We start from the raw sequence: 72089 nt of genomic DNA, 5'->3' as shown, positions 1-72089 counted from the left end.
ATATATAATTATATATATTATAATTAAAATTATTATATGATTATTATTATAAAGATTATTATCAATCTTAGTATTATTATTAAGTTGTATTATTATTATTATTAGTAAATTAAATAAAATACTACGACGAGGTCTTGATTGAGTTATTTCAAAACGGGTTTTATGAGCGGGATAGAGCTAAGGAAATTATGGGTTATAGCTATGAAGGTTATGGGTATGGTTCGTGAGTTTTGCTCGTGAATCAAACTAGTGTTTATCATCCCCGTTGCGTCTACGTGCTTTCCTGCAATATTGAATCACAATATTGATACGTGAGCATTCATATCTTATCTTTTATATATTGTTAGTGTATCCATGTCTAGTGCTCGAGTATATATGTTTATACATGCTTGTATGCTAAATTTCTTCGTTAAACAGTTTATGATGAATCACGAATTAAATATATATATATTACTGATAAAAGGTATATGATATGCATGTTTTTGGAAAGCTGGCGAAAAATCGATAACTTTTCATTTAGAAATCGTGTAATTTCAATGAACGAATTAAAAGATATGATCAACTGAATTATGATTGATGTTAACTGGAATTGATTTTGAATCTGCAATTAATATTTAAACAACCTGTTTACGAGATTGATAAATTGGGTTTTTGAATACTACTAGCCGAGTAAATGGATTCTTAAATAAGGCATGTCTCGTTTTGTTGAACAATTGTCAAAATTGATTGTTTTATCATATTTTAAAGCCTTATAAAAACCATAGTTTAATTTTACAAGAATTGAATGTTAAAATGTTTCGATTGTCGTGATCATTCAACTATAGTATTGAGTCAGATTGATTTTTTTGAAATGACTTTTAATAACTTTTGTATGTCGATCTCGAGCATTAGGATTGTGATACACTATGACCTGACCTAGCTTAATAGACATTTATTGACCAACATATGTTCTCTAGGTTGAGATCTACGGTTATTTGGTATTCCGAGTTTCGGTCACATTTCGGTGAACGACTTTATGTGCTGCTAAGGTGAGTTTCATTGATCCCTTTTTAATTACTTTTGCAATATATTTTTGGGCTAAGAATACATGCAATTTATTTTAAACGCAATGGACACAAGTACATACTAAATTCTACACCGAGTTTGAACCGAAAATTCCTTAGCTTTGGTAACTAGTAACTGCCAGTTATAAGAACCGGTGGGCGCGAGTAGTTATATATGGATCCATAGGGCTTGACATCCCCGTCTGTTCCAGGTATAGAAACCCTAGCCTGAACTATAAAACAGACGTATGCTATTTGAGGTTAGTACACGTTGGTTTACGTGTATTGTACATGTTGGTTGCATGTCTGTTAAAACAGGGGTACTTATTATGTAGACGTTAAAGTTTAGTTACCAGGGTGCTCAATCTTGTAGAATATTTTTATAAACGTTTCTGGATGAAACAACTGAAATCTTGTGATCCACCTTTATGTACAGATTATGCAAAACATTAAAACTATGAACTCACCAACCTTTGTGTTGACACTTGTTAGCATGTTTATTCTCAGGTTCCCTAGAAGTCTTCCGTTGTTTGCTTATATGTTAGACAAGCTATGTGCATGGAGTCTTACATGGCATATTTTTCAAGGAAACATTGCATTCACCAAATCATCACCATGTATCTTATTTTGACTGCGTTGTTAACGGAAGTATTATTGTAAACTATTATTTACGGTGATTGTCTATATGTAGAAATCATCAGATGTCGAAAACCTTTGATTTAAATATTCATTTATGGTGTGCCTTTTCAAAAGAATGCAATGTTTACAAAACGTATTATATAGAGGTCAAATACCTCGCAATAAAATCGATGAATGATGTGTTCGTCCATATGGATTTGGAGCAATCGTCACAGTTGGTATCAGAGCGTTGGTCCTAGCAAACCAGGTCTTGGATGAGTGTGTCTAACTGATAGTTGTTAGGATGCATTAGTAAGTCTGGACTTCGACCATGTCTGCATGTTAAAAGTTTTGCTTATCATTTCTTGTTGGAAATTACATGCTTATCATTCTTAAGTCTGTACACGTTTTCCTGCATTTATTGCATAAATAGTGTATAGACAAAAATTCATATCTTAGCGTATCTGTTACTGTAAACTTTACCTGACATCTTCCGAAAATTTCTCCGTAATTTACGGGATTTTGGTATTATATATACATATGTAAATTATGTATTGAAGAGTACCAATCTAAATTCTATAATCTATTTCATATCAAAAATCATCTCTCTAATTATACAAGATGGATCTCGTATCTAGTTCAAATTCCTTAAACTCCGACAGCTATTCCGATATGGATATTCACCTGAACTCAGAAGAAAGTGTAACCGGAATGGATCAACCAATCAGCCATCACCTATTCTGGATGAATTGGGGATGTGTTCATAGCTTACTTAATCATTTGAGACAAGAAGAAGGCGATCCCTTCCATCCACCACATTGCCCTCTTGGCGAAGAACCTGAAGCACTTACCGGCGAACCTGTTCGTAATACCATTAACTCTCTCATTTCCAGAGTATCTCATCACGATAATATACTATCTCAAATTCTGGATCTTATTCATCCGCTCGTTCGAACCGCCAATCATCCCGGTGTAGTAGAAGAAGTCAACGAGCTTCGCACTCGGGTAGTGGCTTTGGAGAATATGGTGCAAAGGTTACAAGCACCAGCAGCATCACCGGCATCAACAGTACCACCGACAACAACACCAACAGTACCATTACCACCACCAACAACAACCGCATCGCAAACCTCAACTTCACAATCTGTTCCACGAGCATCAACGTCATACGCACCGTAGTTACCAAGAAATACCAGCAACAATAACCGATGAAGTATTAACTCATTTCCCCTGAAGAAATTTTATGTATATTTAATATATATGAATTTTGAAATCAAAATAAATCTTTTCGTACTAAGCTATTACGTGTGAATCTTAACTGGTAGGTACTACTCGGTTAGTTCATATTACTAATATGCAATGATGTACATCCTTCCTTAACAACTTAACCAATGTTAACTACAATCTCTGTTTCAACTTAATGAATTCCATTTCATAATAAACCAAGTGTATTATTCAATTACATAATTGATTTTACATTTTCATTTTCGATGTACTCGAAACTTTCCAGAAAACATCATCTGTGCCTTGTAAGGTTCACAAAAAAAATTCCACGAGCAACAACATCCTTCACCAAGGAATATCAATAAGAATAAATAATGAAGTATTGATTTCATTAGTGAAATATTCCGCGAAGATTATATGATCTCTAATGTTTTAGAGATTTTTCATTTCTAAATCAAGCCAAAAAAAAAAAAATCAAATGAGCTTAATATGATATTAACTCATTAAATCTGTATTACATCTGAAGAAAATATACATACATATATTTTCATAAAGATTGTAATGAAAATTCTTTTGTACAAAATATTACTTGTGAAACTTTTAACGGGTAGGTAATACCCGAAAGATATATAAATTCACAGTTAATATGTTACATTCTTCGATTCTAATTCAGCAATTCATCAACTATACTCACTATTTTTCACAACGATATACATTCTTTCATAGAAATCAAAACAACCATTTGCATCCAAATTTGATTACATATTCTGATTTTGAAAAAAATCAGAATCTAAGCCCAGATTTAACAGAAAACATCACTCTTAGATTCTTACATCTTTCAAATGCCATACTTTGAATTCAAAACTGTACTAGAATATCATATGTATACATATAACATTCATTTCTTAGAATTATGAACTTTCATTCTGAAAATCTGAAAAGCAACCAGTCTACAAATCAATACTCTGAATGTTGAAAAAGCTGATGAAGCAGCAAAAACTGTAAACGACCTTAACAGTAAAAAGTTGATGATAAAGAATAGTGTGCTGGCAAAGCTCAGAAAAAGAGAAATTTTGGAACTGGAAAACGGATTGAGCAAAGTATGAAGGAGGCTGTGGATAAATTACAAAGACTAAACCTGCCTTCAAAGAATACAAATGATTCAGTATCTGCTGAAGTCATTAACGAATACCTTGCTCCTGACTCAAAACCGTTACGAAAAAAAAAAATCTTCTTCATCATCCTTCGATTATAGAAATTCTAAGATATCATTATATCTTTCATTATAAATATCTTCGATATTTCTGAAGATATCTTCATAACTATTATTATCCAAAATTATTTATCTCTTCGCGCTATCTGTGTTACATTATAAAAGAAACTATTTTAGTTTCAAAATTCTGAAAATCTTGAAAAATGGATGTTTTTGAAGTAGTGTTGGGAACTGAAGCATGAGTTAGTATAATATAATGACACTTGATTAACGTGATTATATTACAGTAAGTCATGCTGAGTTTCTAATGGAACGTGATAAAGGTTCACAGATCATACCCTCATCATGAACCATGTTACATAACTCTTTCATTCTATTTAACCTTTAAACTATCAAGAAAATATTTTCTTAATGATTCGGTCTTTTTTTTCGAGGTATTCTGGTAATTTGACAAGTCAGATTGTACTATTACCGTTTCTTTCTTAGAAAATTAATTATGTTCATTCCGAAATGTATAGCTACGAATTCTGGACCATTATTCGCTTGACTTAAGGTTGGGAAGAGAAAATGAAAGCATGAATCTCCGAAATATAATGGAAAATATAAAGCCCGATAACAAACCCGAAATTACAAACCGTGTATATCAATGCGTATAGCAATATAAATACACGGGAGAATGAAAAACACTATAACCCCAAGGTAATAGTAGAAGAAAATAACTTCCTCTGGTGGCAGATGAAAAAGAAGAATGAAGGATACGATAGCCAGGAAAATATCAAGAATCAGAACTGGATTAAGCATTTTCACAATCTATTAGGAAGTATGAAATAAGGAAGAAGCTTATAAGAGTGGTGAAAATAAATGAAACGGAAGAGGTCAATTTATAGTGAAATATCAGACATAGCAATTGAGGCAGATTACGCATTTAATTAAAGAAGATCTTAATCTCCTTAATTCCCGAAGAATCAAATCTTATTTAGAATATGAAGATTTTCTATTCCTTAAATTCCGAAAATCAATCGTTACTACGTCAAAAATTAAGACGAATCTCTATTCCTTCATTTCACTCTTTTACGATAATTTCTCTCATACGCTTCGAGTAATTGGATTGTTTTATTCATATTATTCAATGGTGATAAAACTCTAATTATCAACTCATATTCGTCATGAAAACATTTTTATTGATAGCCATGACGACCTCACTCAAATTTCGGGACGAAATTTCTTTAACGGGTAGGTACTGTGACGACCCGAAAATTTCTGACCAAATTTAAACTTTATCTTTAAATGATTTAATATTTTCGACACGATAAGCAAAGTCTGTAATGTTGAGTCTCAAAGTTTTGAAACTATATTCATGTAAACAATTATTCTTTGACTGTTCTCGAAGATTCACGAACAATATATATATAACTTAATGTGCATATATATATATATGATTTCAAGTTATTTAGTAAACGATAGTAACATTCGATTATTGATTCGATTGATATTTAGATAAGTTAACTAAAACGTTTAAGATGAACCAGTAAAACACTAATTTGCTACAGTATTTTTGAATTGCTACAGTACCCGAAAAGCTACAGTGTTTTCGAAAATCACTATTTGCTACATTAACTTTGCTACAGTAAACACTATTTCAAAATAAAAATGTATATATGTATATGTATATACTACGAGACGATGATTTATAGAAGCAAATAACCAAAACACTTAATTGATTAAAGCTACACTTCGAGTGACATAGTTTAACAATGATTAAGTTTAATTTTTGATAAAGGTACACGTCGCGTAACGAAAAGTACTAGTTTTCTAAGCGTACGAAAATGCATTCGAGAAACCTGAACCAGGACATAAGTCGAGTGACAACGTACGAGTCAACGGACCAAAAATTACAAATCAACTATGCACGTGAATTTAATATAATATATAATTAATTATATAAATTAAATATATTATATATATATTATTATTAAATTATGTCAACAAACAAAACGTTAAAACAATGTGAGCTGTAAATCCTCCCCATGCGATCGCATGGGAATGGTGCTAGAAGGCCATGCGATGGCATGGCAGTCTGGTACTGGAAATATCCTATAAATTCAATCGATTTCAGTTTGTGAGAAGCATACATCCTTCTATCTATCTCTCTGTAAATATATATAATTATATATATTATAATTAAAATTATTATATGATTATTATTATAAAGATTATTATTAATCTTAGTATTATTATTAAGTTGTATTATTATTATTATTAGTATATTAAATAAAATACTACGACGAGGTCTTGATTGAGTTATTTCAAAACGGGTTTTATGAGCGGGATAGAGCTAAGGAAATTATGGGTTATAGCTATGAAGGTTATGGGTATGGTTCGTGAGTTTTGCTCGTGAATCAAACTAGTGTTTATCATCCCCGTTGCGTCTACGGGCTTTCCTGCAATATTGAATCACAATATTGATACGTGAGCATTCATATCTTATCTTTTATATATTGTTAGTGTATCCATGTCTAGTGCTCAAGTATATATGTTTATACATGCTTGTATGCTAAATTTCTTCGTTAAACAGTTTATGATGAATCACGAATTAAATATATATATTACTGATAAAAGGTATATGATATGCATGTTTTTGGAAAGCTGGCGAAAAATCGATAACTTTTCATTTAGAAATCGTGTAATTTCGATGAACGAATTAAAAGATATGGTCAACTGAATTATGATTGATGTTAACTGGAATTGCTTTTGAATCTGCAATTAATATTTAAACAACCTGTTTACGAGATTGATAAATTGGGTTTTTGAATACTACTAGCCGAGTAAATGGATTCTTAAATAAGGCATGTCTCGTTTTGTTGAACAATTGTCAAAATTGATTGTTTTATCATATTTTAAAGCCTTATAAAAATCATAGTTTAATTTTACAATAATTGGGAAGTTATGTGAAATGTTAAAATATTTCGATTGCCGTGATCATTCAACTATAGTATTGAGTCAGATTGATTTTTTTGAAATGACTTTTGATAACTTTTGTATGTCGATCTCGAGCATTAGGATTGTGATACACTATGACTTGACCTAGCTTAATAGACATTTATTGACCAACATATGTTCTCTAGGTTGAGATCTACGGTTATTTGGTATTCCGAGTTTCGGTCACATTTCGGTGAACGACTTTATGTGCTGCTAAGGTGAGTTTCATTGATCCCTTTTTAATTGCTTTTGCAATATATTTTTGGGCTGAGAATACATGCAATTTATTTTAAACGCAATGGACACAAGTACATACTAAATTCTACACCGAGTTTGAACCGAAAATCCCTTAGCTTTGGTAACTAGTAACTGCCAGTTATAAGAACCGGTGGGCACGAGTAGTTATATATGGATCCATAGGGCTTGACATCCCCGTCTGTTCCAGGTATAGAAACCCTAGTCTGAACTATAAAACAGACGTATGCTATTTGAGGCTAGTACACGTTGCTTTGCGTGTATTGTACATGTTGGTTGCATGTATGTTAAAACAGGGGTACTTATTATGTAGACGTTAAAGTTTAGTTACCAGGGTGCTCAATCTTGTAGAATATTTTTATAAACGTTTCTGGATGAAACAACTGAAATCTTGTGATCCACCTTTATGTACAGATTATGCAAAACATTAAAACTATGAACTCACCAACCTTTGTGTTGACACTTGTTAGCATGTTTATTCTCAGGTTCTTTAGAAGTCTTTCGCTGTTTGCTTATATGTTATACAAGCTATGTGCATGGAGTCTTACATGGCATATTTTTCAAGGAAACGTTGCATTCACCAAATCATCACCATGTATCTTATTTTGACTGCATTGTCAACGGAAGTACTATTGTAAACTATTATTTACGGTGATTGTCTATATGTAGAAATCATCAGATGTCGAAAACCTTTGATTTAAATATTCATTTATGGTGTGCCTTTTCAAAAGAATGCAATGTTTACAAAACGTATCATATAGAGGTCAAATACCTCGCAATGAAATCGATGAATGACGTGTTCGTCCATATGGATTTGAAGCGATCATCACAAATTTACTATTAAGGACATATTTTTTTGGAGGGACCATGTCACCCCCTGCCCTACATAAACTACGTTGCTGTTCACCCGTTTACAGTTGCATTTGTTGATGATTTGTGACAAACATGTCAACATTATTACTTTGAGTTGTCACAAATAGCTTACTAAATTCATATAACAACTAATCAGAAGAAATTTTACTGGCGTGTGATTGGTTAAAAGTGTAGTTAATGAATATTATAAAACTTGTGTATCAGAGGACACTTTGACCGGGACAAATGAAGGGTATCAAAGTTATGTTCTAGTTTTGACTGGATTCAGTATTAATCAATTTTGATTCATTATTTTTATATCGTCATATTCTATAAGGTTATCAAATTTTGTATATCTGAACTAAGTATTAAATCTGTTGATTGGAATTTGGTTTTAACCGAATCAAATTAAATTCTAATTCGGTTGTTTTATTTTTGAATTTTTTTTCTTTCGAAAAAAGCAAGTTGTTGACATCATTCAAAGAGAACTTAACCAACTTTGCAATTATCACGTTTGATTCTGAATATATCCGGGAGAAAACCCTGTCCGGGTCAATCTGAAGCTCCATATTTTAGACAGATTAATTAAGAGAGTGAGCTGAGCGAGACTCGAACTCATGACCTCAACCCTGACCCCAAACACAAAGAATGAGGATACCACTCGGTTAGAAGCACAGTGGTTCAATTATGAAATATGGAATTTAATTTTGGCTCGATATTCGATTTTTCTATTATATATTTCAAAACTTTTTAAATCTTGGAAACTAAAAACCAAAACGATATGAGTAATTTTGGACACAGGAAAAAATGCGTTCGCAGAATATTTATTTTATTTGGCATTAAATACTCATGTACAGTTTGGTTAAGTGTTCTTATAATTTTCCTTCTTACTCTGGCCTGTTTTATATATATATATATATATATATATATATATCGTTTCAAGGGGCTCAATAGTGCACGACAGCAGAACAAAACAGAGAAGCTAGATGGGTCTCATGAGTACCACATCTAAATTCGAACCGGATTACGACCGGAAAGCAGAGCTCAAATCATTTGACGAAACAAAAACCGGAGTCAAAGGACTTGTGGACTCCGGTATCACACATATCCCTCGTATATTCCACCGCCCACCTTCACCTGAAAATACCATTATCGAACCGTCACATTCGATACCAAATCTTGCCACCATTGACATGCAGGGAATCGACAAAGATCTGATCAAGCGAAAAGAGGTGATCAAGAATATAAAGGATGCGTTTGAGAGTTGGGGCATGTTTCAGATTGTGAATCATGGAATTTCAAATACCATTTTGGATGAGATAATTAATGGGGTGAAAAGATTTCATGATCAAGATACTGATGTGAAGAAACATTGGTATATAAGAGACAATAGTGTCGAACAACGTAGGGTCGTGTATAACAGCAGTTTCGACTTGTATACTGCACCGGTGGCTAACTGGAGGGACACTTTCATTGTCACCATGGCTCCTAACCCACCTCAACCACATGAGTTACCACCAATTTGCAGGTAATGATTTATTTCACTGAAATTTTGTTTATTCAATAACTAAAAAGAAAATAAAGTTTCATAAAACTGATTAATTAAGTGCTATCATACTTCAAAATTTGAATAATTTAATGGTTTTGATGCAACTTAGTGTTGCTATTATGATTCTTTATACAAGTGTACTAAGACCATTTGTTACATGGCGTTAACCATGCGTTGTTTTCCTTGTTGGTGCTATTTAACGTTTACAACGCCCGTTACACAGCGTTAAATGTAACGTCATAGAAGCGTTAGTTAAGATCTTAACCTTCAAAGTGAGATTTTGACACCCAATAAAAATTTAAGACATCATTAATATATAATTATTTTATTTCTTCTTAATCCAACTCTCAATTATATTTTACCACGTCACATTTAACATTGACTCGTCACAGTCATATTTTTCTTTATCTTCTAAAAAGTGTAAAATTTCACTCCACATCACCGATAAAAAGAGTCAAGTTAACAAATAGTTTAAAGAAAGTGTATGTGATATTTGATATTTTTACTTGTAGGGATATTTTGATAGAGTATTCGAAGCAAGTATTGAAACTTGGAGAGCGAGTGTTACAATTAGTATCAGAAGGTCTTGGACTCGATGTTGATCATCTAACGAAGATGGGGTGCGCTGAAGGTGTTTTGCTTGTGGGTCATTATTATCCACCATGCCCGCAACCTGAATTAGCAATTGGTACCCCTAACCACAAAGACCATGGTTTCATCACGATTCTTCTACAAGACCATATCGGTGGATTACAAGTATTTTTTCAGAACCAATGGATCGATGTTCCTCCGATCCCAGGAGCTCTTGTAGTCAATGCCGGAGATCTACTACAGGCATGCAAATCTCTTTCTAAAATTTGATCGCTAAATGGTTAAGTGTTTAATGGTTTTAGTTCTAAATAACGATTTATGTATGTCTAATAATCATTCCGTTAAAACACTATGTTAAATTACCGTAAACACTATGTTAAATTACCGTAAAACCTATACATGAACAAATAAAGCAACATATAGTAGTTTAACAAATGTTCGTGGATAAAAATTTAGTAGGGTATTGAAGGTATATGGAGGTGTTGAATGGTTATCAGAGTTGATACTCTGATGGTTTAACACACATTATTTTTGTCATTCCAAGTTCAAAAATAAACGTGTTGAATGTTGAACGATTCAACTTTCAATGTTAATTCATTACATCTAGACTCAATCTAAGAGGGGTTCCTGCTCCCTCAAACAGTGTAAAATTATGTGCAAGATATAGAAGAGAAATTTTTTTGAATATCTATTCCACCATGAATTCAGATTTTTCAACTTCGCTTTGCTGATGAATCCTAATTAGGAATTGAATACGTGTAACATACGTTTTCAGTTGATAACAAATGGCAAATTTGTGAGTGCGAAACACAAAGTGGTGGCGAAGAACATTGGTCCAAGAATATCAGTGGCGTCATCCTTTTCGACAGGTCTACTTCCTTCATCAAAAGTGTTTGAACCGATTAAGGAATTGCTTTCGGAAGATAATGGAGCCAAGTATAGATGTGCGACAGCGAAAGAATTAATGTGTCACTACAGGGGAAAGGGACCTGATGGCAAGTTCGCTCTTTCGCTATATGAAATCTAGCTCGGCGTACTACATCATGATACTACATGATCTCTTTTGGATTGATACAGAGATGAATCTAGATCTCCATATATTTCAACTTCGTTGAATAATAATAATAATAATATCTAATAGAAATAGACTTTTGAATGTTGTACGTTTTTGTTTTTGTGATATTAATAAACGTTTAATCCATCGTGTACTTCGAAAGAACACTTTCATTAGGTGTAAACTTGTTTAACATTGCCATGCCATGCAATTTTGGTACTTTTGATTATCTGTAACGTGTTCGAAGTAACACATACAATAGCACATACTTATTGCACATTATTAATCCAAGTACGGAGTATTATGAAACAAAGTATTAAATTAATTCATAATCATAACAGGGGATTTATAAATCGGGGATTTTATCATGCACTTTATTCCAAACTTAAAACTTTATGAGACTTTAATCACCTTACGTACTTAAATAGTTGTAACAGATGTTGTATGAAACATGACAGTATCTCAGTCATATATATTTAATTTATTTTAAGAATTTTAATATACTAGAATATTTACAAAATCAACTAAATGTAGTAATGTACGTACTGATGAGTAATGCAGTATCAATTAAATGTACTGCACCGAAACTGTATGCCCAATGCATGATAGCTGAGGTGCAGAATCAAGTATATGATTTTTCCTGTATAAATGTATCTGTATATATTTAACAACAATTACAGATGATAAAGACACGGATTCTGTTAATATATCGCGATGTGTAGAATCTTGTACACTTGTGATCATCTCGAACTTACACTTGTAGACTTTTTGACGGATTTTTTTTTTGAAATGGTAATAAACCATTCAAATGTTTGTAAAATAGAAATTCTGGAAAACAATTTGCAAACATGGTATTTCCGGACTTTAAAATGCAGGATTTCACCATTTCAATTAAAACTGGAGTTTGGAACTCCGGATTCTACCCTCTCTCATCAAAAAGTTGCCCCGTTAGCTGACCAGTTGCCCACCATGACCTAGCCGGAGTTTTGAACTCCGGTTTTGCAGCTTTCTGACGCCTGTCGGAAACCGGAGTTTAGAACTTCGGTTTTTGTTAAGTTTTTTTTTTTTTTTTTTTTTTTTTTTAAAGTATGTGATTCTTGTCAATACACTTTTTTCACTATAAATTAAACACTATGTTATCTTATTTCTGCACACCTAAAATTTTAATATCTCATATTATCACCACTTATTATGTCTCATTTATCTCATTCCGTTGTAATGGATGAGCTAAAATTATGCACTTCTTGGGTTATGTTTTCTCAAGATCCAAACACCGCTCAATTATCACGTGATGAGTTTTGGTCTTTAATTACGAATAATTTTAACCAACGAGGTCCAAGCGTGACTCAAACAAAGGAACAATTAAGGTCCAAATGGTCTGAATTGATGCAACCTTGTCGTAAATGGGATGCAATATGGCGAAAATCCGCTCGTATGAGTAAGAGAGCAGAAGGTTCTCACGAATTTAGGGGTCGAGTTGAAAGACAGTACGAACGTGAAAATGGCGAATTGTTTGAATATTTTTATGTTTGGGAATATGTTAAGCGGTTTACTACGTTTGAGCAGGAGAGTACTTTAGAGTAGGTGTTTTCATGTTTTAACTTTATGTTTTGTATGTTTGAAGTGTGTTTTGTATTTGCATTGTAGTCCACATTCAACTTCAGTTTAATAATAGTGAAACTAGTTTATTATCTCGCACACCAATTATTACACATAAAATAACACTCTTTGTTGTCCCAGTTTGCACACGAGACCTAAACCCTTTAAATTCAAATATTGTAAGACCCGATTATCAATTCTTTCCCCATCTAGGCGGCTAATATGACCCCAAAATGTCTGATCACATCTTCTAGGTTTGATAACCTCATCCGGCTTAATCGCCCCCGAAAAAATTGCATAAGACCTATGAACGCGTTGAGATTGTAAATATAGAAGACTTTCATCAACGGGGATTGATCTAGCTTGAATAAAAGCCATTATATGTGAATATTTAGAGAGAATTGTGAACAGAAAATTGTGAATTGTAGTGGTGGTTCGTCTGCATTTTGAAACCGAAGTATTGAAGTTCGAATTTATTCAGCAGAATCCGGAGTTTGGAACTCCGGGTTTGACACATGGCACACTTTTGGTTCGGGTGAAACAGGAAAGGCAGATAGACGCAATAAATGACAAAGTTAGGTGAATTTAATACAATCCGGCCTTTGTAACTCCGGATTTGGATTTTTTTTTTTTCTGTTATTCAAAGATTGTAATTTAGTTTATATATTTTAATTATTATTTTCACTAATTCAATTATTTTATATATTTTATTTGCATAATTATTTTATATATTTTAATTATTATTTTCACTAATTATTATTTTCACTACTTCAAAGATTGTACATTTAAAAAATTCCATAATATAATATTTTTAATAATATTAAATCATTAACACAATACAACACATATTATAAAAGTTAAAATATATTACAACACAGTTAACGCTTAAAACTAATTTCAACCTAAAGGACATGTATTCTTGTTGTGTCCTTCGTCCCTGCAAATGCTACATTTTGGTTTATGTCTTTCGCGTTCATCCATCTGATTAGGCATACGTTTAGATTTCTTCCTTCCCCTATGTCTGATAATTTTAGTTGCATCAGGCTTAATCCACCAATCTCTCGGTGCCCAGTAATTCATGTCTCTGAGCGGTCTGAATGAATGTTCATATTGGCTATATTGCTCTCGCCAAATGGTAGTTGTGTACAACTTACTAGCCATTCCCTGTGCATTCCGTTGCAGATGGCTACACACAGATATGGCATGAGAGCAAGGAAGTCTTTGGTGTTGCCATCTACCACAAGAACAATTTTTAGCTTCAAACTCCACTGTGTAATCAGTGCCACCTTCCCCGCTTCTTTGATAGGTCGACTGCACCTTGAACAAACCTGTCTGAAAATGATAGCATGTTATACTGTATGTTTGTGATTTCAATTCCCGTTCGTGATATATCTTCCACATTTTCTTGCTCAGTGGTGCATTCCATTGATTAGCTTCTCGGGATTGATCGACAAAGTGTTTTACAGTGTAATCAAATGTATATTTAATACATGCTTTTATGGGCATCATACGGGCATGACACATTACATTGTTGAAGCACTCAACAATGTTTGTCGTTGTGTTACCCCAACGACTTCTTATTGGGTCCTTATAGACGGTCCACATTCGAACATCTGCTTCTTTCAAATACACCTAAGCCTCTGGACTAGCGCGTTTGATTACCCGAATAGCATTCAGGTATAGTATCCGGTTCGTTGTCTCACCAATTGTCCAACACAACTGCTTGAGCTGTTGGATTCTTGGACAATGCTTCAATAAATTGCTACGAATGTGACGCAGACAATACCTATGTTCCCACCCGTATTGACTTGTAAAAATCCCCATCGCATGTAGGATACCTGGGTGTCGATCTGAAATGACACAAACCTTTCTTTCTTTAACGACAAATTGCTGGAACTTTTTCAAAAACCAAATCCAGCTAGCGTTACTTTCGTTGTCTACTATTGCGAAAGCAATTGGCAGAACTTGATTGTTGGCGTTTTTCGCAACAACTAAGAGCATCTTACCTTTGTAACTACCTTTCAAATGGGTGCCGTCAATGCAAATGATCAGAACACACATGGTATATGCTCTAATAGTTGGACCAAAAGCCCAAAACACGTACTTGCATATAGGGATACCGTTGTCATCTTGGCCTTCAGTCTCGAATTTGACAATTGTTTCGGGATTGGTATAAAGTAATTCATTTAAATACCTAGGTAGCTCGGCAAAATTACTTTCCCAAGTACCATACATGCGTTCAATTGCAATACTCCTAGCATTCCATGTCTTAGCGTACGTAACATCAACTTGCCATGTGTTTTTAACGAAAGCTTGAATGTTTGCCACCTAAATAGCAAGGTCTACCCTCACTAAATGGTCAATATCGGTAGCAATCAAGCTTGATGTTAAACAACGGTTGTCATTTTGCGTCACGTTTCCATAACAATTGTGGAAATCGTGCCATTTAACAAGTTTCCATACCTTGGATCTATTTTTAACAGAACCGCTACAACCCCATGCACATTGTCTCTGTTCTTGATGGCCTGTGTATTTTGGGCTAGTTGTATCGCATTTTGCTTTCCAATAGCCCGGTCTACTATCTACCACGATGAGTTCTCTGTTGTTTTGTATATTCCATCTCCGAACAGCATATAATAATTCGGCTTTGTTCTGGAAAACCATTCCTTGTGTAATAACATTGGAATCTTTATTCCAAACAACCCATGAGATTTCGTCATCTTCAACATCGAATAAACAAGAACTAGCCTCACCAACTCTATTAACATTACCGAAATGTGAAACGAGGGTATCTTGTGGTACTGGCTCTTCTCTACTGAAAGGACCCGTTCATATACATTATAAACGATTCACAATAGTTGATTACATCGCGAGGTATTTGACCTCTATATGATACATTTTACAAACATTGCATTCGTTTTTAAAATACAAACTTTCTTTACAACGAAAGTTGACGGCATGCACACCATTTCATAATACATCCAACTATAATTGGCTTAATAATAATCTTGATGAACTCAATGACTCGAATGCAACGTCTTTCAAAATATGTCATGAATGACTCCAAGTAATATCCTTAAAATGAGCTAATGCATAGCGGAAGATTTCTTTAATACCTGAGAATAAACATGCTTTAAAGTGTCAACCAAAAGGTTGGTGAGTTCATTAGTTTATCATAATCCATCATTTCCGTAATAGTAATAGACCACAAGATTTCAGTTTCTATAAATATTCGTACACTCGCAAGTGTATAAAAGTATTCTATAAGTTGTAGGCACCCGGTAACAAGCCTTAACGTTCATGTTTTACCCTCTGAAGTACACCAGATCAGGTGTGTTTAAAATAACCTCGAAGTACTAAAGCATCCCATAGTCAGGATGGGGTTTGTCAGGCCCAATAGATCTATCTTTAGGATTCGCGCCTACCGTACATAGACAAGTAGTTTAATGTTACCAAGCTAAGGGTATATTTCTAGTTTAAACCCACATAGAATTAGTTTTAGTACTTGTGCCTATTTCGTAAAACATTTATAAATCAGCGCATGTATTCTCAGCCCAAAAATATATATAAAAAGGGAGCAAATGAAACTCACAATACTGTATTTCGTAGCAATTATGTATATGACGGCACTGAACAAGTGCAGGGTTTGTCTCGGATTCACGAACGTATCAATATTGTGATTCAATATTGCAGGAAAGTACGTAGACGCAACGAAAATGATAAACGTTAGGTTGACCTCACGAGCAATACCCTCGATCAATACCCATAACCTTCATAGCTATAACCCATAATTTCCTTAGCTCTATCTCATTTGAAAACTTATTTTGAAATCATCTGAATATAACTCCGTCGTAGTATTTTATGTATACTAATAATATCTTGAAATAATACTAAGTAAATATATATATATATGTAATTCGATTGAGAGAGTTTAGAGAAATATATTTTCAAGTTTCTATGAAATAATAAAACCTATTGAATTCTATTTATAATAGATTTTTGAATTATTAAAGTGAATTATTAAAGTATGAATTATTAAAGTGAATTATTAAAGTATGAATTATTAAAGTGAATTATTAAAGTATGAATTATTAAAGTGAATTATTAAAGTATGAATTATTAAAGTGAATTATTAAAGTATGAATTATTAAAGTGAATTATTAAAGTATGAATTATTAAAGTGAATTATTAAAGTATGAATTATTAAAGTGAATTATTAAAGTATGAATTATTAAAGTGAATTATTAAAGTATGAATTATTAAAGTGAATTATTAAAGTGAATTATTAAAGTGAATGATTAAAGTTAAAGTAAATAAAGTTAAAGTTAAAGTATAGTAAAAGTATAAAAACTATGTATGTATAATACGCGTATAAATATATATAATATTAATTTAAATCGTTATATATATTTAATGAAATAAAATATAAATATCGTTATATTTATTATACTGGTTAAGTAATGAGTTATCAAAAGTGATTCTAGATATTTATAAAAGTTATATACGTTTTAATAATAAAGTTCTTTTTAAACTGAAAACGTCTTTGTACGTTTGAAAATAGATTAATAGAATATTATGGAAACCAATTCTCCACTAACTTTTGTCTAACTTTCGTAAATGACACTTTTTGTTTTTATTTATAAATAGCGTTACAAATTATTCTGAATATCGTTAAGAGGAATAGATTTTCTCAAATCATAGTGGACCTCTCAACAGAGACTTGTAATCATAATTCAATGTTTCTGATAATTCAATCATTTAATATATTTTTTTTAATTTCGTTGAAAATCATATTGAAACAAATACGTTCGTGTAAAGTATTATACGTTTAATACTTTATTAATATTCTCAAGTTATAATATATATATACATATACATATCTATTTATATATAACGGTTCGTGAATCGTCGGAATTTGGTCGAGGTTATAATGAATGTATGAACACAGTTTAAAATTCTTGAGATTTAACTTAACAAACTTTGCTTATCATGTCGGAATAATATAAAGATTAAAGTTTAAATTTGGTCAGAAATTTCCGGGTCGTCACAGTACCTACCCGTTAAAGAAATTTCGTCCCCGAAATTTGATAGAGGTCGTCATGACTAACAATGAGAATGTTATTATAACGATTATAGAGTTTTATCATGTTCAAGAAGAATGGATAAAATAATACGATTACTCGAAGCGTGTGAGTGAAGTTATCGTAAATGAATGAAATAAGATAATAGTGATTCGTCGTATCTTTTGACGTCATCACGATTGATCTCCGAAAAGAAAATCTTTGTAATCTATATTGGATTTGATTATTCGGCGATTAAGGAAATTATGATCCTCTTCGAATTAATGCGATACTCCATTTTGATTTCTCTATCGGATATTTCACTATAAATCCACCTCATTTATTTTCTTACAACTCACACCTTCTCAACTCATATTGTAAAGTATTTGTCAATATGCTTCATCCAGTGCTGATTCTTGATATACTCCTCACTTTCATATCTGTCGCTCTTCTTTTTCATCTACCTCCGGAAGAATCTATTTACTTCTACTATACTCTTGGCTTTATAGTGTTTTTAGTTCTCCCGTATCTTTATATTGCTATATGCATTAATATATACGGTTTGTGATTTCTGGGTTGTTGTTGGGTTTTATATCTTCCCTTATATTTGAAAGTCCTTGCTTCTTTTATAATCATTGTCATTCACAGTTAATGCTCTCTTCTATTTGCTATGATTTATACTCCCATTTCTAGTTCGGAGCTTTGTCCTTTCGTTTCTTCTTCTTGCGATTAAGCACCGCTTGTAATAGTCCAGAATTCGCAGATATAAATTTCGGAATGAACAATGTTATTGTTCTAGGAGGGAAATTGTAATGGCACAATCTTGACTTGTCAAATTACCAGAATACCTCGGAAAAGGCCGAATCATCAAGAAATATTTTCTTGATATTTAGAGATCAAAGAGAATACAAGAGTCGTGTAACATAGCACATGATGACGTTATGATCTGTGAATCATCATGTTCCATTTAGAAACTCAGCATGAATTACTGTAATATAATCACGTTGATCAAGTGTCATTATATTATACTAACTCATGCTTCAGCTCCCAACACTTCTTCAAGAATATTCCTATTTTAAATTCAAATTTTTTTTTTTTTAGAATTTAGAAACTAACACAGTTTCTTTTTATGTTGTAACGGAGATATTGCGAAGAGATAAAAGATTTCGGATAAGAATAGTTGTGAAAATATCTTCAGGAATATCAAAGATATTATAATAAAAGATTCGATAATATGGATGATGAAGAAGATTTGTCTGTGAAGGTTTAGAATAAGAAGTAAGGTGTTTGTTAACGATTTTAGTAGACACTGAATCATTTGGATCCTTTGAAGGCAGGTTTAGTCTTTGTGATTTGTCCACAGCCTCCTTCATGGTCTGCTCAATCCGTTTTCCAGTTTCAAATCTTCTCTTTTTCTCAGCTTTACCACCATACTATTCTTTATCATCAAACTTTTGACTGTTAAGGTCGTTTACAGTTTTTGCTGCTTCATCAGTATTTTTCCAATTTCGGAGAACTAGTTCATATTTTGGGATGTTTTTCAGAAAATTCACATTCGAAGTATGTAAGTCTAGGAGATAGACGTTATATGTATAAATTTTGACGTAAAATTGTCGCGAAATTCAAAATACTGATTGCTAATTCCCAGTAGTTGGTGTGACAATTATTGTTACAGGATGTAGGTGAGTACATGATAGGGTTTTAATGAATAAGTATAGTGGCTTTTCGGAGAGGCTTAAGTCGAAGGTTAATGAAGTTGTTGATAAGTTTACTGCTAATGTGGCGAGATATGAAAGGTTCCCCAGTAACAATGATGAATGGGTAATTGTTATAATAAGGTTTATTCGTATAAACAAATGGAGGTGATTTGCTTGAGCTGTGACAAAACTGTCTATTTTGGAAAGAGAATGAAAAATTATATTTGGTAATAAATATCAAAGGATCTGACACGGATACGTGTTAAACTATAACTTTGGTTTCAAGAGCTTTTCAGATGCATGACAGTGGGTAATATGTGGTTGGATCATCATCTCGCATGTCTTTAGGAATTTTGAAGTGTTTGAACACATATTGTAATTGTTAATATACATATGATGTTCTAAGATTTTGAATGATACAAATATTTTTGTGAGTTCCATGAATAGAAATGAGGTTCTAGGACAGTTTTGAAGTCAAAGTATAGTTTTGAAAGATGTAGGAATCTAAGAGTGATGATTTCAGTTATATCTTGAATCGAATTATGAGATTTCAAAATCAGAATATGTAATTAGATTTTGAATGAGTATGGTTGTTTTGATTTCTATAAAAGAATGTTTATTGTTGTGAAAGTAGGGAGTATAATGGATGATTTGCTGAATCAGATTCGAAGAATGTAACATATTAATTGTGAATTTATATATCTCTCGGGTATTACCTACCCGTTAAAAAAATTTTCACAATTAATATTTTGTACAAAAGAATTTTATTACAGTCTTTATGGAAATATATATGTGTATATTTCTTCAGATGTAATATTGATTTAATGAGTTAATATTAAATTAAACTCATTTGATTTATGGTTAAGGCTAGGATAGATAATTTTTAAACTTTAGAAATTACATAATCGTCGTAGATTGTTTCTCCAATGAAGTTATGAATCAATACTTCATCGTTGTGGTATTCCTTGGTATCTACATGGCGTATGACGTCGATGCTCGTGGGACAGATTGTGAAGTTGAGGTTTGCGATGCGGTTGTTGTTGGTGGTGGTAATGGTACTGTTGATGTTGTTGATGGTGGTACTGGTTATGCTGCTGGTGCTGCTGCTGGTGTTTGTAACCTTTGTACCATATTCTCTAAAGCCACTACCCGAGCGCGAAGCTCGTTGACTTCTTCTATTACACCGGGGTGATTGTCGGTTCGGACGAGCGGATAAATAAGATCTAGAATTTGGTGTAGTATATAATCATGACGAGATACTCTGGAAATGAGAGAGAAAATGGTGTTTCGGACAGGTTCGCCGGTAAGTGCTTCAGGTTCATTGCCAAGAGGGCAATGTGGTGGATGAAAGGGATCACCTTCTTCTTGTCTCCAATGGTTAAGTAGATTACGAACCCATCTTCAATTCATCCAGAATAGATGATGGGTAATTGGTTGATCCATTCCGGTCACGCTGCTTTCGGAGCTCATGTGGAAATCTATATCGGCATAGCTGTCGGAATCCGAGGAACTCAAACTGGTTGAGGGATCCATCTTGTATGATCAGGGAAAGAATTTTTGGTATGAAATAGATTGTAGAATTTAGATTTGGTATTCTTCAATACATAATTTACATATGTATATATAATACCAAAATCCCATAAATTATGGAGGAATCTTTGAAAGATGTCAGTCAAAGTTCACAGTAACAGATATGCTAAGATAAGAATTCTTCTATACACTATTATGCAATAAATGTAGGAAAACGCGTCTAGACATAAGAATGATAAGCAGGTAATTTTCTAAGGATGGTAAGTAGATGATTTCCGACTAAAAATGATAAGCAAAACTTTTGACATGCAGACAGGGTCGAAGTCCAGACTCACTAATGCATCTTAACAACTATCAGTTAGACACACTAATGCAAGACCTGGTTCGCTAAGACCATCGCTCTGATACCAACTGAAAGGACCCGTTCATATACATTATAAACGATTCACAATAGTTGATTACATCGCGAGGTATTTGACCTCTATATGATACATTTTACAAACATTGCATTCGTTTTTAAAATACAAACTTTCTTTACAACGAAAGTTGACGGCATGCACACCATTTCATAATACATCCAACTATAATTGGCTTAATAATAATCTTGATGAACTCAATGACTCGAATGCAACGTCTTTCAAAATATGTCATGAATGACTCCAAGTAATATCCTTAAAATGAGCTAATGCACAGCGGAAGATTTCTTTAATACCTGAGAATAAACATGCTTTAAAGTGTCAACCAAAAGGTTGGTGAGTTCATTAGTTTATCATAATCCATCATTTCCGTAATAGTAATAGACCACAAGATTTCAGTTTCTATAAATATTCGTACACTCGCAAGTGTATAAAAGTATTCTATAAGTTGTAGGCACCCGGTAACAAGCCTTAACGTTCATGTTTTACCCTCTGAAGTACACCAGATCAGGTGTATTTAAAATAACCTCGAAGTACTAAAGCATCCCATAGTAAGGATGGGGTTTGTCAGGCCCAATAGATCTATCTTTAGGATTCGCGCCTACCGTACATAGACAAGTAGTTTAATGTTACCAAGCTAAGGGTATATTTCTAGTTTAAACCCACATAGAATTAGTTTTAGTACTTGTGCCTATTTCGTAAAACATTTATAAATCAGCGCATGTATTCTCAGCCCAAAAATATATATAAAAAGGGAGCAAATGAAACTCACAATACTGTATTTCGTAGCAATTATGTATATGACGGCACTGAACAAGTGCAGGGTTTGTCTCGGATTCACGAACGTATCAATATTGTGATTCAATATTGCAGGAAAGTACGTAGACGCAACGAAAATGATAAACGTTAGGTTGACCTCACGAGCAATACCCTCGATCAATACCCATAACCTTCATAGCTATAACCCATAATTTCCTTAGCTCTATCTCATTTGAAAACTTATTTTGAAATCATCTGAATATAACTCCGTCGTAGTATTTTATGTATACTAATAATATCTTGAAATAATACTAAGTAAATATATATATATATGTAATTCGATTGAGAGAGTTTAGAGAAATATATTTTCAAGTTTCTATGAAATAATAAAACCTATTGAATTCTATTTATAATAGATTTTTGAATTATTAAAGTGAATTATTAAAGTATGAATTATTAAAGTGAATTATTAAAGTATGAATTATTAAAGTGAATTATTAAAGTATGAATTATTAAAGTGAATTATTAAAGTATGAATTATTAAAGTGAATTATTAAAGTATGAATTATTAAAGTGAATTATTAAAGTATGAATTATTAAAGTATGAATTATTAAAGTGAATTATTAAAGTATGAATTATTAAAGTGAATTATTAAAGTATGAATTATTAAAGTGAATTATTAAAGTATGAATTATTAAAGTGAATTATTAAAGTGAATGATTAAAGTTAAAGTAAATAAAGTTAAAGTTAAAGTATAGTAAAAGTATAAAAACTATGTATGTATAATACGCGTATAAATATATATATAATATTAATTTAAATCGTTATATATATTTAATGAAATAAAATATAAATATCGTTATATTTATTATACTGGTTAAGTAATGAGTTATCAAAAGTGATTCTAGATATTTATAAAAGTTATATACGTTTTAATAATAAAGTTCTTTTTAAACTGAAAACGTCTTTGTACGTTTGAAAATAGATTAATAGAATATTATGGAAACCAATTCTCCACTAACTTTTGTCTAACTTTCGTAAATGACACTTTTTGTTTTTATTTATAAATAGCGTTACAAATTATTCTGAATATCGTTAAGAGGAATAGATTTTCTCAAATCATAGTGGACCTCTCAACAGAGACTTGTAATCATAATTCAATGTTTCTGATAATTCAATCATTTAATATATTTTTTTTAATTTCGTTGAAAATCATATTGAAACAAATACGTTCGTGTAAAGTATTATACGTTTAATACTTTATTAATATTCTCAAGTTATAATATATATATACATATACATATCTATTTATATATAACGGTTCGTGAATCGTCGGAATTTGGTCGAGGTTATAATGAATGTATGAACACAGTTTAAAATTCTTGAGATTTAACTTAACAAACTTTGCTTATCATGTCGGAATAATATAAAGATTAAAGTTTAAATTTGGTCAGAAATTTCCGGGTCGTCACATCTACCATCATCATCAGAAACATTTTCTTCAACGCTATAAGCATCCACTGAATGCTCACTAGCGGTTGACATGAACGCATCCACTGTATGCTCACTAGCGGTTGACATACCTTCATCATCACCAGAATCTACATGTTGTTCTTCGTTTTGTTCTTCATTTTGTTCTTCATGTTGTTCATCATGTTGATATTCTTCTTCAACAACTGTTGACTGGTTATGAGATGTAGATGGACCACTTTCAAAAGATTGAATCATATTCATAAAACTCACTTGCTCATACTGAATTTCAATATGAGCCTGATAGTCTTCATCACGCTGAGATAAAAAGTACATTGTTTCTAAAGTGTTATCGTTAACAAGTTCATTGCTGCAACTATGATTATTGACAACATACCACAATATCATTTTCAAAGAATGTGTTCTTTGAGAGACACCTAAATAATTGTAAGCAATATTATTTAACTGCATACAATTAATGCGATTAGACATGACAAAACTCCTTGTAAATGTTGTTTCATCGCCAGTAAGCCAACCATTTTGAAAAACAATTCTGCCACCCCAAACAAAATTAACCATAAATGGACGTATTGTTGTCATTTGGATACGTGATTTGGTGTTTTTTGAGGTTTTCAAGTGAAGATTTTATGTATTTCTGATATTCATTAACGTTTTTTTGAAGATGATTTATGTTCTTTGTGATGATGTTAATGAATATAAGTTAATAGAGGTATAAATAAGAGTACAAAAATACAAAAGCTGACAGTGATAAGATGGTGTTTAAGTGTTTCCAGCAATAATTTTAGCTAGGTTTCCAGCAATAAAATCCGAAGTTCCAAACTCCGGATTCAGGTAAAAGCCTGAAATCCGAAGTTCCAAACTCCGGTTAGGGCTAGATGGGGTCCAGCATGTCAGCAAACGGGGAAGCTTTTTCACGAGAGAGGTTTGAATCCGGAGTTCCAAACTCCGGCTAGGGTTCTGGTCAGCAAACGGGCATCTTTTTGCAGAGAGAGGGTAGAATCCGGAGTTCCAAACTTCGTTTTTATGTGAAATGGTCAAATCCGGTATTTTAAAGTCCGGAAATACCATGTTTGCAAATTGTTATCCATGATTTCTATTTTACAAACATTTGAATGGTTTATTACCATTTCAAAAAAAATCCTTTTTGACGCATGTTTTAGACATCAAAACTCGACAAGAGGTCTTTTTATGTAATCCCATCATTGTAGATTTTTTATTATTTTATTATTTTTTTATTATTATTATTTTTTTATTATAGTGATTGTTAGGTTGTAGCATGTAGACTACACACATTCTTACCTGCATACGTATATTGTAGGACGGATATGCTTGCAACCATAGTCCTATGCATAGAACATGTCATGTGGAATGCGACATCCTCAATACCGTGTCAAAGCTCGTTATATATGTGCTTAAACGACATATATTCAATAACATCATGTAATTCATAATATCATGACATAAAAATTAAGATATCATATGACTTACTTGAATCCATAGTGAAATTAAATGATTATGGATGCCTTTTCTCATTGCATGGACAATCAATAAATAGTACAAGAATTACAACAATCATCCAATATATTCAGAAGGGATTTACGCTACATTCTAAGAATACATACAATCAAATCCTATACTAAAATACATATATGAACTAATTATAGAATGGGAATCTTGGATAGGTTAGATATAGTGACAGGGTAAAGATCACCATCACTATCACATTGAATGAGAGTATGTCTGGCCGGGGCATCTTCCACTGAAAATTCAAATTCGTCAAATTCAATGGAAGTTTTATTATCTTTACTAAACAGTTTAACAGAAATCGGATTTTTGACAATATTAGGCGTAACAAGGACATTGTGGAGGTGTAGTGGTTGGTAATCATTAGATAATGTGGTGTTTCCGGATGTTAATACAACTATGGTGGAACCGTCACCGACAATAACCAATGGTACAATATTATTATTATTATTATTATCATCATCATCATTATTTTTATAGTTATTATAATTATTATTATTATTATTACTATTATTATTATTATTATCATTTATATAAAATTTTATAAAATTTTCATTTAGATTATTATTAGTATTAATATTAATATTATTATTATTATTATTATTATTATTATTATCATTATTACTTTCATATTAACAAAATCATCATAACAAATAAATATTGTCTATATAAGAGTATATTTATTACAACTATCATACTATTTCATATAATTATATATATATATATATATATATATATATATATATATATATATATATATATATATATATATATATATATATATATATATATATTAGGCTTTATTTATACATATTTACATATAACAAATTATTTATTTTTAATATAATATTAATCATATGTATATATATAAAACTATATAAATTAACTATTTTTAATATATATACATAAGATATATAATTTAAGATATAATATGTAAATTTGTTTGATTACGATTATATGTATTAATATATATAAATGATATAGGTTCGTGAATCTAAGGTCAACCCTACATTTGTTCAATGTTGTCATATGTATTTTTACTACAAAATACAGGATGGTGAGTTTCATTTGCTCCCTTTTTAAATGCTTTTGGAATATATATTTTTGGGACTGAGAATACATGCACTGTTTTATAAATGTTTTACGAAATAGACACAAGTAATCGAAACTGCATTCTATGGTTGGATTATCGAATCGAATATGCCCCTTTTTAGCTTGGTAACCTAAGAATTAGGGAAAAGTACCCCTAATTAACGCGAATCCTAAAGATAGATCTATAGGCCTAACAAACCCCATCCGAGGTACGGATGCTTTAGTACTTCGATTTATTATTATACAGACGAGAGGATTCTGTTTTGGGGATATTCTATATGCATCTTGTTAATATCGGTTACCAGGTGTTCACCATATGAATGATTTTTATCTCTATGCAGTTTGCGAAATGCTTGATATGTGAGATGGATGTTTATGAAAAATAAAAATCTTGTGGTCTATTAAAATGATGAAAATGAATGTTTATGATAAACTAATGAACTCACCAGCCTTTTGGTTGACACTTTAAAGCATGTTTATTCTCAGGTATAAAAGAAATCTTCCGCTGTGCATTTGCTCATTTTAGAGATATTACTTGGAGTCATTCATGACATATTTCAAAAGACGTTGCATTCGAGTCGTTGAGTTCATCAAGATTAATATTAAATCATTTATAGTTTGGATATATTATGAAAGGATATGCATATCTGTCAACTTTCGATGTAAGGGAAGTTTGTCTTTTAAAAACGAATGCAACGTTTGTTAAATGTATCATATAGAGGTCAAATACCTCGCAATGAAATCATATGTTATTGTATTCGTCCTTATGGATTAGGACGGTTGTTTCAGTTTGTAGCGACAATGTCGCCACTGTTGTATTTATTAAATCTTTTTCATTTTTTTTTATTCTCTTTGGTCAAACTTGAAAAAGAGACCGACTTTTAAGCTATAGGCCGTCTAAATAAATCAAAATCCCCTCCATAATATATTCTTTTCGTTTCATTGTATTCCATTTTCAATATTAATTAATTTTAAAACTAATTAAACAATTATAAATAATACCACACTAATGAAAAAGTTTAAAATTACTATCACTATATATATATGTATAAATTACAACTAAATTAATTAAGCAATATTCAATTTGCTTTAATTGTTCATATGTCTGTATAATCAATAATGTAATACTCTCCGTATATATTATAGTGAAATGTGTGTCGACTGAATGCCATTGATGTTATACATATGATATATATGTGTAATTGTGAAATTGAGAAATTGAGAAATTGTGAAATTGTGAAATACATTATCAAGTGTTGTTGTAATTATTGTTTATTCTTATTCATTGTTTATCTTTATAACGAGAAATAAAAAGTTAAAATTTTTAAACTACTGTATATGAACAATTTAAAATAACAACATTAACACGTCCTTAATTTTCTTGTGTTGATTATATTTACACATCTAAATTCGTAATTGTTGATCGGTGGGTGCAATTGTCATTAATTGCTTGTGATGTTTGGGTCATTAACTCCTAAAGCTAATCAAACTGCTAGTATTTTTTTTTTTTTTTTAAATATGTACGTAATCTAATCGAGTTAATAAATGGTATTTTTTTACCCTTTAACGCTTTATGTGATCACGGCCAAAATACGTTGACAGAAATATTTAAACTTGAAATTTTGTAAAAAGAATAATATTACGGAGTAGAACTCAAAACACTAAATTATACGGAGTATTTACACATTGTACAACTCTACCTCAATTATAAACGATAAGGTAAATATTTGTATCATAATAAATTAATGGCATTTACGGATGGGCTTTAGAAGGCCACTAATTATTCTGGGAATCGGGTTCTATTTCAAACGGATGCAACGCTTCCTTTATCACTTATCTCTAAAGTGCATGACCCTCTAAACTTTTTAAATTTTCGATCCATTAGTCTTATCGGGAGTTATTATAAAATCATCTCCAAAATACTCTCAAATAGAATTAGAAAGACCGTCCCATGGCTTATAGGTGAAGAGCAAAGCGCTTTCATTAGTGATAGATACATCCTTGACGGTGTTCTAGTTGCCCTTGAAACAATAGACGACTTAAAAGAGAGAAAACAAAAAAGCTTCATTTTTAAAGTGGATTTTGAAAAAGTCTTTGATTGCATTGATTGGGACTTTCTTACAAAAATCATGGGTTTTATGGGTTTCGGGGAAAAATGGATCAAATTGATCAACGCTTGTCTTACATCCACCTCTATTTCCGTGCTAGTCAATGGCTCCCCAACCGAGCAATTTTTTTCGAAAAGAGGAGTAAGACAAGGCGATCCACTATCGCCCTTTCTTTTCATCATTGCTAGTGAAGGTCTTAACTACCTTCTTAATTTAGCAATAAAAAGAAATTTAATAAGTGGTGTCGAGGTTGGTCGGGATAAAGTTGTCGTGTCTCATTTACAATACGCCGATGACACGATTATTTTCGGGAAATGGAACAAAATAGAAGTTAGAAACACCTTAAAAATCTTTAAATGTTTTGAAGACTTATCAAGGCTAAAAATAAATTTACACAGAGGTTGTGCTTACGGTATTGGAACCATAAAAGAAGAATTAAGTTTGTTAGCATCTTGGTTTGGATGCAAAGAGGGTTCTTTCCCGTTTAACTACCTTGGGCTCCCGATAGGTGAAAATTTAAGATCACAAAAAAGTTGGAAACCCGTCTATGATAAATTCAAAAATCGTTTATCGGATTGGAAAGCAAAATCTATTTCTTTTGGAGGAAGACTCACACTAATCAAGTCGGTCTTAAATAGTCTTCCTCTTTATTACTTCTCGCTTTTCAAGGTCCCTCTTAGTGTTATAAAAGAATTAGAAGGTTTGCGTCGTGATTTCTTTTTGGTGGGGGGGGGGGGGGGTGGGGGGGGGGGTGGGTGGGGGGCTTTCGACCAAAGAAAAATGGCTTGGGTTAATTGGCAACAAATCATGCTACCATACGAATATGGCGGGTTAGATGTTGGCTTACTTAAATCAAAAAACCTTGCTCTTCTAACAAAATGGTGGTGGAGATTCTTAAATTTTAACAATTCATTTTGGGCAAAAATTATCTAAAACATTTATGGTGAAAATGGGGGGTTTGGGTTGCTTTTCACACCTTTCTTGTAACAATAATAAAAAAAAATTCGAGAAGAACTTGGTACAATATTATAATCGTTGAACACACCCTAAACAAGTTAAGGTGTGATATTTCTAACTCGTTTGTTAAGATTATAGGTCAAGGAAAAGAAACTAGCTTTTGGGACGAATCGTGGTGTGGCGAAGAATGTTTTCACACTGCATTCCCAAGATTATTCAGGCTTGAGCTAAATAAAACCGCCACCGTCGCTAATAGAATTGGCTGGGCCGAGGGTTCTGCTGTATTTAAATGGGAATGGGCCTGTGAGCCAAAATGGCGTGCATCCAGTGAGTTGTCAAAATTATGTGATATTATTTCAAGCTATACAACTTCTGGAAAGTCTAATGATGCATGGACTTGGAAGTACGAAAACAATGGAATTTATACTACCAAGTCTCTCACGTCCATCTTACATGGACTTGCTGTTGCTTCTAGGGTCACTCCCGAGCCTACAATCCTCAACAAACTTGTGCCTCAAAAAATTGATATTTTCATATGGAGAGCCGCAAAAAATAAATTACCCGTACGTTCCGAACTAGATAAGCGTGGCATAGACTTACACTCTACTAAATGTCCGGTATGTGACGAGGATATCGAGACACTTCATCATACTCTCATCTCATGTAAGATCGCAAGGGAAGTGTGGGATTTGATCCGAAGATGGTGGAAACTTGATCGCCTTCTGATTAACAACACCTCTGACCTTGCAAAAGCTCTTAACCCAAAATTTATAAATCCATTGTATGCTTCCTTTTGGCAAGCGATTGTATGGGTTACGTGTTATTTTCCTTTGAAAAACCGAAATGATCATGTTTTTCGGAATAATCCCCTTTGCCCTTCAAAGATTGTTTCCGACATCCAATCAAAAAGTTTCGAATGGATCAATTGTCGTGGAAAGAAAGTTCGCTTAGAATGCCTAAGTTGGTTCACGGATCCACTAGCCTCCATCATTAATGCTAAATCCAATGAAGAAATTGGTTAATATTAAGGTTTTTTACTCTTCTCTACTTGTTCACTTGGCCAAGAAACTAAGTGGGCGGTTTTAGAATTTGCTTTGTCGCCGAAAATTCGGCACTGCATCTTCTTTTGCCTCCCGGCTTGAATTCAAGTTGTTTTCTAGTCTTGTGCACTTGTGAGAATGGGTAGTTTTTCCTATCGTGGCAATTCCTCTCGTGATCAATTTTTGCAAATGTATAGTGATAGCTTTATAATTTCGTGTAGGTTCATGTATCTTTGTTTTCGTGAGCCGTTAAGGCTACTTGTATGTATTCTCATATCTTTTATCTAATAAAGGTTGGCTTTTCAAAAAAAAAAAAAAAAAAAAAAAAGCTACAAATACACTATATATATATTTTCACTTTTGTCCAGGCTGTATAACCCAAATAGTTTTATTGTAGGTTATAAACATCAAATAATCCCATTGTAGTCGTTTTGTGCCCTTCCTAGCTGCTTGGTAGGGAGGGTTGTTGCTAATCAAATTTTGATTTTTTAAAAAAAATTGTCAACAAAATGTTACTTGTTACCAGTGTACCGAAAATTTAATTATGTGACATTTTTTCTTTTCTTTTAACGATGACATGGAACGAATATAATTAAGGGTAAAAGTTATAATATGCTATCTTTTGTGCTAATATAGGGGTTTTAGATACCAAACATATTCAGTGGCGGATGCATGATATTTTTTTACCGGGGGTAAAAAAAAAATTAAAACCGTAACAATTTTTTAAAGCAAAATATGGAAGTTTGGGGCAAAAATTGAGGGTTTTTTTTTAGCAAAATATGGAGGTTTTAGGACAAAATTTGAAGGTTTTGGAGCATAATTTTGAGAATTTTGAGTAAAATTTGAAGGTTTTGGAACAAAATATGTAGTTTTTGTGGCAAAAAAAAAAAAAAAAAAAAAAAAAAAAAAAAAAAACCACCGAGGGTGAAGTCGAAAAATTCAAAACTTTTACACTGAAAATTGCAAATCCACTGGGGGCGGACGCCCCTCCTTGTCCCCACATAAATCCGCCCCTCACCATAGTCCCACGTGGAATGAAAATTCATCGCTAGGTAGAATGATACGTCATCACGTGTTTTGTTTCAGGTTAAAAAGTTTAGTTGTTTATATTTAAAAATTTATAACCTGTAATGAGATTATTTATAGTATATAGTCTTCAATTAAACAAAACTGAAAATTACATTGTGTAATGTGTATTTGTAGCTTTAATTAACTAAATTAAAACACAAAGTACACAATGATAAAATCGGTGTCGCTTTTTCCTTCCGCTCATATAAATAAGACATTTGTCGCACATTACAATGTTAATCATACACACCCCCCTATAACGATTACTATAGTCTAATCTTTGTCATCTAGTCAAAGAAAATGTCTCTCAATACTTCAACTTCATCCCATCTGAATTATGATCGAAAAGCAGAGCTCATAGCCTTCGACCAAACAAAAACCGGCGTCAAAGGACTTGTCGACGCCGGAATCACAACCATCCCTCGCATATTCCACCTACCACTTACACCCGAAAACCTCAACTCCGATCAAACGTCTGGTTTAAAACCAAGTCTCCCGACCATTGACCTTGAAGGAATTAACGATGATCCGATCAAGCGAAAGGAGATCATCGAGAAAGTGAAGGATGCGTTGGAGACATGGGGATTCTTTCAGATGATCAATCATGGTATCCCAAACAGCATATTGAAGGATGCGTTGAACGGGGTGATGAGATTTAATGAGCAAGATACTGAGGTGAAGAAGCAGTGGTATACAAGGGAGAAGGTCGAAAAGCGTAAGGTGGTGTATAACAGTAATTTCGACTTGTACACTGAACCTGTGACTAACTGGCGAGACTCCTTTTTTTGCCCCATGCTTCCTAACCCTCCTCAACCACACGAGATACCAGAGCCTTGCAGGTTGTTTACTTTCTTGATCCGTTTAATTAAAGATTTTGCTAACGATAGCCTTCGAGACCATGGTAACTTTGGAGACCATATCAAGATAGTCTAGTAGTTATGATCGTGACTTACAATAGTCACTGCCAAATGTCTTGGGTGGCCAGAAAAGAGTCAGAAACGATCAAAATTGATAATGAGATAACCCAGTTAGGCCACGTACATGATGGTAAAATAAATTATTCGTTTACCAGTTTAATGTTTGGTTGAAGGCAATCAAGGACGAACCTATTATTTATTGAGTGGTAGCTCGGGCTATAAGTGAAATACGTGAACCAGTGAAAAAAAAAATTGAACTCTTAATTGGTGATACCATTGTGTAATTTTTTTTAGTGACCATTGAACGGTGTAGATTTTGTTAAACTTTTATCTAGTAACACTCGTGACTACGATTTCTGGATTTGCCACTTGAGGAGTCATTACATTGGATATCGTCTGAGCTATTTGGTACTGAATGTTAAATTTCATTAACTTAATTGAAAACAGAAGTACACAGGTGAAAAATTAGACTAAAAAACATTATACAAGCGTAAACAAAGGAAGCATACTTTCATATGTATTAGAGTTATGCAAAGAAGTCTAAACATAAAGTTCTAAGTTTTATGCTGAATTGAAATATTTTTGCAGAGATATATGGCTTGAGTATTCGAGTCGAGTGTTGAAGCTCGGACATTGTGTGTTTGAGTTAATTTCCGAGGCTCTTGGGCTCAAACCTAACCATCTGTTTGAGATGGGGTGTGCGGAAGGGCTTGCACTTCTCGGCCATTACTATCCTTCATGTCCACAACCTGAGTTAACAATCGGCACCCGTGATCATGCTGACAATGATTTCATCACAATTCTTCTACAAGATCATATCGGTGGCCTTCAAGTGTTCTATCAAAACCATTGGACCGATGTTCCTCCCATCCCGGGAGCTCTAGTTGTAAATGCAGGAGATCTACTACAGGCATCTTTCTCTCCTTATCGCTCGATATTCAAATACCGTTTTAGTTTGTTGGTCTTTGAGTTATTAGATATATATTTGTACTAATAATACATGGTAATTTGTGAAACCCTTTCAGCTAATTACAAACGACAAATTTGTAAGCGCACAACACAAGGTGTTTGCGAATAAGATGGGTCCTAGAGTATCGTTGGCCGCGTTTTTTTCAACAGGGCTATATCCAACCTCGAAGGTGTTTAAACCGATCACAGAGTTGCTTACGGAAGATAATCCAGCCAAATACAGAGGCACAACGGTTTATGAATATGAAACTTACTACAAACGAAAGGGACTTGATGGTACTTCTGCTCTTCTGCATTTCAAGTTCTAGCTCATTTTACATCTGTATTCTGTTGAGAGCCATGAATTGAACATGAAGCATTCCTAGTTTTCACATGGTAATGTAATCTTGAAGAATTTGGTTATAAGTAGTTTGCAAGACTCAAGAGTCCAGATTCGGTTAATAAAATATTTGGGCCTTGATTATTGTTCAATGTAAAACCCCAGTACTTGATAGAATTTTGTAAATAGCAGATTAAGTGACAAATTATACAGAAAGTTGCAAATTCCTTGCCATTCAAATCTTCCAAATACAGTGCTTCAAATACAGAAACATGCAAATCTAATAAAGATTATTCGAAAAGTATTCCCTAAACGAAGGTATAACGTACAGCTCTTTCGACTGGAGTATAAAGTAATAAAACCCGGGAGTTGATAAAAGTGTAACCTTTTGAGAAAAAGGCTGCAACTTCCTAATGGCTGAAAGATAAAAACTCCAATGCAAAAGCTGAAAGAAGTGTAATGCTTCTATTTCCATTGCAGTCCTTGCAGATGAGTCAGACTTTGACTTAAGTGATATTCAAAAGGTGAGAACCTATACGCAAATCAAGATTACCATGTTAACACAGCCAACACGTATATTACAGTATATGAAGAAAATAATGTTACTTTTGATAGTTAATTATACTCTAAAAATAATGAAGCCCTACGGCTCAGAAACAAAGACGACATCAAGACAATGCAACACAAGAGCATTATTTTATTAGAAGAGTTTGTGCTAACACGGGCACATTATTAAAGGCGAAATAACCAAAGACGAAATTTTACATGTGTTACATTATGCATCTAATATGTGAGTGATTATTTCTTGGTATAATTGTTTGGTTGTAGACTCCAGACACATATATATCTGAATACACCACTATATGGTAAAGATTTTAGTAGTTCCCTACATCCTCATTTTAATATAGATCTTCCCCAGCAACTACGATTAGCCAATCATCGGGCGCATGTCACCAACTAATAAATGAGGATATGTTGTTTTTTATGAACACCTTAGTTCTAATGGGCTTGGCTAAAACAGCTAGAGATTGTGTTTTCTATCCGAAAATAAGTAATATTTGAATGGAGAAGTTGGCAGCGTTAAGGTTCAGCTTCGGTGCTTAGCTCAGCCCTGTGGAGTAACAAAATGTACAGATGTGGAGTTATCTGACGGAAGATAAAGGCTTTGGAACAAAGTTGTACTGAAATTCACTTTCTAGCATCCCAACATGCAAGAAAGATCCAAAAAGAAGGTGCTTAAGAACTAGAATGAAGCACAGGAATTTATTTAGGAATCTAAAGACTCGATATGATAAATACTACTTTGATGTGATCCGCTGAATTTGTGTGATACACATGATAGCCAGGAGATATGTTTTACTTCTCTTAACAGCTCCTTTTAATAAATGAGGGGAATAGAAGCAAGCCATATCTCTCGCTCGGGTGCAGATCCTTAAACATTAATATAATGATTGGTTCCATATGCAGGACATCAACGGTGTAAGAGCTGGCGGAAGGTATAAATCTCAGACTAGCTGTAAAACATATATGAATGGTGACCCTTTGGGATTTCTAATGGTCATAATAACCGGGTACTAAAATTCTATCTTTATATAGAAAGAAAATAATCATATTTGTATAATCAGGTAAAAAAAATACCACTGACAAAATAAGCATCCCTAGCTTTAAGCAACTGATTATTTATCCTTAGTATTAAACCGCAATTAGCAATTTAAAAAGAAACATTCGAGTAACCACTTAATTACGGATCTGAACGGAGTAACTTCCTCATGATGTGATGTCTAATAATGTGTGGGTTCAGGTAATAGGATTATAGGACGTCAACCAATGTATCTGGTTTGTGCAACTTATATCATGTATGTATTTAACTTGCGCACACCTATAAACCAGATACTTAGGACATAACGACGCTAAATCTTGGATGGGAATTTCACTTTCTTTCCCATGACAACATTCTTGAACAGACTGGATTATAGATTGAAACCAACCTTATTGACCTCATTGCCAGTATTCAGCCATTAGATACTGGTTAATAAAGGTATGTTAATTGTATGTGAATTATCACTATATGGTCAATTTTAAAAGTTAAATTCATAAAATTATGTGCATATTAATATTAATGTCAGATTTTAGAATTATTTTCTCCCTCCTGAAGGTCCTATCCACCAACGTACACTCTGGGATATGCCAACTGAAGTGGCAGAATGTCACTCAAGAAGTCAAGATTGAGGGTATCACTTCTTATGTCTAAAGTTAAACAAACATCACATGACATCGTATTATAAATTTGCACTTTACACGTCGTTTATGGTTTTAATATGTAGTGATCAGCAACAACAGTATATTAAGCAACAATAAACTCAAGATAAACTTAACAATCTATGCACTAAAGCATAAATATACTCATTCCATCAAAACAATGTGGATCCAAATTAACCATAACTGAATATCGAAAAGAAACAATACCAATCTAACGATGAATATTGAGCATCGCCTTAGCTTCACTCTGTTCCTCCAACAAATCATCACTAGCATACTTACTCAACAACTCCTTCTTCTTCTTCTCCAACACCATTTTCTCAATCTCCTTTTCATCTGGCAACGGCACATGAACAACAAACTCCTTCTCCTTTTCTTTTTCCTCCAACTCCTTTTCTCTCCTCTCTTCCTCAACAACATCCTCTTCCTCTTCAAATAATATCGTTCTTGCAGCTCCACCAACTTCCGCCACCTCACCGCTCATCACCGCCCTTCTCGCCTCTTTCTTAATCTGCTCCATCCTCATCCACTCTGCAACTGCTTCAGCCCTCATTCGTTCTTCAGCCGGACCTTCTACTTTCTCCAACACACCATCTTCATCATCTCTATAACCATAATAACTAGCATCAATCCTTTTATATATATCATACCTACTCCTACGTTTTCGCAACTCCGGTGGCTTCTCGAACAATTCCTTCACTCCAGGAAGCTTTTTCGCAGCACCGAAGTACCGGTAACCCGGACCGCGACCGCTAGGGTTTGGAACATCTACTATATTCCCTTCCAAATCAGTCATTTTCGCCGAATACCTCGAGTAATTCGGACCGCCTAACTCGACAATCCTACGTTCCCAATGAACTTTCTCTCGAATCAGTTTATTGATTTCGTCGTTGAGATCACGTAAACGGTGCTCGCCTAATCCCTCGTTTTGAATTTCAGCAACTTTACGGCCGATTTCACGCATTATCTGCTGACGCCACTTGTCGGCGTCAGCTAGGTCACGGCATTCGGAAGCTAGAAACGGCCGGCGCTCTTTAGGTTTCTTTTTTTCTTCTGCTTTCATGGTGATGAACCTGTTGAGCATCGATTGAGCTTTCTCTTCGTTACGCGCCATTGTGAAATCGAATTGGACAGAAACCCTAAGCTAATTGTGTTAATTGAAGGCAAGATAGATCGTACTGAGCAGAAACCCTAGGTTGATTATATTAACTTGAAAAATATGGAATATGTATTTTGGGGAGGGCGTTCGGTAATGGAGATTTTGAAATTACAGTAAAGAACCCTAAACTATAATTTGTGTACAACATGAGTCCCTTTACTTTTACTTCACACAACAACGACATCAATAATTTGTTAGTTTGGTTTGTTGGTTTCATTTAAGTTCATTTTCTAGGGGTGAGACGTTTCTGGACTTTCCTTGTCTCGTTTGATTTATTCTTTTATCGGGCTATGATACTCTCATTGTTATGGAAGTTCATGGCTTTTTTTAGAAAACATACTCCCCCTCCTCGAGTAAACTGCACTAGCCGAGCATACTCAACTAGATAAACTTCATTCGTTTACTCGTTTATTGTTTATTCATCTGTCTATAGCTTTTTCTTGATGAAGCAAATAATAATAATTATTATTATTATAGTAGAATATATGTAATACTCCGTAAATAATAATATGTTTAATCCTCTTCACCTCAATATCTTGAAAAAATTGTGCATCCTGAAAATACTATGTGCTAAATTCTCACCAAAGGACCTAAAAATGTTTTAAAATTCACCTGGACTTAGGGCGACCGACATGTCAAGATCGGAAAGGTAGATCATTTCCGTAAGGCTTTTGCGAAAAGGTTCGGTTTTTAATCTATATCAATAGCAAACCAACTGAATCACTGCCTTACAATTATTAGGAGCAAGGCTTAATTAGAATAATTGATGAACAATTATTTCTAACCAACAGATTTCTTCTACAATCAACTCTACTCGTCTCTAAAAACGAAATACCAAAAGTGCAGAAAAATGAAAACTCGAAAAACAATGAAGCATTTGTATGTACAAATTACGATGATGCAATAAATTATCATCGGATATTCTTTCAGCTTCTAAGCAGCAGGTGGCCTCAGCTCGTGATCATGAGATGTGTCACGTGTGGATTGTGGTAAATAATGCCACATTGGAACGTAACCATAACCTGGAAAAACTGGCATCTTGTTTGCTCCAGCAGGATATGCAGCTGGATGCGGTGTCATATATCCAGGTGGCGGAAGACTATTGGTCATCGCTTTGACCTGCTGCTCCATTTTTGCTTTTTCCGCCTTTAATACAAGTTTCTCTTCGCGAAGTTCATTCTTCTCTGCCTGTCAGTTTTGAGAGTATTAGAGACCTCTTAAACTAATAATTCCAATTATATCAAACACACATATACATACACATATACTAACCTTCAATGTTTTAATCTCTTCCGATAATTTTTCGTTCATCTCTTTGTAATCCTTAGATTCAGATTTCAGCTGATTCAGAACTCGGATAGCATCTCCAAGTATAGTCAATTTATCAGTGGCGGGCCGGTCAGGTTCCAAAGTAGAACTCAATTCCAAAAATCTGTAGAAAGAGTTAACGATATTTCATTGATAGTTCATAAAACGTTTTATTATTGCTTGGTATTACGAATAAGGGCGAAGACCAGAAACGTTTGTTAGAAACACATATACCCTGATGCTGGAATTTGATTACAAAAAATAAGTTAAAAAGTTGGTTTCGATTAAATAACGATACTATCATGAAGTATAAGAATTTTTTTATAGTAAAAGGCACCTCTCATTCAACTTTTCCCTTCTTTGCCTCTCACGGCATGCTTTATTTTCGGCCCTGCTACATGAAGTACTGCGTCCCCTGTCATGTGAGTAAAAAGAATAAACAGTTAGCCCTTATTTTATTTTATTACTCAGATATACGAGGAAAGAAAATGAAGAAATGGGACCTGTAAACATGACACGACTGTTGTAAAAAACCCCATTTATTCCCGGTTAATCCCCGATTATTCCTTTTTAAGAACAGACCGATCCGATTTTGTCAAAATCCGTTTAATTAATCGGTGAGCGTCGGTTAATGGGTCAATAGTTGGTCAAAGTCGATCAAGGTCAAAATTAGTCAACATTTTAATATGAACTTAAACAAGAATTTGTGAGTTTTTGAACAAATGACCTAATATGTTTATTTTTTAGACAATTATTATGTTAAATTTTATGTTTACGGTTTTCTTCTATATTTATACATAATTTTGAAATTTAGTATTTAAAAGTATCAAATCTTCAATCCGATTAATACCCGAGTTGCCGATTACTCCCTCCAAAGTCCCGACCGAGTACTCTACGAGTAGCGAGTTATACAACCTTGCATGACACAAACAAATGAATATGTGATTGCAGGTTGATGGGACTATTTGGTCTCATTCATGTTTTTTCTTTTTCATTTAGTGAATAAGAGCCAGTTTCACATTCTCATTCTCATATAAGTAAATAAGACATGAATATTGCAGGAGGGGGGACCTGGCCCATGTTTTAGAAAGTCTGGATACTTAGGCGATTAGTCTAGCGAGTAAAATACATGTGCCCATGTTTCATAGAACTTTGTTATACACAGTCAAAATCGGTCAAACTTGGTGAGACTCGATCAAACTTGGTGAGACTCGATCAAAACACGGATTACTCGGTCAAAGCTCAGAAATACTCGGAAAATCGGTCAAAATCGGTCAAATTTGGTCAGCATCCGGGTACTCCCTAAACTACCTAGTACTCCTCAAGTAGCGATTTTTGCAACCTTGATTATTATAAGATGAGTTGATGAGTTTCCTAACCATCTTGTTGTAAATCAATCGCTGTTTCTACTAAAAGAGTAAGGGTTACTTTATGGGAAGAAGAATGAGGGAATGGGTTTCATTTCCATTGAAAGTGTTTGGTTAATACTTCAGAATTCAAAGATTAAGAATCAGATCCACAAATACAGACATACTCTGTACCCAGGTAAGTTGGTGGGTTTGGAAATACATTCCCTTAACCTTTTGAAACCATACCCATAGTCATTCAAGTTTTCAACCAGACACACCTGTAGCATATTAAATGCTCAGAATGAATTATTCTAAACAAAGCCTTTGTCATATCATTTTAAAACATAAAGAGTAATTCCGTATCCTTTTTGTTTACCATAAGAATATTTGGCCCTTTCAAGGATCTCTAGCATTTTAATGTTACAAAATACATGGCCCTTTCAGGATGATTAAGCCCCTTTTACTTAATAAAAAGAAAATGGGCATTAAAAACCATGATTACAACTTTCTGTGGTGAAGCATCTAAATGCGCAAAGGCGTCTAAGCCTGATGCACTATCTTGTATTCGGATCACTTTTTAATAGTGCATCAGGCGCACTTTTTTAAACACGGGTTGTTTGTAACCAAGCTATAATATAATTAACTAAGTTCATAATATTTGTAGAAAAGAAAGTTGATAGATAACCCAAAACTGATTATTTGACCTATTACCAACTTGACACATTATGTGTTATCAAAGAAGATTTAGCTTTATGGTTTATTAGTCATTCGGAAAATGAGGTTAGTGGTCGGTTGATTTAGGATGTGCTTTATGATGTATAATTGTTACGGAAATGTTTTATTTTATCCTAGGAATACAAGCTACTTTAATGTGTTTTCGTGCATTTCAGGTTTGTGGAGATTTTGAGCTATAAGATGCTTAAATGCTGAAAAAGCCGAATCCTGTTACCGTTTTGGCCATAACTCACTCATACGACCTCCGATTGAGGTGATTCAAATTGCCAGACGTTCATATTTCAAAATACAAGAACCACTAACTATTAACCCATGCCCCATGACCCATGATCCAACCAAATGGCATGCATTTTTAGTCAGAAATATACTCATAACATCCATATGCACGACTATAACTTTTTATATTAACCTACACAAAAAGCGGGGGAATTAACTTATGGCAGGACAAACCAACAAAGTGCGAGAATTGGTATAAGTTGTCAATTATGTTACGCTCTATTTCTTTACCATTTCTGTAACCACAACAGTTTTTAGACTTTAGCCTAACTTAATCACACTATGTTAAAACAAAGACAATAATAATACCTCTTTCTCGAACATTCTTTCTCCGCACACTCCTCCACCGGTGCAAGGCTAGCAAGTGAAGCATCGATTTGTACCGTCCCACTGCAACAACAAACCAACTTTCAATCAAATAGTGCATTCACAGCTCAGCTTTACAATTCTCATAACAACTATTGCAATATGTATTAACCCTAAATCTAAAGAATTTATACATATAACTTGGCCTTAATCAGCATCATGTCAAACCGTAGAATCTGAATTCGAATTAAAAACATTCTGATTGTGGTACACATAGATAGAACTAAAAAATACATAAATCAAAACACAACGTAATATATATATGTGTATGAATGTGTATAAGTTTACCTATGATCACCCCAATAAAAATCGGCGGGTGTAACATCGTTGATGAGAGTGTTGTAATCGATCCAATCAGTATTCTCGAAAGGATCCATTTGATGTCGATTGAATCGCTGCTGCTAACCAATTGATATTATTGATTGAAAACGAAACCCTAGATTGATTCCCCAAATGTTTTATCGTTAGTCTTCGATAATAATGATAACAGAAAAGATAATTATTATTATTATTAAAATTAAAATTAAAAAATAAATGTAGTAGTATAAAGTTGTGGGTTTGGATGGGGGTTACAAATTAAAAATTGATTGATTGACAGAAGATATCACCCGGGCGTCACGTTTAACAAAAGGATTGGTGATCTTCCAATCATTTTACGTCACGTGGAAATTATTGTTATCGCCGCATAAAATATTCTACAAGTGGTCTAAATTGGCGGAGGGGCAATGTTTATTGAAAAATATTTAAAACTAAAAATTAGTAAGAAAAAAGTCGTTAAGAAATATGTGTATGTGATTGGGTGACATAGCATTTTTGCTTTACGTGACAAAACAAAATAGTGCACATGCTTAAGTTTGTTTTGGTATAGATATTATAGTTTAGTTTATATTTATAATTAGACTTCTAACTTTTGTGTTAACCTTTTATGATTTACATTTCGTTTGTTGCATAGAACATATTCATCTATGTATCATTAAAAAAATGTCCTTGCTTACTGAGTTCATTTTGTTTAAACGAGTAATTTCACGCTTAAATATTTTCGTTTCCTCTTCGCCTACATTTACGATCTCACATTCGATAGTATTTGTTACCTAATCTATTTCTTCACCACCACTCTAGGGTTTTGATTACCCCGTTTATTGCTAATGGTCGATATATATTTGTTGTTAATCGCCACCTCTCTTCTCATATTTGTCGACGATGTTTGTTCCCTAATTTTTCCGACCATCGCAGTTCGAGGGTTTTTGACAATATATTTATTGCTAATCGTCGGTGCATATTTGTTGTTGATCGTCGATGCATTGTGGAACTAAAAAGGTTAGGGTGTTTGTTTACCCCGATGTTTTGTTGTTTTCAACTTATGATTCACTCAACACTTGTTCAAAACTTCCACTTATTCTTAACTCTTTATTTTTTATTATTCATTATTTATTACCATATAAATACTAACATCACTTTAATTGTTTACCTTCAATGTTTCGAACACTAAGAAAAACTGAAAACCTCACCCACCTCTCCATGTGCTTGATAGCCTTAGGCAGTCATATTATTATTAATATTATTAGGGTGCTCCCAACGGTTATGTCTTTCAAGCCGTCCTCCTTTTAGTCCTTGAGGACACTATTAGCAGCAAATAGTCCAGTCTCTAGTCCAGCTTTTAGTCCTTATCCATGTCTATTTCAATCATATTCGTGGACGGAGGATTATGTTATATAGTGTAGTACCTTTTGCTTATTTAGTTGTACATTTAATTGATTAATTAATATAGTGGGTCCCAATTTATTTGAGGAAGTATGTTATTGTTGGTAATGTTTAGTCATGGGTTAGTCCTGAGAAGGAAGTGCTGATGTGGCACTGATGTGGCGGTTAATCATGGGAAGGGAGGAACTTCACCATTGGGACTTTGGGAGCACCCTTATTATACTGTATAAACTAGTTTATAACCCGCGATTTCGCGGGTTTTTGAAATAAGATATCATGAAACCTATTTTGAAAGTAATAAGAAATGTATTGCAATTGAATAATTATTGACATATGAAAAAAGGATAAATATGGTGGAATATGATTCATAATGTTATAAAAGCATTTATATACAATAAATCAAACAATTAAGTAATACGTATTAGTATACAATTGTTTAATAAATCCATAATTACATAATCCATAATAAGTATGAAAAAAAAGTGAATAGTAAAGAAACAAAAATGTACATTTCATGTCCGTGTCAAGTAATGAATCTTTAATGCATCTAATTAAGTAGAGTCTAAGGGATTTTGGGTCAAAATGCACCATGACAAAAGAAAAGCAGTGAGCGTTTAGGCTCAATTTCATGAAGTTGCAGTACACTTAATTAGAGTAATTAAATGGGCCACTAGAAATAAAAATCATAATGAGTCATCTATAGTATTATCTTTAGTTACAAAGATGCATAATAACAATCAAATGAGACACTTACATAACAACATTTACAAAACATAAACTTAACTTATTTGGTTTGGCACACTTAACAATACTATTTGAAGGCACAATAGGTACTTAAACATTCAGCCTCTGATCTCATCATTATTCTTTACATATTCAAGCGCTTTCTCTTTGAATTTGGAAGCTCCCTGACCACAATATTAAATTAGTAAAAACCTTTTGTAAGCTAGGTTGCCGGTGTATCCATTCACAAAACTAACCAGGGTTTCAGAACTAAGTCGAATAAAGTAACCACTTCTAGTCAAAAATTATCACCGTCACGCATCTTACAACACCAAACTCCATCTGAATATTCTATGATAATTGCAAAAAGATTTCACTACTATTCCAAATAAATAAAAGAATAACTTAACTAATGAGATATCATCTTCCAGACACGTTAATGTAGTTGAGTGAAGATCTTCATGCTTTTTCCATATATAAGTACACAAAGTCGATAGGCTCGTGTCAGGTGTCAAAACCTGGATAACAACATATTGATTAGATTATTACATTTTTAACCACCGAAGTGACTGAATATATTTTTGGGGTTCGATTTGACCATATATAATGATTTGAATGTGTATTATAGAAGTTCATTTGTCTTGTACTTATGTTGTTAGGTAAAATGTAATTAATGGTCTACAGTTCTTAAGAGGGTCAAAAGGGGTTGCTGGTGGAGTATTTTCATGATGTATCTTACAAAATCAAGCTGTCCCATATGGATGACACCCTTCTACTTGTACGATGGTAATTTGGTACAGATATACTTCCTGTATTTCAGAACATTTAGCTGCGGAAATAGTATATGGGTTTCCATTCAAGTATAACAAATAGATCACTCTACAAAATTACAATCAACAATAAAATTAATTCAATTATTAAGGTATTAACAATGAAATAGTATATTAACGAAATAAAGAAATTAGTGAGTATGCGCTTTTTACCAGTTAAACGGCTAACAATGTTCAATCTATCACAATGCTATGTAATACATCTTTGTATACCACACTTTCCTACTTCTGCGACTGCTTGCTTTCAGTGTCGAATATATGTTGATCTAACCACTTCATAAATTTCGATCCTGTACTTAATCAGATGCAGCCAATCAGATGCAGAAGAAATGCAAATATAACTTTCATTTACTTTTAGAAACGTGAAACTTTATATTAAAAGAAAATAGCAGTGCAATAAATGCAACGACTATATTCAAATGATGAGATAAAATTTGTTGGATGAATACTCACTTTCCTTTAAAATAGAACCCGATCCTCGATCATCAATAACTCCAGGATGTCTAAGTCCGCTGATTGTTCTGTTTAACTACACATCATAGCAGTTTTCAACTTTTTATATCACACGACCAGTTAAACAGGTGATTAAGTGTGAATGTGAACATGTAGGCCACATAATATATATCTCACAAAGTGTGAATGCAAACAATTTTGTGAGTAGAATGAAGCTGACCTTTGAAAATATAGTCGACGGGTCATCGAAATCCGAAAGAGAGCTTACACCTGGTTCCTGTAAAGAATGAGATTTAGAAAAAACTTTGATAACTATAATTTTACAATATGCACTAATAAGAGTAACTGATAATACTATAAGAAAATGGAAGTTAGAAATGTATTAGGAAGGATGTACCTTAGAACCTACAAATTCACATACCTTAGCAATGGCATTTAAATATCCTATTAGCAAATCATGGAATTCTTTATTGTCAAATTCTAAACTAAATCAAGACTCATGTAGAGATTTCATGAATCAATTGAATCGAAAAAACTTACACAGGAACTTAAACCATGTATATGGGACAAATGAAATTAGAAAACATGAACTAAAGTCACATGTGTCATATAGAAGTTACCATATAGAAGTTACTGTCATCGGATTTCATGATCAACATTCATCAACAATGCTGGACGTACAGAGATTTACTCAGAAGTCTAGGTAGATTGAAAACCCACCATTTTCGACTTTGCTGATGTACTTTTGCAATACAGAACGGGTGTAGGTGCAACCACTTTTTTAGTAAACTTCCCTGATAAAAGCCTCACAAGAAGGTAAGAAATATGAAGTATCATGAGATACTATAGTGTCTACATTCTTCGATTAAAAGTGTTAAACAATTAAACCTAAGTTATAACTTGTATTAAAATTAAAATATAGAAAGCACTATCTGCTTCCATGGACCTTCAGGAAAAAATATAGGAGTTGCCTGTATGAAAGTCGGTAATTCTTTTACACTTGAATACATTGCAAACACTCGAAAGTTACTGCAACTCAATCATTGCAAAACAAAAGTTTACAAACACAAAAGTGCAACATTATTTAAAACTAAAAGTAAGTAAGCATAAAGTATCATTTGCCTTGAATTTATTAAGGTCAGTGGAGATTTTGGCGGGAGATTTTCAAACGCCAATTTTGCCATAATTTGAGTGTTCTCGTTCGATTTCTTTCAATTTTTCTTCGTTTTTCTGCTAAATCACTGTTAAAACACTTCTATTACACCTAATCGTAAGCAATCATAGCCTTGATCTGTGTTTTTAAGGTAATCATGTCAACAAAACGTAGATCTTCGAGGAGAAAAATCAAAATGTCGATCAAATTCTCAAATACAGTTCATAACACGAAAGAGAAGGATATTGTTAGTGTACATAATAGTGTAAGTGATGAAACTGAACATATGGATGAAGTATTGAATGAATGTTCGAACAAAGGTGAGGAGATGAGCTCGGTTAGTGCTAATCAGAAGAATTACTCTCTCAGCGATGATCAGTTTCCATCGCTAGGTAATATAGATAATAATTGTGATTCTCCTGTTCATAATACTGTGAATAATATAGATGTTGATATTATGGTTGAATCACCTGCTAATATGGAAAATACCATGAAGAATAACTCTGTTAAGGTGAATTTAGTTGTAAATGTGAATAAGGAAAAGAATACATATGCTAAAATGGCTAATGATAGGTTGGATAAGAAATTGAGTTATATTCCTCTTACTATTGATAGTGATGGAAATGAAATTGTTGTGTTTGATGAGGAGTTTGTGACAGAAAGTTGTATTAAATGGAACACAACTGCCTATGGCTATGTAATTGGGGGTAACATGCCTTATGGCATGCTTAATTACAATTTGAGGAAGATAAGGAGTAAGTTTGGATTGAATGAGATCAGTATGGATAGTAAACATATCTGTTATTTCATATTTAAGACTGTTGAAGGGATGGATAAGGTGATTCAACAAGGTCCATGGTTAGTTAATGGCAAACCTTTGTTTGTTGCTAAATGGACTCCTGATGTGGATATTGAGAAGATAGAGCCTTCTAGATTACCTGTATGGGTCAAGATGAATAATATCCCTTTGGAAGCATGGAATACAAAGGGTATTAGTGCTATAGCTAGCAAAGTGGGCAAACCTATTCAAATGGACAGCATGACTGCTACAATGTGTCATAAAGGTTTTGGCAGGGCAAATTATGCTCATGTTATGATTGAACTAGAAGCAGGAAAGGGGTATGTTGACCATGTGGATATTCACTACAAGGATAAGATGAACATAACAAAAGGTATTAAGAAAGTAGATGTGGATTATGATTGGAAACCTGCATTATGCAGTCACTGTGCAGTCTTCGGTCACAATCATGACATGTGTAAGGTTAGACCAAGAACAAAAGCTGATATTGAGGAAAAAGAAAGGAAGGAAGTGAAGAATAAAGAAGATGATGGATTTGTTAAAGTTCAACATAAAAAGAAAATTGAAAAGCAAGAAATGGCAACTGAAGGTAAACAGAAAGTCACTATTAAGCAAGTTTATGTGCCAAAGAAAGTGGTTACTAAAATGAAGATTCCATTGAATAAGTGGACATTAAGTGCTCAGAACACAAAGGATCTAAGAGTAAGTATGAATAAGTATGCTGTATTGTCAGAGAATGAAAGTGACGATGATATCAACAATGTGGAAAAGATGGTTGCTAATGCTAATTCACAAAGTGATGAGGACATTATCACTGATAAACAGTGTATGAGGCAGTGGGGGTTAATGAATTGGATGGAAAAGGATAAGGGGTCCTGGAGGAGTCTTATTGATTTTTTTGATGGATTTCAAAATTGCAAGCTGGAACATTAGAGGTATGTATAATTTGAATAAGCAAGATGAATTGAAGAAGTTTTTAAGTGAAGAAAATATTAGTGTATGTGCTATATTAGAGACTCATTTAAAGCCAACAAGTATCTCTAATGCATGCAGTTATGTATTTGGTTCTTGGACTTGGCAGTCAAATGTTAACTTAAGTCCTAACAGTTGCAGAGGTATTGTGGGATAGGATAGCAATATTGTGAATGTTATGATTCTCCAAGTTGCAAGACAAGCTATATTTTGCCTTGTAGAATCTATTGATAAAAGTATTAAAACTTTTTGTAGTTTTATTTATGCAAGCAATGGGGGAAGGGAAAGACATATGTTATGGAATGATTTGAAGGTTCATGCTAGCATATCTACTGGTCAGCCATGGATTCTAATGGGTGATTTTAATATCACAAGAAGTATTAATGAGTTTAGTTCAGGGTGCTCACATGATAGTGATGAAATGGAGGACTTCATTAATTGTATCAATGCAATTAAAGTAGAAGATGTGGGTAGTAGTGGTTGATAATGCTAAAAACAAACATCTATTTCATAGCATTATCCCTCAAGAAAGACAATCTTTTAGTTGCAATTGTTCTATTTACAAGTGATATTCGTTTAAATAATAAAAGGTGAAGACAAAAGACAGATTCAACGAATTGAAGACGCAAACGACCAAAAAGCTCAAAAGTACAAAGTACAATCAAAGTGGTTCAAATTATTGATGAGAAACGTCTCAAAATTACAAGAGTACAAGACGCTAAACGCAAAATACAAGATATTAAATTGTACGAAAGGACGCTCGAAAATTCGGAACCGAGACCAAAGTCAACTCTCAACGCTCGACGCAACGGACTAAAAATTACAAGTCAACTATGCACATAAATATAATATAATATTTAAATAATTCTTAAAATTATTTATATATTATATATTATATTTAAAAACCGTCGACAGAAGAAACAAGCTCGAGTGAGCTGGAAAAGCAGGCCATGCGATCGCATGGCCTGGCAGTTATAAAGCCATGCGATCGCATGGTGAATAGTACCAGGCCACATTCCTATAAAAGCATGCTCTGGTCGACTGATATATCCATCCTATCTCTATATCTATAAACGTATGTATATATATATATATATATATATAATATATATATATATATATATATATATATATATATATATATATTTTAATTTTAATTTTAATTTTAATTTATAATAATAAGGGTATGATAGCGAATGTTGTAAGGGTGTAAGTTGTAGAAACCCGTCCTAATCCATCTGGACAAAGTCCATATCGATTACAAACGATTCATAATAGTTGATTACATCGCGAGGTTCTTGACCTCTATATGATACATTTTACAAACATTGCATTCATTTTTAAAAGACAAACTTTCATTTCATCGAAAGTTGACGACATGCATAACATTTCATAATATATCTAATCTATAAATGACTTGATAATAATCTTGATGAAATCGACGACTCGAATGCAATGTCATTTGAAATATGTCATGAATGACTCCAAGTAATGTCTCTAAAATGAGCAAATGCACAGCGGAAGATTTCTTTCATACCTGAGAATAAACATGCTTTAAAGTGTCAACCAAAAGGTTGGTGAGTTCATTAGTTTAACATAAATAATCATTTCCATCAATTTTAATAGACCACAAGATTTTCATTTCCAGTTCTCATAAATAAACGTCCCATGCATAGAGACAAAAATATCATTCATATGGATTGAACACCTGGTAACCGACATTAACGAGATGCATATAAGAATATCCCCATCATTCCGGGATCCTCCTTCGGACATGATATAAATTTCGAAGTACTAAAGCATCCAGTACTTTGGATGGGGTTTGTTAGGCCCAATAAATCTATCTTTAGGATTCGCGTCAATTAGGGTGTCTGTTCCCTAATTCTTAGATTACTAGACTTTAATAAAAAGGGGCATATTCGATTTCGATAATTCAACCATATAATGTAGTTTCGATTACTTGTGTGTATTGCGTAAAACATTTATAAAAGCGCATGCATTCTCAGTCCCAAAAATATATATTGCAAAAGCATTTAAAAAGGGAGTAATGAAACTCACGCATATAAATATTGTAAAACAGTTAATAAAGCATTTGCATGTATTCTCAGCCCAAAAGTGTAAAGAGTAAAAAGGGCAAATGAAACTCACCATACTGTATTTCGTAGTAAAATATATATAACGTCATTTTACAAGTGCAAGGTTGGCCTCGAATTCACGAACCTATATTAATTATATATTTTTATATGTTGGTCAATATTTGTTTAATAATTTAGTTCAAGTCATAGTGTATCACAATCCTAATGCTCTAGACTAATATACAAAAGTCAACAAAAGTCAATTTGACTAGAAATCATTTCCAAAATTTATACATGATTATTATATAGTTTAAATATCGTCGTTTTATATTTTTAAATATTTCTAAAAGATTTATTATAGTAAATAATATATTTCATTTATTATTAAAATTTATATGATAAAAGTATACTGTTATATATCTTAAGTAATAAAATTTATAAAGTTCATTTAATATAATATGATAGGTAGTATTGACGTAATTATATTACACGCAGTAAAATATCTTTATATTACATATTTATTTGATAAAATAACATTGATAATAATAATAAGTAAAAGTTGTATTATTTTGTAATAATAATTATTATTATTCTATTAATTAAAATATTAATATTTATATTTACTAAAAATGATATTATGGTAAAATGATAATTCTAGTTATGATAACATCAATATTTACGATACTTTAAATAATAATAATAATGATAAAATAGTAAGAACGATACTTTTATCTAAATCAATTTCTTACAATATTTTAAATTTCATCATGATACTCATACTCATTATTTCCTAATCGATTTGTTAGTAGTTTTTAAATCGTCTTTTATTTTGCATCCACTTTTAATGGTAATATTAATAATCATAATAATTAAGTGTTACTAATATTAGTTTTAATTATAATTCTAATAATAATAATATTAATACTAATAACTATTTTAATGATAAAAATACTAATAATATTAATTATAACTTTAACTATAATAACAATAGTAATAATAGTAAAAATAACAATTTCTAAAAATAATACTTTTTTATTGATAACCATAATAATAATAATAATAATAATAATAATAATAATAATAATAATAATAATAATAATAATAATAATTTGATAAAACTAGAATGACGATAATAACGACGATAATAATAATCATTTTTACAAAAATTCAATTGACTATAACTTCTAATCCGTTCATCGAAACCATTCGGTATCTAAATGAAAAGTTCTTAGTTTTTCGCTAGCTTTCCAATGACATGCATATCTTATACCTTATCTCAATCGCATATGTAACTAATTCAGGATTCAACATAACCTATCTAAGGGCAATATCAAAAATACAAGCATGCATAATCCTATTTTCTCGAGCACTAGTTAGGGATACACTATTAATATGTAAAAATTTATTTACAAGTACTCACGTATCAATATTGAGATTCAATATTGCAGGAAAGGTACGTAGACACAACGGAGATGATAAACGCTAAATTGAACTCATGAGCATACCCATGATCCATACCCATAACCTCCATAGCTATAACCCATAATTTCCTTAGCCCTATCCTACTCGAAAAGCAACTTTGAAAACTCGTTTTAGATCACTCGAGCAACACTCCGTCGTAGTATTTTATGTATAAATAATAAATATACTACTAGTAATAATAAAAATAATTTTAATTTTGATAATAATAATAATAATAATAATAATTAAAATAAAATAAATAATATTCGGAGTGTATATCTTATACAGAGATCGAGTGAAATATGATGGATGAATCTAGTCGCACAATTTGAGTTTTATAGACCCGATCTGGGACCCACACTTCCGCAATCACGGACGTTTGATGAAATAATGGTCCACATTTGTGGAATCTTTAAAACAGCTCATTTCCCATTACCAACGTTTCATGTCTTATATATGTATATATTTATATTTATTTAATATATAATATATTTAATCTTTATAATTAATTAAATATTATATTATATTTACGCTCATGGTAAAAATATAATTTTTACAAAAATGACTCGTACGTTGTCACTCAACTTATGTACCACTTTCGGTTTTTCGAGCGCACTTTCGTACGTTTAGAAAACTAGCCTTTTACGTTACGTGACGCGTACCTTTAATAATAATTTGACTTATTTATCAGTAAACTACTTTATGAAAATGTATCTTATAAAATTTGAGCGTCGTGGTCATTTGCTTCTATGAATCAGTGGCTCTTTGTTTACCAAAATATTTTATTTTAAATTGAGACGTTTTATGACGAGGTTAAAATATATAGATACATTTTTAGAAATATAAATTTGTATCCAAAATCTTTCATCTAACAATATAACATTTAGTTTTTCAAAGCTATTTATTTTTCAAATTTTATTTTTTTTATTTTATTTAGGAAAATAGTTTAGCGCGTAATATTTTTCTTTTTAAGAATATAAATGGATATAAGCACTAATCGTTTTTAAATATCAATTGCGTCACTAGGCGGGTGTTACTACCGTATACTTAATTTGAAAACATATATATTTAATGAATACGTTTTAATTACACGTTACAACCAATATTTCAACTTACGTTTATTTATTCAAAGGCAGCTTAGATAGACAAGTCCTGTTATATGAAAAAGTGTTTTCGTACAGTTGAAAACTACATTAATTGATTACTATGGAATTCCATCGACAAACATATGGAACCAAATTACTATATTGTAAAGTATTTATACTTAATATTTCATTAACGTTATCAAGTTATAATATATACGCGTATTCATATATAATCATTTACGTTCGTTTAATGGTTCGTGAATCATTGGAATTTGGTCGAGGTTAAATGAATAATTCAAAACACTTCTAAAAAAAAATTGAGACTCAACATTACTGACTTTGCTTATCGTGTCGAAATCATTTTAAGTTTAAATTTTGTCGGAAATTCCCGAGTCGTCACATAAGTCAAAATTCTGTCCGTGTAACGCTACGCTATTTTTAATCACTGTAAGTTATGGTTAATGTTATTTTTAAATTAATTTCTCGTAGCTAAGTTATTATTATGCTTATTTAATGCCGAAGTAATCATGATGTTGGGCTAAATACTAAAATTGGGTAATTGAGCTTTGTACCATAATTGGAGTTTGGATAAAAGAATGACACTTGTAGAAATTAGACTATGGGCTATTAATGGGCTTTATATTAACTAAACGACACCTCGTTAATTTAATATATAGACTTATAATTTGACGTATTTAAATTCATACTTTAAATTCGAATTTTTTTTTTTTTTTTTTTTTAGAACTTTAGAAACTAAAATGGTTTCCTTTTTGATGTAATACGGATAGCGCGAAGAGATAACTAATTTCGGACAAGGAGAGTTCTGAAAATATCTTCAGAAATATCGAAGATATTTATGATGATATTTTGGGATTTCTAAGTTCGATGGTTGATGAAGAAAGATTTTACGCAAGCTTTTAACATGAGTACAGAGCAAAATATTCGTTGAAGGTTTCATCGGATCCAGAATTACCTAGATTCTTTGAATATATGGTATGGTCCTGGTATTTGGCCTTGGTCTCCTTCATGGTTTGCTCAATCTGTTTTTTTTTTTCAGTACCAAATTTTCTATCGAGCGTTCCCAACACTCTCTTCTTTATCATCAAACTTTTGACCGTTTAGACCATTTACAATTTTTCTGTTTCCTCTGCATTTAATTCTACGATATCTGAATCATCGGTTATCATTCCGAAGTGGTTTCAAGAGAATTGTATTTTTAGATGATTAAACGCTGATGGTAACATGGTGGAATATGAAAGGTTCCCCAGTAACAATAAAGAGTACGCATATATATCAAGGTTATAATGAGGTTGTTTCGGACGAGGAGTCGGAGTTGACTTGTTGGAGCTGTGACAAAACTGACTATTGTGAAAAAGAGTTGCAAAGTTATTTTTGGTAATAACAACGCCAAAGGAGCTAGCACAGATACGTGTTAAACGTTTACTCAAGTTTCGAATGTTTTCATGTGCATAACTATATGCATTAATCTTTCCTTCCATAGCTGAAGTGCGGTTGATTCATCCTCTCGATTGAGGTGTTTTTAAGAATCATGAAAGGTTTGAACGCAGATTGTAATCATCAAGATACAAATGAGGTTTAAGATGAAATCAAGTGCAAACTTGAAGAATTGTTTAGTTTCATATGTTATAATCAATATTTTAATTCATTTTAATTGTCCAATGTTGATAGTCCACAGTTAACAGTCCAATAATTCATATATAGTTTAATATATAATATTCGAATTAATTAATACGTATCGTGACCCGTGTACATGTCTCAGACTCGATCACAACTCAAAGTATATATATTATTATAGAATAAACTTCAACCCTGTATAGAGAACTCGATCATTACTGCATATAGAGTGTCTATGGTAATTCCAAATAATATATATATATATATATATATATATATATATGCGTCGATATGATATGTCAAAACCTTGTATACGTGTCCCGATATTTAAAGTGCGTAAAATAAATACAGAAATTAAATGACGATAAATAAAATTGCGAGAATATAAATTGCGATAAATAAACTGCGATAAATAAATTGCGATAATATAAATTGCGATAAAATAAAATGTGATACAGAATTAACAGTTAGCTAGAAACAGTTAGCTAGGATCTTGTTAGCGTGGTTTCTTAACAAAATTTCATATTGTTAATTAGTCTGTTTCTAATCAATTTTTATTGTGTCCATTATTTATTCATTATGCCACTTGTTGGATTCTGATAGGTCAAAATCTAAATATGAAGTTGAATTTGAATGAAAATAGTTATTCTTTGGTGAACAGATACGTATATCTGTGGATGTAAGTAGGATAGTAAATGACTGTTGAATCAGATTGGAAGAATGTACCTTGTAACTTATTAATGTAGAATCTAAATATTCCTCAGGTATTACCTACCCGTTAAAATATTTTCACCATTAACAGTTTGTACAATAAAACTTTTAATTACCATCTTTATGAAAACATATATACATATATATTTTCTTCAGACGTAATCATAGATTTAATGAGTCATAGATTTAATGAGTCAATGTGATATTAAACTCATCAGATTTACGGCTAGAACTAGAGTACATAATCTCTAAACATTAGGGATTATATAACCGCCATGAAGGACGAAGATAGTTTATGTAGAACGATTCGTAGAACGATGATTATGCTTGAGGTATAGACTGCGAGGTTGAGACGTGTGATGATGTTGTTGTTATTGGTACTGGTTATGCTACTGGTGCTGCTGATGGTGGTACTGTTGCTGTCGGTGCTACAAGTGTTGTTGGTGCTGAGGTTGGTGATGATGTTGGTGTAGTAAGTATAGCTTGTAGATCACGTACCATTCTTGTCAGAGTTTCTATTCTATCCTCTATCATTTCTATCCATCCACTCATCTGATTTGATAGATCTTGATTATCAATTCGAAGTTCCCTAACTTCTTCTAATATTCCCCTTCGATTGGTATATTCGGAAGTAGAGGTTGAATATTTTCTGAAATTACAGTAATGCGACCTTCGAGGTGGAAAACTTTAGCAAGAAGGGTGAATACAGTGTTGTGCATAGGTTCACCGGTGAGTACATCGTTTTCTCCGATGTTAGGAGGTAAGTTTGGTTCGCGGTAGGGCTCGCCTTCTTCATTTCTCCACCGAGTGAGTAAGTCTCGGACCCACCCCCATCTCCTCCAAAAAGAAAAATAACTAAATGGTTGAGGCACTTCTGGTTCATTGACTTCGGAGTCTGCTTCAATATACCTCTCGAAATCGCTTCCGGAACTAATGGAATCCAAGCTAGGTGTAGGGTCCATCTCTCACGATCAGTTAAAGGGTTTTGATATGAAATTATTTTCGAATATCGAATGATATTTTAATTATATATAGAATATCTATACATACTTCCAAAGATCCCGTGAATTACGGAGAAAATTAAGGAAACGTGTAAGATAAAGTCTACAGTGACAGATACGCTAAGATATGGATTAGTAGATATGCTAAGATATGAATTTTGTCTATACACTATTCATGCAATCATTGCAGTGAGATGTTTCTAGACTAAGAATGATAAGCAGGTAATTTCCTAAGGATGATAATCTGATGATTTCCGACAAAAATGATAAGCAAAATTTTTGACATGTAGACGCGGTCGAAGTCCAGACTCACTAATGCATCCTAACGACTTATCAGTTATACACACTAATGCAGACCTGGTCCGCTAAGACCACCACTCTGATACCAACTGTAGAAACCCGTCCTAATCCATCTGGACAAAGTCCATATCGATTACAAACGATTCACAATAGTTGATTACATCGCGAGGTTTTTGACCTCTATATGATACATTTTACAAACATTGCATTCATTTTTAAAAGACAAACTTTCATTTCATCGAAAGTTGACGACATGCATAACATTTCATAATATATCTAATCTATAAATGACTTGATAATAATCTTGATGAAATCGACGACTCGAATGCAACGTCATTTGAAATATGTCATGAATGACTCCAAGTAATGTCTCTAAAATGAGCAAATGCACAGCGGAAGATTTCTTTCATACCTGAGAATAAACATGCTTTAAAGTGTCAACCAAAAGGTTGGTGAGTTCATTAGTTTAACATAAATAATCATTTCCATCAATTTTAATAGACCACAAGATTTTCATTTCCAGTTCTCATAAATAAACGTCCCATGCATAGAGACAAAAATATCATTCATATGGATTGAACACCTGGTAACCGACATTAACGAGATGCATATAAGAATTAAGGGTGTTCAAAATATCCGAATCCGAAATCCGAATCCGAATTATCCGAAATCCGAATCCGAAAATATCCGAAGAATCGGATATCCGAAAATCGGATATCCGATTTTTCGGATTCGGATATCGGATGGAGTTTTTAAAATTTTCGGATATTCGGATATCCGAATATCCGAAAATTTTTAAAAAATCCGAAAAAATCCGAAAAATATCCGAAATATATCCGAAAAATATCCGAAATATCCGAAAATTATCCGAATATCCGGAAAATTATCCGAAAATATTCGAAGTTCTTCAAAAATATCGGATATTCGGATAATCCGATATCCGAATCCGAAATTTCGGATATCCGAAAATCGGATATCCGAAATTTCGGATTCGGATTTCGGATGGGGTTTTTCACTATCCGAATTTTCGGATATCCGAAATTTCGGATATCCGAATTTCGGATATCCGAAAATGAACACCCCTAATAAGAATATCCCCATCATTCCGGGATCCTCCTTCGGACATGATATAAATTTCGAACTACTAAAGCATCCAGTACTTTGGATGGGGTTTGTTAGGCCCAATAGATCTATCTTTAGGATTCGCGTCAATTAGGGTATCTGTTCCCTAATTCTTAGATTACCAGACTTTAATAAAAAGGGGCATATTCGATTTCGATAATTCAACCATATAATGTAGTTTCGATTACTTGTGTGTATTGCGTAAAACATTTATAAAAGCGCATGCATTCTTAGTCCCAAAAATATATATTGCAAAAGCATTTAAAAAGGGAGTAATGAAACTCACGCATATAAATATTGTAAAACAGTTAATAAAGCATTTGCATGTATTCTCAGCCCAAAAGTGTAAAGAGTAAAAAGGGCAAATGAAACTCACCATACTGTATTTCGTAGTAAAATATATATAACGTCATTTTACAAGTGCAAGGTTGGCCTCGAATTCACGAACCTATATTAATTATATATTTTTATATGTTGGTCAATATTTGTTTAATAATTTAGTTCAAGTCATAGTGTACCACAATCCTAATGCTCGAGACTAATATACAAAAGTCAACAAAAGTCAATTTGACTAGAAATCATTTCCAAAATTTATACATGATTATTATATAGTTTAAATATCGTCGTTTTATATTTTTAAATATTTCTAAAAGATTTATTATAGTAAATAATATATTTCATTTATTATTAAAATTTATATGATAAAAGTATACTGTTATATATCTTAAGTAATAAAATTTATAAAGTTCATTTAATATAATATGATAGGTAGTATTGACGTAATTATATTACACGCAGTAAAATATCTTTATATTACATATTTATTTGATAAAATAACATTGATAATAATAATAAGTAAAATTTGTATTATTTTGTAATAATAATTATTATTATTCTATTAATTAAAATATTAATATTTATATTTACTAAAAATGATATTATGGTAAAATGATAATTCTAGTTATGATAACATCAATATTTACGATACTTTAAATAATAATAATAATGATAAAATAGTAAGAACGATACTTTTATCTAAATCAATTTCTTACAATATTTTAAATTTCATCATGATACTCATATTCATTATTTCCTAATCGATTTGTTAGTAGTTTTTAAATCGTCTTTTATTTTGCATCCACTTTTAATGGTAATATTAATAATCATAATAATTAAGTGTTACTAATATTAGTTTTAATTATAATTCTAATAATAATAATATTAATACTAATAACTATTTTAATGATAAAAATACTAATAATATTAATTATAACTTTAACTATAATAACAATAGTAATAATAGTAAAAATAACAATTTCTAAAAATAATACTTTTTTATTGATAACTGATGTCAAAGCTAAGGTATACGAAATAGTTTATATTTTACTAGGAAAAACTATTAAATACAATACAATTTTACACAAGATATTTATTTATTTATAGAATGGATATACTTAAACCTTGCTACAACACTTATAGGCAGTGTACCTAATCGTAAAGTAGTGTAGTTTTTAGTAAGTCCGGTTCGTTCCACAGGAAAATCTTTAAACAAAGCTTAACGCTATATTAGTTTACTTTTATAAAAATACAAACATATATATAAGTAATATTATTATTATAAAGGGGGGTTTTTACCGTTTAATGACCGGTTTGTCGATTTTAAAACTTTAGTCGCAGTTAAAACCTAATGTAAACTATTAAATAAATAAAAGACTTTAAATTAAAGCGTAAAGTAAATAACGATAATGAAATTGCAATAAAAGTGCGATAAAATAAAATTGTGATAATTAAAAAGTACGATAATTAAAAGTGCGATTAAATAACAATAAATAAAAGTGCGATAATTAGAAGTGCAATTAAATATAAAATAAAGGAAATTAAATATGAAATAAAAGAATTATGCTTATTTAAACTTCCGTAATCATGATGTTTGACGTGTTGATTTTAGTTTTATGCCCATGGGTTAATTGTCCTTTGTCCTCGATTATTTAATATGTCCGTCTGGTTTTTGTCCATAACAGTCCATCAGTCATAAATATAAAGTGCGAGTGCCCTCGTCAAATTATTCTTATACCCGAAGTTAAATATTCCAACTAATCAGGGATTCGAATTGTAACAAGGTTTTAATACTTTGTTTAATGAATACACCAGGTTATCGACTGCGTGTAAACCAAGGTTTTACTACTTTGTTAACAATTACACCAATTACCCTTGAATGTAATTTCACCCCTGTTTTAATTATTCTAGTGGCTATTAATCCATTCCCGTGTCCGGTTAAATGAACGATTATTCGTACATATAAATACCCCGCCCATCTTGTCCGATCGAGTGTATATGGTAATTTATAGGGACGCCCAATTGTAAATCTTTATATTAACATTAACAAACTTTCATTTAGTTAAACAAATATAAAGCCCATTAATAGCCCATAGTCTAATTTCCACAAGTGTCGTTCTTTTGTCCAAACCCCAATTATGGTACAAAGCCCAATTACCCAATTTTAGTAATTAGCCCAACATCATGATTACTTCGTTTTAAATAAGCATAATAATAACTTAGCTACGAGACATTAATGTAAAAAGGTTGAACATAACTTACAATGATTAAAAATAGCGTAGCGTTACACGGACAGAATTTCGACTTACACCCTTACAACATTCGCTAACATACCCTTATTATTAGAATTAAAATTAAAATTAAAATTAAAATATAAATTATATATATATATTTTACGTATATATGAGAGAAGAGAGAAAAAGATTATGAAAAATGATCAGAATTCGGTTTGCTTTATAGGCAGTTTTTCAATTTGGGGCTCCGCGACTCGCGGTGAAATCCTCTTCAAACTCCGCGAGTCGCGAAGAATGAATTTACAGCTCAGTCCTTGGAGTCTTTCTCTGCCGACGGTTTTTTATTTATAAATATAATATATATATAATTAATATAATTAATTATATATTATATTATATTTATATACATAGTTAACTTGTAATTTTTAGTCCGTTGCGTCGAGCGTTAAGAGTTGACTCTGGTCCCGGTTCCGGATTTTCGAACGTCCTTGCGTACAATTTAATATCTTGTACTTTGCGTTTTGAATCTTGTACTCTTGTAATTTCGAGACGTTTCTTATCAATAATTGGAACCTTTTTGATTGTCTTTTGTACTTTTGAGCTTTTTGGTCGTTTGCGTCTTCAATTCGTCGAATCTGTCTTTTGTCTTCACCTTTTATTATTTAAACGGATATCACTTGTAAATAGAACAATTGCAACTAAAAGCTTGTCTTTCTTGAGGAATAATGCTATGAAATATATGTTCGTTTTTAGCATTATCAAATATTCCCACACTTGAGCGTTGCTTGTCCTCAAGCAATATCGTTTTGAAATACTAGAATCACTTCTTTATTCTTCACACTTTGTACATCAGTGATTTTCTATACGGCGGTATAAACAATGGTAGTAACGATATGGTTTACAGTCCCACATGACTATAAAAATTTAGATCCATTAAGGAAATTGGATCTTTATGAAAACATTTGATCTTTTGAAAATTAAATCTAGTTTTTACCCTAGATAAGTTTTCCGGGATAACCCTTTACCGGTGTTTGCAAAATATTTTTGTGGGTTTGGTGGGTTTCAGAATTGAAAATTTTAGCTCAAAACTTGCTGTTTTGTGTCACCCACTTGCTAACCTTGTATTTGGAAAGCAACACGTCCAGTTTATTTGTCCCGTATATTACCTTTCGATAAACTACCGTCCGGTTGTAAAGGAAAGCGTTGAACAAGCAACTGTTAAGGCAATGTCCCCTGACATGCTTTTAATTATGGTCTATAACGTGTCGGACGCAATTACTATCCTTGGTAGGAGCAATAGTAAAGCTCACCCTTATAATTTTTCGGTCTGGCACAAGGTCCTGTCTTTGACCATGCTATGCAACCACCGTTCTTACGGTTGACACCCGATTTAGTTCAGGTGACCTAATGAATTCCAGGTGAATTCCTAGGATTTTACGTTCAATGGTAATGAAAGCATTGAAAATAGGGTTTTCAGAAAACAAATCGGTTTGTAATTTTGATCAAAATATTTTCTCGTTCAAGCTCGAGTTTAGATATCATTGAATTCCATGAGTTTGTAATTCTCAATCTTTAAGGTCAATCTCTAGGATTGAGTAATATCAGTCTTAAAAGCTGATTTTTAATTTTTAAGGAGATTATCCTTTCTGGGGATCTGATTCATTAGTCTTATCCAGCTAATTTGCATGGTGCCCCCCCATTGTACGAGATAAATCCTTCTCATGGTTAGGATAAATCTGACCACTTGGAGACCCTGTTTAATGCTGAGGTCCGTGGATTTCCTGCTGATTTTAGTGATGACTTTTCTAGATTTTTCGTCAACCTATAGCTGGTCTGGACGACAACTTCATGACCTAAATCAAGAAGCGCGTGTCTTTTTCGGAAGACTTTACTTCCTTTTAATGATGGAATTGATTCATCGTGTAGATCCATCTCTTCTTTTCTTTCATCGGGTAAAACAGTTTAGTTTAGTCCAAAGCAAAAGTATTTTCAGTTATTTGTTACAGATATATGTGACATATGTTTAAGATAACTTGGTAAATTTTCCCACACTTGGCTTTTATTTTCCTTTTTATCGTCCTCTATTCCATTTTAAATGAATTTTAACATTTTAGTTTGTTTCTCAATTTATGTTCTTTCCGAGGTAACAATAATTTCGGTGTTAAAACCTAGTTTTATCGTTCATAAATATGTATAAACATGATTTTGAATTCATTTAATTGAAAATTTTGAAATTTTTTACTAGAATTGTGTAGTCAGTATATAAGACTAGGGCTGTTCTTTTTTATCAGAGAGCACTAGATTCTAATACAACTACTGCTTTACTAGTATTTTTAATGGTAACCAAGTGTATAAAGTAAAAAATTTTAAAATCCGAAAGAATTTAACCCCTTCCCACACTTAAGATCTTGCAATGCCCTCATTTGCAAGAAATCAGTAACAATTTAAATTATTGAGGGTGATTTGTGTGAAAATGATTAAATTTTTACCAAAGTTTCCAAATATATTGGTGTTTGTTTGCTGAATGATAAATGGTGCACATCATTTGTTCATTCCGTCTTGTTGTTATTTCACATATATTTTGCATCTTGTCGTCAAAATTAGTTGCTTTTGCTGAACTTAATGCCAGTCTTTGAAAATGCGTTGTTTTACCCTGTTGTGTACATAAGATAAACTGCAAACATATATACATATTTTTGAAGTTAGGTATATTACCCCACATTCAAAAATTATTAAAATCTAAGAATAAAAGTTAGATAATTATAAAAATGATTACAATATTAACAAAAGTATTAAACGTATCAATAATTACAAATTACAAAATAAAAAAAAAAAAATAATAAGTAAACTAAGGATGATATTGGTACCAATAGGGGTTCCAGGCATAACCATAGGTGCTATAGAATGCTTCGGCAGGGTCATACGTAGGATATGGTGGCTGCATCTCTATAGACCAGGGAGGGAAGATGGGTTTCGGTGTAGGAATATAGTTTCTACCTATATGTTGGCAATGAGCTATGATTTGGTTCTGATGAACTTGCCAATCATCAAATGCTCTCTGTCTAGCATTTTCGTATTCCTGAGAAGCTATAAACCTATGCATTTCTTGCATCTCATTCCCCCCTCCTACATTACCTTGCTGCTGGTTTCTCTCCACCTGTGGATGTCTACCATGGTATCGTACTGCGGCGTTATTTCGCCTCTTCAAAACTTTCGCACCATGGTATACATTTAAACCTATAGTATCGCGGGGTTCCGGCTCTTCTAGTAATAATCCCCCCGACTTATATCCACACCGAGATATTCACCAATCAAAGTAATAAAAATACCACCTCCTATTATGCTATGTGGTCGCATCCCCCGAACCATAGCTGATAAATAATAACCCACACAATATGGTATACTTACAGCGCTTTGTGGGTCTCGAATACACATATGGTAAAACAAATCCTGTTCATTTACTTTTTCCTTGTTCTTACCCCTTTGTGTAATCGAATTAGCTAAAAACCTATGTATCACTCTTAATTCGGCTCTATCTATATCCAAATAAGAGTAATTTCCCCCTTTGAAACGGTGATGGCTTGTCATTTGACTCCACACACCGTGTGTATCAAAATTTTCATCTATCTTTCTACCGTTTAGTATCAATCCTCTACAATCGGCAGACGCTAACTCCTCAGGCGTATATATACGTAAAGCCTGAGCCATGTCCAGTAAAGACATGTGGCGCATCGAACCACCTAACAAAAATCTAATAAAAGAACGATCGGTTAAACTAGCTACCCGATCATTCAACTCTATACTACATAACAATTCTTCACACCATACTTTATATACAGGTCTACGCATGGTGAATAAACGTACCCAGTCATTAAAAGAAGAATTACCATACCTCTGTACAAGTAATTCCCTAATTGGCCCGGCCAATTCTACAGCTTCTAAGGGTCCCCATTCTATGACCCTCGGTACCTCAACAACCTTAGAATGAAGAGTATGCAAACCCCGTTGATATTTTGGATAATCTATCCAAAGTCTGTCAAATCTCAGGTTCGGGTGCAACTCTTCCAAGTGCATATCGGAAAAGGTCATGACTGGATGAGGTATATCCTGCTTGTAGTAGTTATCTACCTCCTGTTGTTCCAAATTCTCAGCAGGAGCATTGCGGGCTTGGGATGAAGATTCACCCCTTTCATTCTGCAAAACACATCAAACACAATTTTTGTGCATCCAAATATGCATTAGTGTCAGCAAAATCATCAATCAAAATAATTACAATGACATTATCAATTTATATCAAACTTAAGCTTATTTTCACATTTTTATCAAATCTACACTTTTTCAAATAAGCATATACGAAAATGTTCGCCAAGTTCATAAGCATTCAACTCAAATAACATGTCAAAATAATCATTACTAGCAATTAAACAAGTCTCAAATGGCATTATCTTTCAAAAATCAAGTTCATGAATTTTAGACTTGAAAAAGTCCACTTTAATTCTCAAAATCATGTTTAGGCTCAAAGTTTGGATCATTTAACTACCTAGACATGTTACACTACTCAATTTAGCAACAATTCATGACAAAAATCGGCCATAACCTGTTTATATCAAAAAGCCCCAAATTGCTCAAGAACACAAACCCTAGATTATTCAAAATTTGAAGTTTAAGGCTTCTAATCATGTTAAACAGCATCAATCTAGGTTATACAAGCATAATACATAAACAATTTAAGCTTAATTACACTAAAAAGCATCAAAATCAAATTGGGGAAAAATTTGCTCAAGAACACCAAATTTCGGATTAAATGGTGTTTAGGTGTAGAAATTTACCGTTTTTCTTGAGTAATTCTTAGATAGCATCCTTCTCAACATGATTTTAGCAAAAAATTTGGTGATTAACGGTTAAAAATTGTGATTTTGGGGGTGTTTTTGGGTGGTTTTTCGGAGTCTTTTTTCGCTGTGTTTTTCGGTTTTGAGGTTGTGGACTGATCAGTTCGCAGCTCTATATTTTTTTTTCTGATTTCCGACCCCTCCGCGAGTCTCGGAGATTTATGCTCCAAACTCCGCGAGTCGCGGAGTTTGGTATTTTTTTTTTTTTTTTTATATAATCATTAACTTATTAAAACAATTAAGTAATTAATTTTAAAATTTTGTTTCCCTTGTTATTTAGGACGAGGTCGTTTCGGATCGATGTCCTAGTCCGTCCCTCGACAAAATTTTAAAATTTGTCTTTTTGTAGCGATTGTTTTAAAAGCTAAGATTTTTGGGTTTTTTCAATTTTTTTGGCATACTTTAATTCAATAAGATTAAAAATAATGATATTAAAAGTTCTCGTCCCTTCCTTGGGTAAAGCAATTTCGGTTAAAAGACCTAGTCTTCAACTTACGACGAATTTTAAAAATCATATTTTTAACTTAATGAGATAGAGTAAATTTTTGTTTTTAAATTCACACAACTTAAATATAAAATTCAAAATTTATATTAAAAATTCACACCAAACTTAAAATTTAAAATGCATAAAATTAAAAATTTATATTTTAAAAATTAAAAATTCACACCAAACTTAATTTAAAAATTCATATTATAAATTCATACCAAACTTATATTAATTTTTCAAATATTTACAATTTTAAATATATTGTTTTTATAAAGTTTACAATATTAATTTAAGATTTAAATATTAATTTTTAAAAACATGGTAAAAATAAAATTAAAAATCTTTTTTTTTTCTTTTTATCCCACTTTAATCAATCAAATATTATCAAAAATATGCGCCCCTCTTTTTGGTAAAGTAATTTCGGTTCCAAGACCTAATTTAACTCATGACGAATTTTTGAAATATTTTGGTTTGATTGATTAAAGATATTTATACCTTAAGAATAAACGTTAAATTTCGCAGTGATGTAATAAATTTTTGAATGATATCAATAATTTCGGTCGCCAAACCTAATTTTATTCAATACCAATTTAATACTTTTTAGCGAACAAATTAGCGTTTATTATCAAAAGGTTAAAAATAAAAATAAAAATAAAAACTGTACAGACATACCTGTGAAATAGATTTCTTAGTTATATGATCTATCCCATTCATAAGATAGTCGGTTTAATTGGTTTTCCATGACTACATAGGCGTAACCTCGAGCATTCAGTATCTTTTCTTCTAAACATATGAACGGTCCGTCTCTGCATAAAGTAACAAATTCGGTATTTGAATAGGTTTGATTATTTGAACATTTACCTCCATGTGACCATTTTCCGCATTTGTGACATCTTTCTAGGTGCCGTGCTCTTCTTTTCGCTGCGGATTTTGATTTTCCTTTACCAAATTGTAACTTATTATCTTCGCATCTGGATTCTTTTCTAACTCTGTCCATTCTTTCTCTGATTACTGATACTATTTCACTCGGTAGTATGTCATTATTACGTTTAGTGATCAAAGCGTGTAGCATTAGACCATGGTTTAGCTCACAGGCAGTCTTCATTTTGTAAAAACCTAAAAAAAATAAAAATTCAGAATGGGGGGAGAAGACTAGTTCTTTAGGGTCTGCTAGGGAAAGACCATTCGGGTTCCATTTTCGAGAACTACACGAAAACAGACAATCTAACTCTAACAGAAATACATATTATCCTTTAAAGACTTGATTCTCCCCAAACTTAGTTAGCTGTGGTGTCGAAATTGTGATTAACTTCGTTGTCGACCTCCATCGGACCATGTATGTAATGTTTAACTCTGTGACCATTAACTTTAAATTCAATCCCATTTGAATTTATTAATTCTATCGTTCCGTATGGGAAAACTCTTTTGACTATGAATGGTCCAGACCATCTTGATTTCAATTTTCCAGGAAATAGCTTGAATCGTGAATTGAAAAGAAGAACTCTGTCTCCTTCTTTAAATTCTTTTGAACTTCTGATTCTTTTATCATGCCATTTTTTCGTTCTTTCTTTATAGATTAACGAATTTTCGTATGCTTCATGTCTTAATTCTTCTAATTCATTTAGTTGACTTAATCGTAGACGTCCGGCTTCATGTAAATCAAGATTACATGTCTTCAAAGCCCAAAATGCTTTGTGTTCAATTTCTACAGGAAGATGACATGCTTTTCCATAAACAAGTCTAAAAGGTGTGGTTCCAATTGGAGTTTTGTAGGCTGTTCTAAAAGCCCAGAGTGCATCCTCCAATTTAATGGACCATTCCTTCGGATTTGATCCTACGGTTTTCTCTAGAATACGTTTTAAAGCTCGGTTGGTATTTTCAACTTGTCCACTTGTTTGTGGATGATATGCGGTGGAGATTTTATGAGTTACTCCATATCTTTTAAGAACTTTCTCAAGTTGATTATTACAGAAATGAGTACCCCGATCACTTATTAAAGCTTTCGGTGTTCCAAACCTTGCAAAAAGACGTTTTAAAAAGTTGACTACAACTCGTGCATCGTTAGTTTGGAGAGCTTGTGCTTCCGCCCATTTAGATACATAATCAATGGCTACGAGTATATATAGATTATTATGAGATTTTGGAAATGGACCCATAAAGTCAATACCCCAAATGTCAAATACTTCACATACTTGGATGACATTTTGTGGCATTTCATCACGTTGACTTATTTTTCCGGCCCTTTGACATGCATCACAGGATTTGCAAAGAAGGTGTGCGTCTTTGTAAATTGTAGGCCAATAGAATCCAGCTTCATAAACTTTTCTTGCTGTTAGTTGAGGCCCATAATGCCCTCCTGTTGGTCCTGTGTGACAATGGTTTAAAATTTTACTAGCTTCATCTCCAAATACACATCGGCGTATTATTCCATCGGGACAACTTTTAAACAGATGTGGATCTTCCCAGAAATAGTGTTTTATATCACTGAAGAATTTCTTTCGTCTTTGGTACGATAATCCTTTTTCAAGGAATCCACAAACTAAGTAGTTTGCATAGTCTGCAAACCATGGGATTTCTTTATAATCTATCTTCAATAGATATTCATCAGGAAAGTTGTCTTGTATGGCCGATTCATTCAGAACTTCTAATTCGGGATTTTCAAGACGAGAAAGATGATCAGCGGCGAGATTTTCTGCTCCTCTTTTATCTCGGATTTCAATATCAAACTCTTGTATGAGTAAGATCCAACGGATTAATCTTGGTTTAGCATCTTGTTTTGAAAATAGGTATCTAAGAGCAGAATGGTCGGTATAGACCACCGTTTTTGCTAGAACGAGATATGATCGAAATTTGTCAAAAGCAAAGACAATAGCAAGGAGTTCTTTTTCAGTAGTTGTATAGTTCGTTTGTGCTCCTTGTAACGTCTTACTAGCATAATATATAGGTTGAAATCGTTTTTCAATCCTTTGTCCTAAAACGGCTCCCATTGCAAAATCACTTGCATCGCACATTAGTTCAAATGGTAGATTCCAATTTGGTATTATCATGATCGGTGCATTAGTGAGTTTCTCTTTAAGAATATTAAAAGATTTGATACACTCATCTGAAAAGATGAATGGAGCATCCTTTTCTAGGAGTTTATTCATAGGAGTGGCAATTTTTGAAAAATCTTTTATGAAACGTCGGTAAAAACCGGCATGCCCTAGAAAACTCCTAACTCCTCTAACATTGGTGGGATGTGGAAGTTTAGCAATTACATCTACTTTAGCTCTATCCACTTCAATTCCTTCTTTTGAAATTTTATATCCAAGAACGATGCCTTCTTTAACCATGAAATGGCATTTCTCCCAATTAAGTACTAGATTTGATTTTTCGCATCTAATTAGCATTCGTTCTAGATTAACTAGACATGATTTAAATGTATCACCGAAGACTGAAAAGTCATCCATGAATACTTCCATGCATTCTTCTATCATGTCGTGAAAAATCGCCATCATGTACCTTTGAAAGGTTGCAGGGGCGTTACAAAGTCCAAATGGCATGCGTTTGTAAGCAAAAGTACCATAAGGGCACGTGAATGAGGTTTTCTCTTGATCCTCGGGTGCTATTGGAATTTGAAAATATCCGGAAAATCCATCTAGAAAACAATAGTAACTATTTCCGGCTAATCTTTCCAACATTTGATCTATGAAAGGTAAGGGAAAGTGATCTTTTCTGGTGGCGTCATTTAATTTTCTATAATCAATACATACACGCCATCCTGTTACAGTCCTAGTAGGAATAAGCTCATTTTTCTCATTTGTAATGACAGTCATGCCACCCTTCTTAGGTACGCATTGAACTGGGCTTACCCATGGACTATCAGAAATTGGATATATCAAGCCTGCATCTAGCAGTTTAATAATATCTTTCTTAACTACATCTTGCATATTAGGATTTAGTCTTCGTTGGCGTTGCACATACGTTTTATGACCTTCTTCCATAAGGATTTTATGTGTGCAATACGAAGGACTTATTCCTTTAATATCATGAATCTTCCATGCAATGGCTGGTTTATGAGCTTTCAACACATAAATGAGTTGTGATTTCTCATTTTCAGTAAGAGAAGACGATATTATTACAGGTAATTCAGATTCACCATGTAAATAAGCGTATTCCAAATGGTTTGGAAGTGGCTTTAATTCTAATTTCGGAGGTTCTTCTATCGATGATTTATATCGATATCTGTCTTCTTCTTTTAGCATTTGAATTTCTTCTGTTGTTGGTTCATATCCATTAGCTATAAGTGTAGCTAACATTTCAGCTTCATCAATTGGTTCATTACCTTCTCCTAAAGAACATTCTCCCGTTCCTTGTAATTCTGGAAATTCTTCTAATAATTCTGCATGTGCATCTATAGTTTGAATATAATAACATGTATCATCTGCAGATTGTAGTTGTTGCATTGCTCTATCAACTGAAAAGGTAACACTCTCATCCTCTATACTTAGGGTCAGTTTCTTACCGAACACGTCTATCATTGCTTTAGCCGTGTTTAAGAATGGTCTTCCTAATATTAGAGGAACTTGAGAATCTTCTTCCATGTCCAAAACAACAAAATCTACTGGAAATACTAAAGTACCAACTTTAACTAGCATGTTCTCCATTATCCCTCTAGGATATTTTATTGATCTATCGGCTAGTTGTATGCTTATTCTGGTTGGTTTCAATTCTCCAAGGTCTAGTTTAGCGTATAGTGAATACGGCATTAGATTTATACTAGCACCTAAGTCTGCCAATGCTTCTATTGAACTAAGACTACCCAGAAAACATGGAATTGTGAAACTTCCTGGATCAGATAATTTTTCTGGTATCTTATTCAATAGCACTGCTGAACAATTAGCATTCATAGTAACAGCCGAGAGTTCTTCCATTTTCTTTCTATTTGAAATTAGATCTTTCAAGAATTTAGCATATCTAGGCATTCCTGAAATCACATCAATGAAAGGAAGATTTACATTTATCTGTTTAAACATATCCAAGAATTTGGATTGCTCGGCTTCAAGTTTCTCTTTCTTCATTTTACTCGGGTAAGGAAGTGGTGGTTGATATGGTTTAACATAAGGTTTATCCTTAACTGTGTTATCTTCATTAACCTTTTCAACTACCGATTCTTTTTCCTTATCTTGATCAGGTTGTGGTTCTTGTGGAATAGGAATGGCTTCATCAGAAGTTACAGGTATTTCAGGTGGTTTAAGTGTTGTACCACTTCTTGTGGTAATGGCTTTAGCTGTTTCATTACGGGGGTTAGCGTTTGTATCACTAGGTAGACTTCCCGGTTTTCTTTCACCTATTAACCTTGCTAGGTTACTTACTTCTTGTTCCAGATTTTGAATAGAAGCTTGTTGATTTCTAAATGCTTGAGCATTTTGCTCATTGGTTTGTTTCTGAGACGTGAAAAACTGCGTTTGAGTTTCAACTAGCTTCGTCATCATATCTTCTAAATTCGGCTTTTTATCATCGGTTTGTTGTGGTGGTTTGTTTTGAAAATTAGGTCTTTGCTGATTATAAGTATTATTGGATACTTGTTGATTGCTAGGACCTTGTTGGTTGTTGTATGGAATATTTCGGTTATAATTCTGGTTTTGATTGTAAATTGGTCTTGGCGGTTGATAATTATTCTGATAATTATTTCCAGGCCTTTGGTTTATGTATGAAATATTCTCTCTTTGTTCCATTGTTAATTCAATACTGAGACAATCTTTTGTCAAATGTGGTCCTCCACACTGCTCACAACTAATTCGTATTGAGTGAATATCTTTAGTCATCTTTTCCATTCGTCTCTCCACAGCATCTATCTTTGCGGAAATGGAATCTAAGTCATGGCTAGAATCGGCTCTAGCTGCTTTAGATGATCTAATGATATCTTTTTCTTGGTGCCACTCATGTGAGTGGGAAGCAGTATTATCAATAATTTTGTAAGCATCAGTTTCGGTTTTCTTCATAATAGAACCACCAGCTGCTATATCTATGTCTTTTCTTGTAGTGATGTCGCATCCTTGGTAGAATATTTGTACTATTTGACAGGTGTCTAAACCATGTTGCGGACATCCTCTTAATAACTTTCCATATCTTGTCCATGCCTCATATAGAGTTTCATTTGGCTTCTGTGTGAACGTAACAATTTCTGCTTGAAGTCTTACGGCTTTAGATGCAGGAAAGAATTGTTTAAGAAATTTGTCAACTAAAACGTCCCATGTATCGATCGCCCCTTCCGGTAACGATTCCAACCAATCTTTGGCTTCTCCCTTTAAAGTCCAGGGAAATAACATGAGATATATCTGTTCATCCTCCACTTCTCGGATTTTAAATAGTGTGCAGATCCTATTAAAGGTACGTAAATGTTCATTTGGATCTTCCTTAGGCGCACCACTAAATTGGCATTGATTAGTCACCATGTGTAGAATTTGTCCTTTGATTTCATAATCTGGCGCATTAATGTCTGGATGAGTAATGGCGTGACTTTGGCCAGTGCGTTTAGCTCTCATTCGGTCTTCCATACTTAAAGGTTCCAGATTCTCCATAATTGAATTTGTTGAATCGGTATCACTAGATGATTCTGATTTAATGGTTCGTTCCTCAACAATCTCTGTTTGAATGATTGGTGGCTCCGGAGGAAAGTTTAATGGTTCAGGATCTACGAACCGTTCCTGAATATTCTCCGGATTCTCAATTGTGAGGTCGGGTTCAAAAAATGGATTATCGG

General features: G+C 32.8%; 5 protein-coding genes across 5 annotated transcripts; 3 read left to right on the top strand and 2 right to left on the bottom strand.

The window, feature by feature from the left end:
• Positions 1–9170: 9170 nt before the first annotated feature.
• On the top strand, positions 9171–11351 carry LOC139893260 (1-aminocyclopropane-1-carboxylate oxidase homolog 1-like). Its single transcript, XM_071876412.1, has 3 exons — positions 9171–9712; positions 10246–10567; positions 11100–11351. Exons 1-3 carry the CDS (start codon positions 9171–9173, stop codon positions 11349–11351), a joined length of 1116 nt encoding a protein of 371 aa, XP_071732513.1.
• Positions 11352–28676: 17325 nt separating this feature from the next.
• On the top strand, positions 28677–30634 carry LOC139889871 (uncharacterized). Its single transcript, XM_071872789.1, has 2 exons — positions 28677–29355; positions 29751–30634. The coding sequence occupies exons 1-2, from the start codon at positions 28677–28679 to the stop codon at positions 30632–30634; spliced, it is 1563 nt and encodes a 520-aa protein (XP_071728890.1).
• A 1348-nt stretch (positions 30635–31982) lies between these two features.
• On the top strand, positions 31983–34077 carry LOC139893258 (1-aminocyclopropane-1-carboxylate oxidase homolog 1-like). Its single transcript, XM_071876410.1, has 3 exons — positions 31983–32559; positions 33226–33547; positions 33663–34077. The coding sequence occupies exons 1-3, from the start codon at positions 32021–32023 to the stop codon at positions 33912–33914; spliced, it is 1113 nt and encodes a 370-aa protein (XP_071732511.1). The 5' UTR covers positions 31983–32020; the 3' UTR covers positions 33915–34077.
• Positions 34078–34093: 16 nt separating this feature from the next.
• Positions 34094–37380, bottom strand: LOC139893259 (uncharacterized). The gene is made up of 2 exons (XM_071876411.1): positions 36392–37380; positions 34094–34457 (listed from the first exon to the last, which is right to left on the bottom strand). The coding sequence occupies exon 1, from the start codon at positions 37296–37298 to the stop codon at positions 36396–36398; it is 903 nt and encodes a 300-aa protein (XP_071732512.1). The 5' UTR covers positions 37299–37380; the 3' UTR covers positions 34094–34457; positions 36392–36395.
• A 686-nt stretch (positions 37381–38066) lies between these two features.
• LOC139893257 (transcription factor bHLH104-like) lies at positions 38067–41893 on the bottom strand. Its single transcript, XM_071876409.1, has 5 exons — positions 41666–41893; positions 41321–41401; positions 38989–39066; positions 38616–38775; positions 38067–38531 (listed from the first exon to the last, which is right to left on the bottom strand). The coding sequence occupies exons 1-5, from the start codon at positions 41752–41754 to the stop codon at positions 38277–38279; spliced, it is 663 nt and encodes a 220-aa protein (XP_071732510.1). The 5' UTR covers positions 41755–41893; the 3' UTR covers positions 38067–38276.
• Positions 41894–72089: the final 30196 nt, after the last annotated feature.

The sequence above is a fragment of the Rutidosis leptorrhynchoides genome, chromosome 2 (genome assembly GCF_046630445.1).
Source record: "Rutidosis leptorrhynchoides isolate AG116_Rl617_1_P2 chromosome 2, CSIRO_AGI_Rlap_v1, whole genome shotgun sequence".
NCBI lineage: Eukaryota > Viridiplantae > Streptophyta > Magnoliopsida > Asterales > Asteraceae > Rutidosis > Rutidosis leptorrhynchoides.
This window is presented reverse-complemented; position numbering and strand designations above follow the sequence as displayed.

Coding starts and splice junctions, on each gene's coding strand:
- LOC139893260 (XM_071876412.1), top strand. CDS start 9,171: ATGGGTCTCATGAGTACCACATCTAAATTCGAACCGGATTACGACCGG. Junction 9,713..10,245: donor GAGTTACCACCAATTTGCAG/GTAATGATTTAT, acceptor TTTTACTTGTAG/GGATATTTTGATAGAGTATT. Junction 10,568..11,099: donor ATGCCGGAGATCTACTACAG/GCATGCAAATCT, acceptor ATACGTTTTCAG/TTGATAACAAATGGCAAATT.
- LOC139889871 (XM_071872789.1), top strand. CDS start 28,677: ATGGGTTTTATGGGTTTCGGGGAAAAATGGATCAAATTGATCAACGCT. Junction 29,356..29,750: donor TGTTATAAAAGAATTAGAAG/GTTTGCGTCGTG, acceptor TTAAGATTATAG/GTCAAGGAAAAGAAACTAGC.
- LOC139893258 (XM_071876410.1), top strand. CDS start 32,021: ATGTCTCTCAATACTTCAACTTCATCCCATCTGAATTATGATCGAAAA. Junction 32,560..33,225: donor GAGATACCAGAGCCTTGCAG/GTTGTTTACTTT, acceptor ATATTTTTGCAG/AGATATATGGCTTGAGTATT. Junction 33,548..33,662: donor ATGCAGGAGATCTACTACAG/GCATCTTTCTCT, acceptor AAACCCTTTCAG/CTAATTACAAACGACAAATT.
- LOC139893259 (XM_071876411.1), bottom strand. CDS start 37,298: ATGGCGCGTAACGAAGAGAAAGCTCAATCGATGCTCAACAGGTTCATC.
- LOC139893257 (XM_071876409.1), bottom strand. CDS start 41,754: ATGGATCCTTTCGAGAATACTGATTGGATCGATTACAACACTCTCATC. Junction 41,402..41,665: donor TTTTATTGGGGTGATCATAG/GTAAACTTATAC, acceptor TTGTTGTTGCAG/TGGGACGGTACAAATCGATG. Junction 38,776..38,988: donor AGGGAAAAGTTGAATGAGAG/GTGCCTTTTACT, acceptor CTCTTTCTACAG/ATTTTTGGAATTGAGTTCTA.